The 72,089-nt window shown below is 42.5% G+C and overlaps 1 protein-coding gene across 1 annotated transcript; it reads left to right on the top strand.

The window, feature by feature from the left end:
• Positions 1–2,192: 2,192 nt before the first annotated feature.
• LOC109993468 (mitogen-activated protein kinase kinase kinase 11) lies at positions 2,193–57,761 on the top strand. Its single transcript, XM_020646435.3, has 10 exons — positions 2,193–4,307; positions 24,989–25,169; positions 30,166–30,314; positions 31,358–31,533; positions 31,940–32,186; positions 34,637–34,753; positions 41,488–41,644; positions 41,726–41,838; positions 42,026–42,646; positions 49,322–57,761. Exons 1-10 carry the CDS (start codon positions 3,551–3,553, stop codon positions 49,918–49,920), a joined length of 3,117 nt encoding a protein of 1,038 aa, XP_020502091.2. The 5' UTR covers positions 2,193–3,550; the 3' UTR covers positions 49,921–57,761.
• The last annotated feature ends 14,328 nt before the right edge of the window (positions 57,762–72,089 follow it).

The following is a 72,089-nucleotide window of genomic DNA, read 5'->3' on the forward strand; positions in this document are numbered from 1 at the left end:
ATTTTTATATTTGCGCATTATGTTTACAACCAAAAGAATTTCACTAGCCACAATGAATAACTCATTTATTATCACATTTACTCACTTACAAACCTTTGCTAACCAAGCCAATGCAACATTCGCTGATGACGTAGAGTTCGCTCACACATCGCTCGAGTGTAGCTCTACTTTCCCGTCCAAATGGTCCCTTGTGGCTCCAGAAAACCAAGATGGCTACTGCTGAAGTGCCAAACTAAACGGCCACAAACCAGTGGGGTTTAACATGACTGCCACGCCTAGTTCTGATGTTCTGGTGGAGCTAATCACAACACATTGAAATACTTTTCATTTAACTTGATTTTGCATCCATTGTTGTTAATTGTCTTGTAGATTTCGGCTCTTAAAGATGGCCGTGTCGACTATAACAGTGGAGGACCAATTGGCAGACTTCTTCAAAGTATTGCATCAGATATTTACAGCAAACCAGTCATTAGAATGGAGGTTCAGTTAAGAAGAGGCTGTGTTTTCTCGATGTTAAACCAAAAGTTTGAAGTGACAGTATTCCCTCTGCGTTAAACTTTTAAATGAGCTACATTCGACTCTATCTGATGAAAGATTGTGCGACAGTAAATCCCACTTCGACGGCTCCACCAGCTCAGAAGATTGAAGCTTTTTTTGCATCAAACAGAACAAAGACCAGTTAGCCAGACGAGCGCTAAATGCTTTCAAATGTGTTGCTTGAAGAAAATAAGCTTAAAACTCCCTTTTTTTGTTCAAAGTGAAGCCAGAGGAAAATAAAATATTCCACCAACGTCCTCTTTCAGAAACCTAACATTTAGTCCTCTTTCCTGTGACTATTGGGACAGTTTTGAGTAATCTCTCGTCCTTGAGTGTTTAGTCTGAATGTCACTAAGTCTCATCTGATTCAACAGTGTATGAAAGCGGTGTTATTGTAGGAGCAGATAGGAGGATTAAAAACCATTATCATGAAAGTAGCAACAGGCATGGATAAAGCTATATTTATAGAGAAAAGGAATCTTCTATAAAATGTTTATTTTTGTTGTTGCCGTGCTTCAGTTTGATATAACTAATTATTAGTAACTCAATCTCTTTATTAAGATACAACCAGCAAATAAAGGAAAGATGTACCCAAAATAAAGAAACAAAATGTTCAGAATAAAATGGCGTCTAAATGAGTAAGCTATTTATTATATTTAGTGTAACAACCCACAAAAATAAAAGGCCAAACAGGATACAAACTAAAGTAAAACAGGAAGAACAAGGTCATGTAAGACTAAAAGACTGAGTCCTCTTTAGTTTCAGTTTGAGTTTCAAAAAGACCCCCAGTCTCAGTTTCAGTTTGAGCTCTGCATGTAAAGTAATCCACCTCGATCGCCTAAACAGAAAAAGAACAGTTTTTCCAAGTGAAGACACCGTACAGCCTCCAGTTTCTAATCAGTTTTTGGAGGGCATTTTCTAAACAATCAAGAGGACACACTCTGGATGGTGCGTGACCAGTGGTGTAGTGGTGCCTGAAGAAGTAGGTATACGCTTAATTTGTCCCCAAAATGTTTCTTTTAAGTGGCCCGTCCACCAAAGGATAAATGGCCTCTGTTAAAAACAGTGACTTTTAAGACTGCTCTTGCATATTTAGTCAGTGTGTACTAGCCAATTAGAGAAGGGAGGGTCATCCCTTCACCATCCTTGCAGCACACTACAAAATATTGTCAATAAATCAATGGGGTGAATCAGTGGAGATTTAGAGGTGGGTCACCAGTCTAAGTGGAACCATGGGGGCACAGAGCACCTTAGCAGCCTGATGATTTAAACATTTATAAGAGGGTTAAGAGTAAATGTAATAAAATGATCAAAACTAACTTTTTTAAAAACACAACAGTGATGTGACCTAATCAGCCCCCTGTCTAAGATTGTAATTACCCATGGTTAGTCCCTGTCACACCTTTACAATTTATGATAAACATTTTACGTGTGGTTGTAACAGATGATTAGGCTACTATTGAATACGTTATATGCAAAATATTATAACAGTAATACATTTTTATTATATTTGGGATTGGGAGAAAACTAATGTTTGGGTGATTTTCATTTTCTCTAAAATACTTTCTAAAATATTTCTCAGCCAACTTTGAACCTCTCAAACAACCGTGCGCTTTCCTCTGAGTTTTTTTTTTTTTCCCCCCAATTATTTGATGTTAATTCATTTTACCCCAAACAAATCATTTAGAGACAAGAATAATAATAATAGTAATAATAATAATAATAATAATAATAATAATAATAATAAAAATAAAAATACTGAGCTAATGATGAAAGAAAGAAAACAAGTAAAATAAAAAATAAAAATAAACAAAAACAAAAACATTCACACACAAAAAAAAGACGTAACACTTTGATAACCATAAAGCGTGCGCTTTCCTCTGAGTTTTATTTTGACAGTACTAACCGGATATGTGATGGTTTATTACACAGGAGCTTGACCGTGAGCCGGTCATCTGACTCTTTTCCTGTTGGGAGAGAAAAAAGTTTTGAAACCACACCCTCTTCACTGAGTGTAAGCACAGACGTAGAAGTGGTTCGAGGTCCTGACGAGTGAAGAGAAGAGACCGAGGAAGAGGAATATGATCACAAGTTCTCATGGACTTATTGCGCTGTTTGGATACCGACGGTAACAAAATAAAGTGCGTGTTTCTCTGTGGAAACTGTATGGATAGCTCTTCCTGTTACAAACTCGTCTGTTCACTGCGTTGTTTTTTTAAAGTTGTAAATCCCAGCTCGTAAGTATGGAGTCTCACGCGGTAAGGGATGCGGGATTTCCTGCGGGAGCGCCGCAAAGTTGCGTGCAGACGCAGTTATTGGAGGTTTGGGCTCAATAATGCGAGCTGCTCAGCCCTGAAAGTTGTCGTAAAACACTGGTTGGCTGGACTGAATGCTCCTTTTCCTGCTATTCTTCTCCACTTCTCAGCGCTTCCTGCTTGTGCTGGCCACTGCTCTTAATGGCTAAAAATACATAAAAACTCCAAATGGACAGCTGAACGTTGTGGGAACTTTTGCTATATGTTGTGAAAATTATACAGCTAAAGTTGTGGACGACTTTTCTTTTTTTGTTCTCTCACCCTGACTGACTCAACAGGTGGCAGTTTTTGAATGAGGGAGAGGAAAAGCTAATTTTCCCTTAATGAGAGGATTCAGGAGCCTCTTAAATACAAGCTGGTGGAATGATGCTTTGGGAAACCACATCACTTGAACAGAGGGAAATTCAGTGAAAGCTGAGCTTTTAAACTTTTTATGAAATTTAAGAAATCTCTTGACTGATCAAGCTTTTGCATTTCATGTCAAGACGAATGAAAGACACTTGCCTTTCGCTCATCTTTCAATCCTCTCCTCAAGCCCACTTGTTGGTCAAGCTTTTGAACACATTTCACTGGTCCCTGATGAACCAACAAGAAAGACAGGAAAGGGAGCGAGGCGCAATAAAGTACTCCTTTGTACTTTATTTTCAAACCCTTTGGGTCCAGAATCAGATCCAGTCAAAACATCTGCTCGAGGCTCCATGGAGCCGCTGAAGAACATATTCGGTCGAGGCCCGCTGTCCAACTGGAAAAATTTGGATCAGTCACAAAAAGGGAACTTCACCAACCCTGTGTGGACGGCCTTGTTCGACTATGAGGCGTCCTGTAAAGATGAGCTCACCTTGCGTAAAGGTGACCTTGTTGAAGTCCTGTCTCTGGACTCGGAGATATCAGGGGACGAAGGCTGGTGGGCGGGCAAGGTCAACAACAAGGTGGGAATATTCCCCTCAAACTATGGCTCCTTCAAGCCCAATGGATATGGGAAGCTTCCGGGTACTGCCGTGGTTGGCGAGCTCAGTCCGGTCGTGGTTGGCGAGTTTGAACCTGACGCGGTGGATTTCCGGGAGCTGAGTTTGGAGGAGGTCATCGGGGTCGGGGGATTTGGAAAGGTGTATCGTGGTACATGGAGAGGCGGGTTGGTGGCTGTGAAGGCCGCCCGCCAAGACCCCGATGAGGACATCAGTGTGACGGCGGAAAACGTGAGACAGGAGGCGCGTTTGTTCGCCATGCTCACCCATCCCAACATCATCGCCCTGATGGGCGTCTGCCTGCAGGAACCCAACCTGTGCCTCATCATGGAGTACGCCTCAGGGGGGGCGCTGAGCCGGGCGCTGGCTGGACGCCGCATCCCGCCGCACATCCTGGTAAACTGGGCCGTGCAGATAGCCAAAGGGATGCTGTACCTGCACTGCGAGGCCATCGTCCCCGTCATCCATCGAGATCTCAAGTCCAACAACAGTAAGTCCTTAAAACCTGCAAATCATTAACTAACCAAACCAAGTCCATCCTCAGGCGTCCGACATGTTTTCAGTCCCGACTCGGCAAAAACCACAGCTTTTACTTCATGACACAATGCCCCAAAATATGCCAGACACCCTCTTGCATCAGTTTTGGACTCTAAAACAAAGCGGCCATATTGGCAAAAAAATATATAGGCATCATCTGCTTGGTGATCTCATAAAACGAGAATGATCCCCTTAGATATGTGATACCTGTTTCAATACCACGGCAACAAAAAGAGAAGTCCTGTGTCATTTCTTGATTCTTAATCCCCAAGAAATTTTAAACAAACTCCTGCTCAACGTCTAAATTGGACCACAAAACATTTCCAATGTGTTTGTGCAATTTAGACAGATCTATGTTATAGATCTATGTTCGATCTGTAGAGATAGATAGGTAGATACACATTTATTACAATAATATCTCAAACGCAGTTCTCAAACACTTAAGGTTGATGATGCTTGTTGTAGTCCATATAGCGCCCTCTGCTGGCGACAGAAAGAGAATGAAACTCAAATGAAATGCCATTTGACTGGTGAGTAAATCTCGTAATATCGGCGCATATCGGCAATAAAAATATCGGCCGGCTGATAAATCGGTCGGGCTTGAAACGGGTTTATTTTTTTACTAGTAACACATCAAAGTTTAAAATGCTGGTATCATGACAACCCTCTGACAGACGTCTTTATTACACTTTTAGTGTGACAACATGCCCCATGGCAGAGTTAGAACACAGTGTACTCCTGTATGTGAACGCTTCTCTGAGGGTTTAGAAGGCCATGTCGTCAATAAAAAAAAGTCAGCTTTCAAACTCTATCCAGTTGAGATATTGTCTCCAACCTGTCATCGGTCCAGGGTTTAATGAAGTGGTTTCATGTTAAAGAGTTAAAAATGATGACTAGTTGTACTACATTTCCTCTCTTTGGATCGTGTCCCAGTCATGCGGCCTTCCCTTATGTTGTTGTTGACAGCATAAAATGCCACGATTTGCTTACAAAGGTCAGGAATTCAAGGGGAAGCTTTCTGTCTCGGCGTCGTCACAACTCACACTTTTGGACTTTGGTGCCTTTCGGGTGGTGGGGGGGGAAGTTTCGCTTCAGTGTTTGGGGTCCTCGCTGCAGACACGTAGGCATTGGACCTTGTCATTAAAGCCACACTGCAGAGCGATGTGTCCCCTGATAGCAAGCTTTTTCCGTCTGCCTTTTTTTTTTGCTCAGCTCTAACGGTGCTTTTTAGCCACTGTTATTATCATTCTTGTGATGCAGCGTATAATCCCTGTCAGCTCTGCGCATGTATCTGCTGCGGTCCAGAAGATTTTTGCAAAACCTCCCTCAGCTCGTCCTGTGTGTCACGGCAGATCCTGATAACTAAAGTGCACCAGAAATAGAAAGAGATATCGGTCACCCCTCGTCTAAAAAGGAACCACAAAAACAATCAGTTCAGGAGGTTCAGGTTCACTGTTTACATCATTCTATATTTTGTATATTCAAATATTTATTTTTTAAATTTTACATTATATTTCTAGATTACTGTGTTTATGTGTATTAGTAATTTGAGGGTTTATTGCATGGCCTTGCGGAACAGTCTTTACATTTCACTGCACGTCTGTATGAGCATGTGACAAATAAATTGAATCTTGAATCAGAGAGTATAACGTTTGAAGGACAACGGCCTTTGATTATTGGTTTGTTTAAGGGATGGAATAAAGACCTTTCTGCTAGAATAGTTTTCCATCTTTTCCCCTTTTTTCTTTCAATCTCGCTCCTTTATCATCTGCTCACCCCCCATGTCAGCGTCTATCCTGACCTCCCTCCACTGGAAAAAAGAAATGTCTCCCGCAGTAGATTGTGTGTTAATATAGTGTTTGTATACGAGGCAGTCCAAAGCCAACACAATCCCTCTCTCTGTGCAGTCAGAGATCATATCGCTCTCTTGCCTCCTCCTGCCTTTTTCTTTCTTTCTTTTTTTTTTAATTCTTCCTTGAATCTTTGTCCCTGGCCTGCCCCTACATGTCTCCGTGTGGCTGTAACCCTGTTGTGCCACTGAGCAATATCCTGTTGTGGCGTTGGACGAGGGAGGGGAGGGAGAGGTTAGGGGGGGTCAGTTTGAGAATGTCCTCTGCAGCGATGACAGGTTTCACACACACAGGTGCATGAGCATCTCGGCATCAGTGCACCAAACATTCTGTTGGAAAAGTCTGAAAAAGTCAGGCGGTTAGGTCTGGCAGAACAAAATGTACTAAAAGTTTCAAATGTAAACCTCGGATTATGGAGTCAGTTCCTCAGAATAATGATGCAAGTTCTTCTTTCTGAAGCTGCCATTTTGCATCGTTGACTCTGCAATCAGACAAAGAGGAGGCGGAGACACCGGCCTGAAGCTCCAATTAAACCTGAATGCAAGCCGGGTGATTAGAAGGAATATGTAAAAGATGCAGGTTATGAGAAGAGGAATTCTCCTGAGAAACAATAACTAAACTGTAACTATATTGATAAGCACAATAACCAAACTGACATCCCTGAAATCAGTACAATCTAAAATCAAAGCCAGCTGAAGTCGATAAAACATAAAAAGCTATACGATGAATATTTTAAAATCCAATGTAGCTTCATAATCTCGCAAATCACAAATCAAAATGTAGACCAAAAGTCTCCTTTAAACACTTATTTAAAATCTGTACGTTTGTTAGTTTAGGTTATATTATAATCCTTTTTTTTTTTTTGGAGTATCTGAAATAGTTGTTAACTAATGCAAAAGACGATCTGTTGATTTCCCATGACAAGATTGCAGCAAACACTGCTGCCTGTACAGCTACCCATCTAAACAGGAACTGCTGTGGCTTAGTGGTAGAGGCGGTCGTCTCTCAAACCGGAAGGTCGGGGGGGGGGGGGGGTCACATACACATGGCAGGCAAAGAAAGAAATTAACATGTTTACAGCCTGGTACAGAAAACAAATAGGCTGATGTCACTCAGGCTTAGTCCTTTAATATTTACAGTCTATGGGCAAGATACTTAACCTGTGTATTTAATGGGAAACATGCTGCAGTATTTTTTTTTCAAATCAAATCTCTTCACTCTCTCCACATTGGGTAACACAAACACTTCCAACAAGTGTCAGTGGTTTAAACCTCAGACTTTGAACCTCGACCTACATTAGCTGTGAGCGTCTTATCTTCAGACAAGGACACATGTCTTACGATGCACCTTGGCATGCTGAACGAGCTGCCTGATAAATATCGAGGGGAAAACCACACACGGCTAACCTCAGCGTGTAGATTACGTCCATAATTACCCCGTTAACACATTTTAATTTAAATGTTGAGGTGTAGCACAAAATGGCATGGTCATTATTCATGTGTAGCACTGCTGACTGATGAAGAGGCTCCATCAGTCTGTGGTAAAAGCAGTCGCTTCTTTAATTCCTAATATGTACTGTAATGTGTTACATTAAAATACAGAGCGCAGCAGTGTGGTTCTCTCTTTCATTTTCTCCAGAGCGGATTTCATTATGAGCCACAATGTCATAAACATCTCAGGTATACCGACCATGAGTGTGAAACAACAGTGTATGCTCCAAGTTTGTATGATTTGAACCTCCTGTAAAAAACAAAAAACAAATGTGGTTTTATTCGGGATCTAGGGGAAAAAAAACTACACTACCCACAATCCTAGAGGTTCCAAGAATTAAAAATGTTGATGTAAAGATGACAGCTGGGATCAGCTTCAAGCCCACCGCTGCTCTTTGTGTCTTTTCTGGGTTCAAATATGACTGAAGATGTTGAGTTTTTAAAAAGCTTTGGTACTTTTTCGATACGATATATCACTTGATAATACAGATTATATTGTTCTAAAAGACGTGGTATCAAAGCGTCAGAAACTTCACAACTTCCATCCAAATAAAGTTGTTTTTTTCAGTCATCAAAAGAGCTTTATTACTCTGTAGTAATGTATCATTAGTTATGTGAAACTCCATCACCCAGGCTAAATGTCCCAAAGTGAATGTTGTAAAAATGGATTAGTTTTGATTTAAATTTCTTGTTCAGTTCAGTAAAGGCCCTCTGAAGCTCTGTCAGTCCAGCTGTGGTTCATTCTCTGTCAGTTATCTGCACAAAGCCCTCACAGAGCCAAAAGCAGCTATAGGCATCACCGCACTATAAAACTGTGCAGGGCTTTAGTTAGAACTGGTGGGGGGAAAGTGCCAAGCTAAGCACTCGCTGGGCTGCAGCTCACAGGAACCTTTTTTTTTTTTTTTTTTTCTTTCAGGAAGAAGCCACAGTTAGATTTTAGATCAACATGTCCTCTTTTTTTTTTTTCTCCACCGAGTGGACAAACATCTGATACATCCCTCTACCAGCATGTTTTCATTCAGGGCCCCCACACTGCAGAGCACTCATAACATCCCCTGTCTGCCTGTCTGTGTGTGTGTGTGTGTGTGTGTGTGTGTGGTGAACTGCACTCACACACACCACCATCCCTCTGTGCAGTCGGGGGGAAATCATGGGGGCAATTTGTAATTTTTTTTATTTTTAAAGATTTATTTTTGGGCTTTTATTGTAGAGATAGGACAGTGGATAGAGTCAGAAATCAGAGAGAGAGTGAGAGTGGGGAATGACATGCAGGAAAGAAGACACAGGCTGGGTTCGAACCTGAGCCACCCGCTTGGAGGACTGCAGCCTCCATACATGGGGCGCACGTTCTAACCACCACACCACCAGCGCCCCCAATTTGTACTTTTTATTCGAGGAAGTGAAGTCAAAGTTGGATTTTAAATTTGATGAATTCCCAGCATGTACCTGTATAGTCTTAAAAGTCGTGCATTACCATTTCATTTTCATAGTTTGATAAGTGAGGCAATAAAGCAATTAAGAGGAGACAAGACGAGATAAAAATGATATCAAGAGAGAGACGTGCAGCAGTGGCAGGGACGTGTCCAGCCCCTTTGTTGACTGGGGGGCGGGGGTTGGCATGAAGTCTGTGTGAAAAAAAAACACTATGAGTGAATTTAAATCTCTAATATCTAAGTTAAAGTAAAAACAGAGAATGGCAATATGCAAATCTTAGTTTAATTCCATAACAAAGTCCAAAGTCACCATTGAAAGCTCTTAAAGATACTTGATGGAGAGTGCCAGAGTCAGAGTTGTGGTCAGGGTTAGAGAGATGAAATACATGTGTTCTGCGTCTTGCATGCAAAAAAAACATTTAGTGGCAATGCCTCAGCTCTGAATCACTACTGGAAGTTAGACAGTCTGCAGGCGTTTGCATGGTTTTTTAGTACAGACTCATTCCTTTTGTACGCGACTGTCTTATGAAATAGTTTAAATTTAAAGCAGTGTGATGCAACATAGCCCCGCCTCTAACGCCTCTTGCATTTTTGGGATGACACTATTTCTGTAAAAATGAGGGTATCAGGCTTTTTGGAGGAAGGTTGAATTATTTTCACATATCACACGGACCTCTGTGCTGCATGATGGACTTCCATCATCTGTTGGAGATGCAGGGGTTAATCAGTGAGACTTTAAACGGCTAAGATGGAAACACAATTCAAAATGATTACGAGGAAGTTGTGCATTATTACAAAACGCTTTAGTGTTTGACTCTCCAATGAGAGGGTGCTTCCAAACTTTCCTAAACTCCCCCCCCCCCGTCCCGTCCCGTCCTTATAATGAGCACATTTATGCATTAGCTAAGTGATTTTATTCTGCAGAACTTTCAAATGTCAGAGCAGCAGGAAAGTGCCCTCGTCATGAGCCAACCCATCCATAAACATGGCTGCACGTTTGCTGACTCCCACATCCGAGGGGTGCCCGAGGGGTCCCGGGCAGGGGAGGAGGGGAGGAGGGGGGGGGGGGGGGTCACCTGGGGTAGAGCTCAGCTGGCTTAGACTCTGTGTGTTTGGGTGATAAGGCAGAGGGGGAGTTTGTTCCTCCTGCAGTCTTTGTTTGAGATCAAAGAGAGGCAGGCAGAGAGGAGCGGACCTCAACTCACCTTGGACTGAAGAGAAGCGTCTTCTGATATAAACTCTTTTTTAGTTCATGCTTTCAGAAGACATTTTTTAATCTCAAAAGAAGGTTTCAAATGTTTTTTTTTTTTAGGAGTTGCTTAAACACCAAGAAATGTTCTTTTTGGTTCCAAGTAAGATGTAAGAAAAACATTGTCATTAATCATGTGTGTGGGAGTAAGAAAGTGGTTGGTTCACTTGGGTGTTTCATGATATTATCCAAAGTTTCGACAGATGTTTGTCCAACATGAACCTGGTCCTGCTCAAGGTTTCTGCCTCTTAAAGGATGTTTTTTCTTGCAGCTGTATGTTTGCTAAATGTTGCTTAGTGTTGTTTTCATTGTGGATTCATGTTGTGCAGATAATATAACAAAGAGTAACATCTCATACCTGCTCTTTTTTAAAAAAAATCTATTTTTGGGCTTTTTATGCCTTGAACGTAGAGATATGACCGTGGAGGGAGTCAAATCAGGGAGAGAGAGAGAGAGAGAGAGAGAGAGAGAGAGGGGGGAACGACAAGCGGGAAAGGAGCCACAGGTCGGATTCAAACCCGGGCAGCCCGCTTGGAGGACTACAGCCACCGTATGGGCAAGCACACTATACTATTTAAACATATTGTTTTACTGAGAAATGAAATTGTTAATTCATGTGCACGAGGAGCAAAAAAAAAAAAGCTGAAGTTGAAAAGTGGACTGGAAGTAAAAATCTGTTGGCACAGTGACCTTATTTCAAAGTTATAATTTATGCATGGGACTTGTTGTTCTTCACACCTCGTGTTTTAAAAGTTTAGCAATTTGAGTGATTACCATGATGTACTCCTTGGAGAACATCTGGATCAATATTTCATCTAATCATTTCCATATCAGACTTCAGGCTGAGATCGATATGTAACACATTACCTGCTTCTCGACAAGCGTCAAAATGAGATGAGCCCACCCACGCTTAGTTATGAAACCAGCAGTGTGTGTGTGTGTGTGTGTGTGTGTGTGTGTGTGTGTGTGTGTGTGTGTGTGTGTGTGTGTGTGTGTGTGTGTGTGTGTGTGTGTGTGTGTGTGTGTGTGTGCGCGTGCGCGTGCGCAGAACAACAGCAGGGAATAGCAGATAAAAAAAAAAATAAAAAAAAACATTGAAGGGTCAGATGGACAGGAAGTAGAGATGTTTCCAGAACTCAGCCGGACTGAAATCTGTTGTTTTTCTTCCCTCTCCACTTTGAAACACTCTCACAGATCACAAGGCAGCTCCCATGCAGATGAGCAACAAAAAAAAACAACACTTTATCTGTTTTAGTGGGAGTGAAGTTAGTGATGAGGATCGGGATTCATTTGTTTTGGACGGTTCAACGAGATGAATAATGGTCTGTGAAGTAAACGGCTGACTTTGTTGAAGTTGGAGAGGAGTCGTTGACATTTTGAGTTCAGACTTTTTGGGGTTTCATGAAGGTTTAATACATAACACAATGCATTAAGATTTTTACAAACAACTAAATCTATTATTGATGATAAGTTGTGCTATTTAATTTCCTAAAACAGGAGAGTGAGCAGTTAAGAGTTGGGTTGTCACCTGCTAAAGCGGGTCTACCTGCTGAAAGTGTGTAAACTGATGTCTCGCTTGTTTTAAGTCAGCGATAATTAAAGGAAGCAGGCTGTGGCTGTGAATCCTGCTCAACAGAGAGGCTGTAAATAAATACTTAAACTCTTAATCACTGCTAATTGTAGCGCCGCTAAAGCTCAACTAATTAATGAGAAACACCATCTATTTCCGATAAATCCTTCACAATAAAACCCCCCGTTGTTCTGTTCCTGGAATGCTTTTATTTTGACGGGGTCATTTCAGGAATTGTGTTGGTTCAGCAGCAGCTTAGCCCAACTCAGCAGAAGTGAAAATGAAACTTAAAACCACAAGATTAAATGACAAGCTTCAACTTCATGAACACCGGGCACTTAGTGATTTTATTAAAAGATGCTTCTCTGGTTCTGTGCTCAGAAATGAGTCGAGTATCTTAGCCGTGTTAGAGGGGGGAAAAGGAGGGTCATTGAGTTTTAATATGCATTGAAATGCACTCATTTGAGTTAAACACATAGTTTGAACAGTTACTGCAAAAAGCCCAAAAAGAAGGATCCTTACTTTATGAAAAATGGAGAAAACTTGACATCAGTATACTTTTTTGCTTCAGAGCACCATCTCTCCCTCCCCTCTCTTCCTCGCTACCTTGACTTGGAGCCTCTGGGGTCGACCCCGTAATGATCTCTCCCCCCCCCCCCCCCCCCCCCCCCCCTCGTCCGAGCTTCTAAAGAGATGCTTCTAATGGTTAGAAGGTTAAATATCAACGCATGTGAACTGGAGCTTTAGTTAATAAGTCAGCGTTTTCAGGAGCTCTTTGGATTTCACCAGGTTCCACATACTTTGCACAGGGAATCATTTATAACCCACTCCTGACAAGCTGTGGATAACTTGTTTGTGTGAATGTGTTGGAGGCCATGCTTTGGACTTTCATGCTAATGTTAATTAGCTTTTAGCTTTTAATCCACTATCTGTTTTAAGTAATAGAAGTATGTGTTGTAAGCCAGGTTGGATCTCCTTCTTACAAAATGTAAAATATGGGTTTTCTGTCTGCGACTTTCAGGGTCGTCGCGGTCAGTGAGAGGAATCCCTTCTCTCTGATTGGCTGTCCGGAGGTTTCATCTCCAGCTTTAGTCATTTGAAAATGGTTCCACATTAAAGGTGCAGCCACATTAAAAGCAGTCTTTCCCCATTCCCTAACCCTTGGTATTTTTAGAGTGACCCAGTTTTGAGATCTGGCGGTGTGGATAGAGACGTCAGGTGTGGAGGGAGTTTCATGAATTACAATAATGTAAGCAGGGCGACACTTCCTTCTGTTTCAGACGCCTGTATTGGAATCTTTGCATGAAAAAAATACATTTAAAATCAGTGTATTGTCTTTAAGTTATCCATACAGTTTCATAAAACATAGTAGATACATACAGATAATTTGACATTTATTTTGCACACACACACACACACACACACACACACACACACACAGTAGCATACATTACCTGAATAAAATGCCACAGTTAAAGCAGTGGAGGTCAAACCGATCTAACCTGATCATTATCATCCTTTAAAAGTAGAGCACAGAGAGAGTTTATTCTGCTCATTGAAACGTTTATTTTAAACTGTAGCAGAGTAAAACAACACCCACACAAAACCTAAACATGAAGTTTTACAAATAACAGAAACGTGGTGTGAAGGATGTGACTTGAACTCGAATCGACTTTATCTCAGCTTGCATCAAATAAGGAAGAAAAGCGTCCTTAGGCTGATTGTAGGATCTATTCCGGGCTATCAGTGAGTGGAGGCCTGGTTTGCAAACTCACTGACGTTGCCTAATTCCTCTCTCAGTAAACAACTTCTGAGCTGAGACGAAACTACAGCGGAGTGAGTGCTGGTTTCATCCTCTGCACTATGATTATGTCCAATCACTCTCTCTCTCTCTCTCTCTCTCTCTCTCTCTCTCACTGGTTGCCTGGTCAGAGGTTGCCAGACTGTCTGTCAGCCTATGGCCTCGTCCCTCAGGGGGACAAAGCTCCCGTTCTTCCTGGGGAAAGCCCCCACCCTGCCGGAATTCTCCCTTCGCCTACGGGTGCAGAGCAGGGAGGGGAGGAGAGGCAGGAAGGTAGAGAGAGCAGAGAGGTTAATCCAGTGTGGGTATTTAAAAGCCATTACTGATATGCTCGTTTATTCCCAGACAGAGAAGACACATTTTGTGTTCACTCTTAAGTGTTCTTGTTGAGCTGGACACATACGGGGAGACATTACAGACACTGATAAAGCAGTGGATATAGTTACATTTTATGAACAAAATTATGAATTTTTGAGAACCAATTTTTCACCAACAACGTGAAACTATTTTGTAATGATATGTTGAACAAATTTGCAGCATTTGGAACAAAATTTGCCAGGGATATCGGGAACCAATTTTGCACAGACTTTGTAAACCGATTTTGCAAAGACATTATACATTTTGTCATGATATGTTGAACAAATTTGTACATTTACTGTATATAAACATTGTACTGAAAGCAAGGCCATGTGTAGAGTCGAAACACGTAGACACATCCCTGTTTAATAAAGGATTTTTATAGGACATCATAATGCCTCAGACTTTCTGTTGAGACTGCCTCTCCACACTTCAAACTTTGTCATCAGGACAGTTAAAACTTTTTTATTAGCTATTTGACTTTTGTCCCCTGATCTTAAAGAGCACCTGTTTCCTCAAATTTTTGACCCAGTGCAGCACTCACTTCTACCTTTATTCCTAAGGACATTTGTGTTTGGTAGATTATGTCTTTGTTGTAAGAATGCTTCTTGGCAATAAATCTTATACCGTTTGAATGGTGTCACATTTGTAAGGAACATGCATTGTTCCAGCTTATTCTGCTGTTGACTCTTGTTTTGAGCTTCTAAATCGGGTTATTAACCACATTATATGTTCGGTGCAAACATTTTTATATCAACACACATCAAGAAAAGCCACACACTGACGCTCGTGTATCCGTGAGGTCCACATCTATCTGCACATATTGGCTAAACCACCTCTCGGTCGGACTGTGCATTTTTTTCCTCTGAGTTATTTGGTCTCAGTCTTTTCTTCTATGAAACTTTTAGTTTTTTTGTTTTTTTTTGGGACAATCTGTCAATATCAACCTGATAAACTCAGTCCAACTCCACCAGAGACCGAAGAGGCTGAGAAATGGTAGGACTCCTGAGAACTGCGGTGAGAGATGGAGACGGAGCTCGGGCATCAGATTCTAGAGAAAACATAATTAAGTGAGGTGCAGAGTGAAGAGGCAGAGGGCGGCTTTGTGCAGCTGACTTTAGCATCTGGCATGTTATCATGGCAGGGCTGGACGGTAAGAGGAAAGACTGTACGCCAGCTGAAAGGTTACAGTCTCTATCCATGTGTGCCCCCCCCCCCCCCATTTGTCCTTGAGCAGGACGTTGACCCTTCACAAACTTCCGCTGTGAATGTAGTTTTTTAAGTCCCCTCGACTTACTGCAAAACGTTTGTTTCGTTATTTGCACGGCACAGACGCTGCTAACAATAGTAGCATCATTTCCAAATCACAGTTAATTCAACAGTGTCTTTTATTTTCTTTAGTTCACATAGATGAAAACTCAGACTATTAATTTCTAGCAAATCAAGACTCAACAAGCTGAAATGACAAAAGAAGCTAGCTTGCTAACTAAGCTAACATTAGCTTCAAGAGTTGGTTAAAAAATCTGCATAAATGCGACTTTTTCATGATTTTGGTTGCTTGTTGTAATTTAGAAGGAGTGTTTTAATGCGCTCCTAATGACGACTTACATAATATTGAGGGGGGAAAAAAAGAAAGTTACTACTTTTTCAGCTAATTAGCATGACACCTTCATGATTTAGCTTATCCATTTGTAGCTGGTAAACATTATTTATCGCAGTATTTACATGTTGGCTCTCGTAAAACATGAGCCGTTTCCACTCATCTGATTTTGTGTTTTGCAATACTGTCCTTTTGTCTGTTATGATTTCCTTGAAAAACCGGGTTATTACATTGGCAATGATGTCAGAGCCAGTTCCCTGGGAGCATTTTCATTCATCTGAAATCTCACCATTGATTTTAATGAGAGGTTGAACTGGTTTTTGCATACAAGGCTGCATTTCACTAAGCTGGTATGAAATCCAAATACACCTCGAGCTATAGTCCATGTTTTCCCAGGATGTACTTAGTTCTAGTCAGCTAAGATTGTGCTCAATCATTCCTGGAAAGTCTCAATCGATTAAACCCTGATGTTTTGGATTCTAGGTAAGCTAACTGTTGAGTCATTACCCGCACCGCCGCTGCTCCTGCTGCTGCAGCAGCTGCTGTGTAGGAGTCACGTCTGAAACTGACACTCTCTTGTCTCTGAACAACAAACAATAGCAAACAGAGTCCTGTTGCTGTGGAGATCGGTCACGGTGTTTTTGTGGCGACATTGTTGGTTTCGCTATCAGGAGGACTTTCTGTCTGGGCAAGACTGATCTAGTCTTGATACTTATCCTCTGAAGAAGAGGTGGGTTTCCTGCTCTCTTCACCCCTTTTTTTTTGAAGCACCTCCTCAAAATGATAGCAGGTGGGAGATAACAGAGGATGCACTGTGCACCCTGATCGTAAAATCCCATAAAATGTTATATAAATCAAATTTTATAAGGTCCAACCTTGTTTTTCTTGCCTTAAATCCTGACTCCCGTTTGTGCATGAAGGGTCATTAAGGTCGTCCGTGTTCATTCCCCATGACTCCCTCCAACTTACCCCCTCCAGACTTCTTACAATCTTCTAAACTTTTAGGTACACCTTTTGAAGTTTTGCAGCATTAGCCTCAGTGTTATGTGGGTCAGCGTGAAGTTCTGTGTTGTAACCGGCCGTCCAGTAAGAGCAGCTGACTAACAGTGCAGTCGTGGTCAGTGTGATGGAAGCCGTACGGAAGGAGGAGACGCTGCTGCTGAACTGTGGATGCACCCTGCGTGGTCGTATGTGTGCTGAGACTGCTAAAAGTGCTTTCTGTAGCCTGTGTGCATGTGCATGTTTGTTTCTGTGCTGGTGTAGGTGAGTGTGTGTAAAGGTGGCAGAGGCGTTGACAGCCTCTACCATTTGTGTGACATCATGTTTCCCCCTTTTTCCAGCATACCTCTGAGGATGCTTAAAAAAGAGAATTAGAAAAACCTGGTGCACAGACAACTTGAAGGTAGAGCCTGACTGATTTATCAGCCAGCCGATAGTAGTGGCAGATATCGGCTCATCCAGTGACTATCGGTATCGGCTAATTTTATCTCTGAAATGCACCGATATCTAGATTTATTCACCAGTCAAATAGCATTTTATTTGAGTATCATTGTACTACAATAGCAGTTCTCTTTCACCAGCAGAGGGCGCTATATGAAGAACAATCAGCATCATCACTCCAGAGTGTGAAGCGGTTATTTTCCAGTTGAGTGACCATCTTCTCTTTGTTAAATATCTGTTGTATATCTATCTCTACAGATCGATAGATAGATCTAAGAAAAATATCGGCCGACATATCGGAATCGGATGTATCGCTCCCTAATATTGATAACGGTATTGGCCCTCAAAATCTCATATCGGTCGGGCCCTATCAAAGGCTGCAGAGTATTTAAGATATATCGATATATTTTCAAAGGAGATACAGGGTCAGACTGTATCGTCTGTTCCTCCTCTCACTCTCTGACCCACTTCACCCGGCTCCGCCCCTCTTCCTCTCTGAGATGAACTAAAAAAAAAAAAAAAAGCCATGCATAACTAAATAAACAGCTGTTTGTATTTAGTTTTGCAGGAAACAAATTTGTTTATTTTATTTAATAAAAGGAGCTTTTTTTTTTTTAAACATACTTTTTATTTGGCATTTTTTTTTGCCTTTAAAGGATGAGACCGCTGAAGAGAGACAGGAAGTGTTTGGAGGAGATAGAGAGGGGACGACATGCAGCAAAGGGCCGAGGTCGGACTTGAACCCACGGCTCTGCGACGAGGACTATCACGACTAGCCCTAGTTTAAACATTAAACCCTGTCATTTCTTTTACATTTATTTCAATAACACAACAAATGATCATATTTTTGCATCCAGACGTTTGAAGAACTTGTGTATAATATAATATATATACAATTGTGTAATCACAAGCGCCAAATCAGTTTTTACTTCAGACACACAAAGTGACTATTTATATCTAGATTATATTTAAATTTAAAGTGACTGATAGAATCCAGCAGGATTGTGCAGAAACACTTTGATGATCTACCTTATCATATAAGTGACTAGATAGGACAGCTGTCAGAGCACACCCTGTGCGTGCGTGCGTGCGTGTGTGCGTGTGTGCGTGTGTGCGTGCGTGTGTGTGCTCCATCATCCATAATTCTGCTGTCCGAGCCCAAGCAGCCACTTTTAGCTGTGCCTGTTTCACTCCATCATATGATAACCATCAGCATTCAGCACCCCTCTCTCTCTCCATCTGTCTCTTCCTCTCTCTCTGTCTCTCTCTCTGTCTCTCTCTCTTCCTCTCTCTCTCTCTCTCTCACCTCTGCTCGCTCCACCACAACACCTACACCCCTCTCGTCTGTCTGTCAGTCTGCTGCCACGCTCTTTACCCCAGTTTCCGAGAGATAGCTCTCTGCGTACTGAGCACAACCAAACAGCAAGCAGGCATGACCAAAAAAACACCTCCTGCTTTTGGCATTTGTAAAAGAAGCCCCGCCACCGGAGGCTAATTGGGCTGATACCCACGTCACTTCCTGGAAGTGGGGGTCACGCAGCAGCGAGCTAGAGCACGGGCGGAAATAGGGGGTGACTGACCGCGGCTTGTTTTCAGCAGACGCTGACCAGCAGGCGGACAAAAGAAGTGGAGCAAGGGATCAGGGCCTGTTGCTGTAAATACCAGCGCGCACACACACACACACACACACACACACACACACACACACACACACACACACACACACACACACACACACACACACACACACACACACACACACACACACACACGCCCTCCCTCGTACAGCAGCACCACCTCCACCTCCCCGAGGGTCCGTGGAATTGACAGAAACAATGACTCAGCTGTAGAATGGACAGAAATTGATTTTCTGCAGAAAAGGTCAAATGAGTGGTCACTTTTCTTTTCTCCCCTTAGTGGTTGTTTTTGTTTTGGCCATTGGCTACTTCTGCTGTTTTATTGCTTATGCCTTCATCTGGAGGCAGAAGTCGATGTGAAACTTTGTGATGGACTTACCTCGCTGCACAAATTCTCAAATTAACAAGCTGGTAGAAAGCAATGGAGGTTGTTGAGAAGAAGGCGCCGGTAATTATTATTTTTGTTATCAGTCCCACGGTTTTGCTCAGCCAATACGGTGAATCCCTCCAATACTAGTGCAAATTTTAAAAAAGCCTGAACGTTTTGGGACTGAGCTGCATGTGTGGATACAAACAACAAATGTCTTCTCTCACTTTTTCCAGTCAGACACCTCGTGAAAAGCTGCATGAAGTAGAGGTGAGCTGGTTGATGAACACAGCAGGTAACGTTCAGGAACTATGAGCGAGCAGTCGGGGGGGGGGGATAAGGTGCTACCAGTGCATGACTGGTTCAGTCTTCATGCACGTAATGAAGTTGACCCATGCTCTTTTTTGCTTTTTTGCTGGTATCATATTTGAAGGCGAAACCTGTCAGAATAGCGTCTTGCTTTTTTCACCATCCTGGATATGTTGTATATATTACTGTCCACACTGACTTCAGGACATCTTTAATTACTCTGATTCAAAGGATGGGACATACATAGTCCATGGAAGGTGTATGTGTGGTTTCTGCAGAACTGGGTGCAAAAAATTTGTGGAAGTACATACACAAATGAACACATATGAAAGAACACACACACACACACACACACACACACACACACACACACACACACACACACACACACACACACACACACACACACACACACACACACACACACACACTCACACACACACACACACAGAGCAGACAACACAACCTCTTGTGATGCATTCCTTTGTGACGTCAAACTCGCTGCCTCTGGGCTGCGAGGCACAGCACAGGATGTCTGAGAGAGAGAAAGAGAGAGAGACAAAGAGACCCCGAAGAGAGAGAATCCTTCATGAAATACATTTCACATTTGTGTGGTTTAAGAAGAGAAACTTGAGAAGAAATTTCAGTGAAAAACAGTCACAAAAAAAAAAGGAAAAGAGTGCCAAGCCCAGAAAGTCTGAAAGTCACTGCAAATAGAAACTTCCCTATAATAAGTGGAATTCTTTGCTTGCTTCTCCTCCCTGCGTTTGACGGCCAGCCTTCCCTGTAACGATGCCCGGGCCTTGCCAACAGAAGGGGAAGAGAGAGGCGCACGGGCTGCCGATCATACCGAGGAAACATGTGATGTAGAGTCACACCGCAGCAACCCACATCCTCAGCATTATATTCTATTTCAAACAAAGCGCTCCGACACAGCATGGGCTTGCATAACGCTGGCTCCTCACCAGAGTGTGTTTTCTCAGAGCTTATTGCCTTTTTTACCGTCTGTTACTTACTCATCTTTTTTTATTTCAGTTTGTACATCTGTGTTTGGACAGAGACTTGGCTGCTTTCAGGTGTTATCAGTAAAGTCTGAGTTTTGTTTGAGGGGAAAACACACCTCCCATTCAAAGCAACACTAAATACTTCCCGGAAATTCCTGCGGGGTTTCATGGAGCATTGTGTGTTTTTTAAGGTTTATTTTCAGGATTTATGTGTCTTTTATTTTAGAGAGAGGACAGTGGATAGAGTCAGAAGAGAGAGAGAGAGAGTGGGGGATGACATGGAGGGAAAGGAGCCACAGGTCGGATTCAAACCCAGGCCGCCCGCTTGGAGGACAATGACCTCCACACTTGGGGCGTGCACACTAACCATATAGGCTACCAGCGCACCACATGGAGCATTGCTTTAGTGATTTTTATAGAACAGAAAGATTCACACATCTACAGTAAAGCTGGGCTAAATTACTCTCTTCTAAACGATGGGTGTGCTGCATTTTTGGTAAATAAATTCATGCATTCTTATAAACGTCTTCAAATGACTTTCTCTAACAATATGGAGCCTGGATATACCGGGACTGGGGCATCTCATCTATAAAATATTTAGTCTTTGAAAGTACAAAGAATCAATCTGTATAAACCAGGTTAAGAGACATAAAAAAAAAAAAAGTGCAGGAAATGTGTTGTCTTTGACACCTTCCTATGAGAAATGACTTCTGCTTAGTCATGAAACCTTAAATAACCTCTAGCAGCATGTCACGCTCTGCACCACGTCGTGTTGTAACCACCAAGTCCACTCAACGTATTTATTTAGCATGTTTTAAAAACCACAAAGACAGGCTACCCATGTCTGTGCTCCTCCAAACGGGCATCCCAGGTTTGAATCCGACCTGTGGCTCCTTTCTCTGCATGTCATTCCCCACTCTCTCTCTGTCTCTGGTTTCTGACTCTATCCACTGTCATATCTCTAAAATAAAGGCATATGAATCCCCAAAATAAACCTTTAAAAGAACCCAAAGAGGGTCTGCATTTTGGATCACCTGCAGGGGGTTGACGTTGCCTGAGTACAGGTTAATACGTTTAAAGAAACAAATAATCTGAGACAATGAAATGTGAATAGAAAGAAAGAAAGAAAGAAAGAAAACATTGAAGATCAGTCAGTAAGAGGATTCTGTAAATACCAAATGAGTGGACTGGACATCCCTGGGGCCAAAGTATAAACTCAGATTTCTAATGATTCATTTTTTTGGATCGCGATTAATTGCTGAGTTTGAATAATTAATCGCGATTAATCACGTTTTTAATCGAACGTTTAAAAGTCCATTTATTTGGATTTTGAATTTGGACCATTTCTTTTGTTAAGCTTTTATTTTGTATATCAGCTAAGTTTGCTTTACTTCCTGTCTGGATTTTTTCAAATCTAAGCTTTTAGATTTGGAATTAAATTAAGGAACCTCCAGTAGATCGGAAGTAACGAGTTGACTTCCCCACAGAAAAGGGAACTCCATATGGATCATAAAGTGAATAAAAACAGACGAAGAGAACGATCAAAAAAAAAAAGTCACAAGGTTTATATTTTTTCATACCTTTATTTTGTAGAGACAGGACAGTGGATAGAGTCAGAAATCAGAGAGAGAGAGAGTGGCAGATGACGGGAAGGAAAGGAGCCACAGGTCGGAGTTGAATCCTGGGCTGCTGCTTCAGGGACCGCAGAGTCCGTACATGGAACACGTGCACTAACCACTAGGCTAACGGCCCCCTCGTTGATATTTCTTTTGACTCATCAGCTGAGGTGTCTGTGACATATTTCAAAATCGTATAATATAATCATAAATAATGTGAGCTATTGTACATAAATCGTATGAACTAATTGTTCATCTCAGACTTTAAAGCAGCAGTCGATCTTTCTGCTCTTACGAGTGTTTTTTTTATTCTTCTGTTGCCATGCCAACACGTTCGAGGATTGTACTAACATAGTGAAATAGTTTCAGAAAGCACAACTTTCCCCGAGTTTCTCAATCATAAGAGTTGATGGTGATCAGCCGGTCCCTGCAGAGCACGAGAGAGAACTTTTACATATTTCTTTTTTCTGCTCAGAGAACCGACTCGATTAACCAAAGGCTTAAAATAACGGATGTTTCACTCCATCATTACGCCTCTTAACTACACACACTTAGAGGTTTGTGTCACCTCATTAGTGTGAGTGGTTAAGTTGACTTTCCGTTGTAATGAATTCTACTTTAAGTAGAAGTCGTTTTGGAGAACCAGGTTTGCCTCGGAGATGACACAAAGGTGGAGTATTCAGATTTGTCTTGTGTGTAATGAGCGGCTGCGTTTCTGCCTCCGGTGCAGACGAGGGCATATCAGGATGCACGGTTTATTGTCTTTGTTGTTGTTTGGTTTGTTTCTCCGAGCTCAGAATATGAAAGGATGATAAGTGCTGCTGTGTTCTCGGTTTGTGATATTTGTTGTTCCAGCTGTCAACAGAACTCGTCTCTGTTTGTGATTTTATACAAAGTTTACCCGCAAGAATACTGCAAACAAAACCTCAGACTGTAGCGTAGATAACACAAATAATAACCCAGCTTTACTAAGATAGGATTTATTTTTTATTATGAGGCAGTGACTTCTGATTCAGACCGAGTGCACATGGGCTCTGCCATGATGGTGTCTGCAGGTACGAGATAAGACGCAGCAGAGATGACTATCACCAAGCTCCAAGGGAATTCTCTTTTTAGGACATTGACATGGCAGAGTTGTCAGATTTATGTATGCTAGTTGGTCCCCCCCCCCCCCCTCCCCCCCCCCCCCCCCCCCCACACACACACACACACACAGACACACACACACCATCCCATCCAGTTTGAATATTGCAGACTGTGCAGACGCAGTGATCAGAGTGTATCAGATTTAGATGCAGTGGATTCTCACTCATCTTGATGAACGTGCCATTGTCTCCCTTTTTACTCACCGTACTGTGTCCACCGTCGCGTCTTCCTGCAGCCACATTGTTGTAAAATAAACGACACCACGGCACCTTTCCACTTTAAATAAAGCTCAGAGACAGCTCCGTGGACGAGTCGCTCGTAATATCCACCTCAAGACATCAAACATTCAACCTTTTTATCCTCCTCTTTGGATATTTTCATTCACTTTGCCACCTGTAGAGAGTTTTATTTTCTTAACTTTGTTAGGTTAACGGCGCAACTATCAATCTACTGGAACTTCCTTATGTTCCTTCAAAATAAAAGCATTTGTATTTTTCTTCCCAGACAGGAAGTTGACACTAACTTAGCTCAAGGCCGCACAAAACACAAAATAAAAGTATGAAGACTGTTTTAAAATGAGAAATAATGGCATTTCAAACATGTGATTAATTGTGATTAACTTTTTAAATCAGGGATTAAATGTGATCAGATAAATGAATAGTCCTAGTTTTAAATACTATAGGAAAGCTTAATAATGAGGTCAAACTAGAATTTTATTATAGGGTTGTCATGATAGCGGACTTTTAAACTTTGATACCAAACTAGTAGAATTGGTATAATGTCCATACTTGTTTCAATATTACAGCATAATAAATACAAGTCCTCCTCTTCCAAAATCGCTAACAGAAGCTAACCGGCTACATTTTATGGTTGTCATGTGAAGAGGAATGATGAGATCAACTTTGTCCTAAATTTAATTCAACATTATAAAATTAAACTAAACATGAAATCAAAGTTTGATTCAACATTTTGTCAACATTAATAATACTTTTAATAAATGTAATTTTAATTAACTTGTCTCTAATTGAAATAATTGGTTATTGTTGGTTCATGTAGACGACAGTTCAACCCAATTTAATCAAACGAGTGTTAATGTAATCGTCATAATGGATTTTTTTTTTAAATCATTATATAAACATCAAAACCTTTAAGGGTTTTAATATTTCTGTAACTGCTTCACAATAAAAGTATAAAATAGTAAAACAAAAACAGCTTTTCAGCTATTGTAGCAGAAGTTTTTTTTTTTGCACGTCACAACACAAAAAGGAATCAGAGCTTCAGGAGCGTCTGATATGTTAGCATTTCATTTAAAAATAGTGCATCCTGTCTCTCAGTTCATGTGAGGCCATGTTTCCGGTGACGACTCAGATTGATTCAGAGCCCTTTACTCCTCTGCATCCACATCACCCTCTCTCTCACATGCCGTGCAAATTCACCAAGTCAGAAATAAATAACACCTTGTCAAGCTACCTGTGATGGTAATGATTTGCATTTTTAAATTCAATGCTTGCAGACTCTGAAGTAGGATTAGTGGAGATGTGAGTGTCGCTGTCAGTTTGAAATGTATCGTTAAGAGAAACAGGAAGTGAGAAACAAATCTAGAATTTGTAAGTATGTGTATAGGAGCAGTCTCTTTTTTTAGTATTTACAAACACAGAAAGTACAAATGAAGTCCTTTGAGGAATGCATTTATTAGACTTTGAATCACAGATCATGTTTGACCGACTCTCTCTCTCTCCTCTCGTCCTCTCCCCTGTGTCTCCAGTCCTCCTGGCTCAGCCCATAGAGAATGAATGCATGGAGGGGTTGACGTTGAAGATCACCGACTTCGGCCTGGCCCGAGAGTGGCACAAGACCACCAAGATGAGCACCGCCGGCACCTACGCCTGGATGGCCCCCGAGGTCATCAAGTCCTCCACCTTCTCCAAGGGCAGCGACGTCTGGAGGTGAGAGCTTGTGTTTCATCTGCAGCATGTTTTTACTAAAGTGCTTCAAAGATCAGCTGAACCCAAATCCAGGACTCTTAAAGTACAAATATAACTTTTATGATAATATCTTATCTACGTACAAACTGTGAACACTTCTTTGGATGAAAGGGGGGGATGGATTAAGTCACAGCAGGGTGCGTCAACATTCTGGGAAATGGCAGATCTTTCAGAGTTTGGGTGCAAAGATTAAAGCTGCTCTTCTGTCCTGTATGCTAAATATGAAGCTAATTATAGGCTAAGCGAGCAAAGCTAATCCTGCAAAGTCCGACTTTTCCGTAAAAGGATAAAAATGGTTTTCTTTGTTGCCTGGAAAGCACCGTGTTGATCTGCTTATCAGTAGTAGAGCCTGACTGGAATCGGATTTTGGGAAGAATTCACAAATGAGAGAGTAAAAGAGTCTAATATTCACATATTTTATTTGTTTTATAATCATAACAATACAAGTGTTAAACACTTTTTCGAGTGTTTGTAAGGTATCCAAAGCACAGGGACTTATGTACGTAGTTAACATTTAATCCTGGTTTGTAATATAACAGTGAGCAGACGGTTTTAATCTAGGTGTGTTCTGCTCAAGTGACGGCTTCTGGTGTTGAAAAAAGAAGAATGTGTAAAATCCTGCTGTTCATCGAGTGTCCGTTTGAGGCTGACTCCAGGAACACAGGAAGTCACATACACACAACAGCAAAAAAGCAGTTTATACAGCATAAATTAAAAATGTATGTAGGTCTAAATTGATGTGGCGTGATGTAACGGTTTGTCAAGAGGCTTAAAACCCGCCTCAGCTCCAGCTCTCAGCCTGTTGCTATAGGTTGACTGAAAGTTAGAGTGAGGCAGGATTTCAGCATGCCTCCGGAGCCCCCGCCTTTAAATATTATCAACAAAGGAGTCAAAGTGCACAAATTTGGAAGAAGTCGATTTAACAATTTCTAAATGACCTCATTGAATCCACCCGGTCATATAAGAGACGTCTGTCCTGGACTATGGTGACGTCTTTCACGTCTCTGTGTATCGAGGTTTATTAAGGTTCATCTCTAACTCTAAAGCTCTAACTCGTCACTTTTTGCTGCGTGTATGTGTTGGATGATCGGCCCTGTCCACACACAGACTGAAACAGTGGAGTATTCCCATGTACAGGTTCATAAAAACTAGATCAGTGAATCTAATGCACATCACACTTAGACATCTAAATCAAAATGTTCTGATCCTGACCATGTCCCCCCAGGTAGAAGTTCAAAGTCAGGACAAGTTTTAAATCTAGAATATTTGTTGTGCAATGTTTAGTGTTGCACTTTTACACAAGTGCATGAAGAGGATTTCGACATCAGTGTGTCAGTGTTTATGAAGTACAGTAGTGTGGACTGTTGACTAGCTGTTCTGCAGCGCAACGGTCTCGCCCACGGGGCTCTGCACACAGACGGCAACATGACAGGAGTAGAGGTGAAAGGGTGAAAAGTGCAGAGAAGTGATGGTGGGAGACAGTGATGAAGAGAAGAAGGGGGTTGGGGGGGGGGGCAGAGTGATGGATTGCAACAAGGCCGCAGCAGCCATGTGATGGCGTCTCTTCAAAGAGCTGCTCTGTGCTTTGTTGTGGGACATGTGTAGTGCACACTGTCCCATTGTCTCCAGTATAGACAGAGAGAGAGAGAGAGAGAGAGAGAGAGAGAGAGAGAGAGAGAGGCCACACAGCAGAGCTAACCACAGCCCTTTATCTGTGTGTGTGTGTGTGTGTGTGTGTGTGTGTGTGTGTGTGTGTGTGTGTGTGTGTGTGTGTGTGTGTGTGTGTGTGTGTGTGTGTGTGTGTGTGTGTGTGTGTGTGTGTGCATAGCTGTGTGTGTCTGGCACAGAAAGAGGAGAGTCCCTAGATTTTTAATAATGTCTTAAAAAGCAGTGTGATTTGTAAAGAGGGGAACCAGCATTAGGAATAAATCAGACCAGGATGTCTTTACTCTTACTAAAAAAAAAAGATCAGCCATTTAATTTATTACAACAATAAAACATGCATGGTTTTACTGCATGGTAGCTATGGCTGTTAAGTCTTATATGCAATGGTTTAATTTTAATCCTGTGGATTTGGACCATTTCATCCATTCTGAAACGGCTTCTTTGCAGCCTATGTGAAACCGATTGAGCGTGCTGCTCCAATAACCTTTTCTGAATGCGTCTTTGAGAACATCAGAGAGGATTCTGCTGTGGTGCGAGCCTCTTAAGGAATTTTCTGGTCCTCAGAGGAGCGCTGTTTAGTCAGAGTGTACAGTTATTCCTCTTCCCTAATGAGCTCAGTGTCATCTCACTATCTCACACACACACACACACACACACACACACACACACACACACACACACACACACACACACACACACACACACACACACACTCTCAGTTTCCAACTCCTGCTTGTATCCACAACAAACCCACGCAAGCTCATTTTCACAGCAATCTCCTCACAATCTGGAAAACTGCAAAATGAGCGAGTAGCAGGCGGGCGGGCGGGCGCGCTCTGAAAATGAAGGGTAATCTTTGTTCTACTATTCTTTCTCATCTTTCCATCGGCCGCTCGTCTTCCAAAAGCCGCCGCACGGAGACGACAAACCGCCTGAGGGGCGAGTCGACGAGCGGCGTTTTCTGCACAGTCACAGTGTGTGGAAGTTGTAATTAAAGAACTAAATAAAAAAAGGGCTGCGGCCTGTGCTCTCCACTTAGCCGGCCTCCACTGTGCGTTCAGTCAGTTCGGGGCGAGGGTTAATTGACAGTGTGGGAGATCCAAGTCCTGCGCCACGCTTCATCTTCTAGGGACACAGGGCTGCTCCCATTGTGTGGGCTCCAAAGTCTGTGTGTGTGTGTGTGTGTGTGTCTGTGTGTTTTGTACAAGTTCTGCATGCATGAGTTCACATCGCTTTGCAAGCAAGTTTCATCAAGCAAAAATATTCCACTGCACCATTGTGTCTTGGTGCTGTGCTGTGTGTGCTTTGATCATGAATGTGTAAAGTATAATCTGCCGCACAAAGCCCGAAGCGGAAAATATAAAGCGTGGAGTTTTGTCACAGCCGACCCGAGTCGAGATGTTGTCTTTAAGGTCAAGGTCAGGACTAAATGTAGTGGGCTATACAGTCGCTCAAGAAGATGAATGCTTATGTTGTTGTGTCTGCTGGATGTGTAGATCCACACGTCTTAGTCCACACTGTACTTTAGGAAACAGGACAATACGACTATAATGTTGTCCTTTGGATTCCCTTTTTTTAAAAAAAATTTTAAGAACATATTTTGTTCCTAAAAAAAATAGTTTTGGAACACATAATAGAATGAAAACCTACACATTTATTATTAATCAACTTCCCTTGGATTCTCATTAGGGCCCGACCCGACCCAGGGTTTTTCAGGGCCGATACTGACATATCGGCAGATATCTTTCTTAGATCTATGTTTGATCTGTAGAGATAGATATAGATAAACACATTTATTGTGTTGATCCCTCAATTGCAGTTCTGAAACACTTGTGGAAAAGATTCATAATGAAGACAAGATGGTCACTCAACTGGAAAGTAACTGTGCATGTACGTGCATCACCGCTCGACACTCTTAAGAGTGATGATGCTTGTTGTAATACATATAGCGCCCTCTGCTGGGGAAAGAGAACTGATAGTGTAATACAATGAAAATCTAATAAAATGCTTTTTGACTGGTGAATAAATCTGAAATATCGGCACATATCTGCATCAAAATTAGCCGATAATCAATGGATAAGCTAATATTGGCCGATATTATCGGCTGGCCGATTAATCAGTCGGGCTCTAATTCTCCTCCTTGGTGTTAAAATACTGTAATATTTGAGAAGTCTGGAAATGATAGCCTTCAAAGGGAAGTCATGTAGTTTCAAACCTTGGCTCTGTTTTTAAATATTTGATTGTAATTGATTGATAGGTACAAAAGTTTCCGTCAGAAGCGGCAAGGTGAGATTTAATTGCTGCGACAGAAGGCGCCCGATTAAAGTAAGCCTGTTATTCTAAGTGCTTTCCTGAAAGGATCCCTACAGAAATAACTGTTTCTCCTAAGGAAGGGTGTTTTTTTAGTTTTTTTTTAATTTAAAACAGGAAACAGCCTCTTCAGTGCTCTCACCAGACTTCACTTACAGAATCAAGGCTCTGACCTCGTAGAATGTGAGAGTTTTTTGTAAATAGCTTCTTCAGTCTGTCAGCCTTTTTTTTTGTATTGTTGTGTTTCTTTGATATTTGAAAGGGTTTGCTTCGACACAACATAATATAATAACACAGTGGGACAAAAGACAGGTGCAATGGAAGACCAAGCGGTAAGGTCTGGTGTTGGAATATGAAGCCAATGCAGATGTGCAAAGAAGTGCAGTACCTTGAGTGTCCACTTGAGGATGGCTGCAAAAAACCAAAGAATCTACTGTTAGGTGTCATATTTAAACGTCCATCTTTACAGCAGAAGTAAGGATGTTTCCAGCCTGGATCAGAAAACAGTTCTGGTATACGTATATAGCTCATTCCACCCAGAGTCCACCCAGTCGTAGACTGAGACAAGACCGGGTAAAAACAGGGACGTAAATATGGCGGCTTTAAACGACAATCTGAACAGGGTTTAAGATTTCAGTTGTGCAATTGCTGCCCTTTCCTGAGTGGCTGGCTGGAGACATCTGGACTTTGGTTAACGGCCTCTGCCACGTGTTAGGCTTCAGTAGGTGTCGCCATTTAAATCCAAAAACATGTCCCAGGACTACCAGGACTTCCCTTTAAGATGGTCCTGGCTGCTCGCTTCACAGGGGGAAAAAAAACATCATTAGATGTTCTACCTCGACTGTTATTCATGGAAGAGTTTTTCCATGCAGCAGCTGCAGGAAGAACACACAACAGGCGTGTTATAAAGAATACATCCTGTGTTTAATATTAGTCTGGATGGACTGTCTCATGCTTTTTCTGTTTCATTTCTTCCTTCCAGCTACGGTGTTCTGCTGTGGGAGCTGCTCACAGGAGAAGCCCCCTACAAAGGGATTGATGGACTGGCCGTCGCCTACGGAGTCGCCGTCAACAAGCTCACCCTGCCCATCCCCTCCACCTGCCCCCAACCCTTCGCTCAGCTCATGGCAGGTGGGACAAAAAATGCAACTGGTAGCCCTGTTTGTGTGTTTGAGGGTTGTTCCTCAGTTCACTGGTGTGAGAGTTCTCTCTCGCGTGACATCAAATCGGTGTCAACAACACGCTCTCTCTCCATTTCCCCAAAGCTGGGTAGAAATTGAGAAAACAAATTCCTGTGTGTTGTTAAGAAACGTGGCTGTGGAGAGGAAGTGTTTCCTTTTGCAACATGTTTGTGTTCATTTTTATTTGTGTCGCTAAAAAAGTGTCACCTGAGTTCTGTCTCCTCACAGACATAAAAGAGTGTACCATCTTAACCCCGCTCTCTGTGGTGTCAGCTTTTCCTCTTACAGTCCTGTTTTTTTTAAAAAAAGATCAGTGCGCAAAACCACTGATAGCCACCTCAGAGGATTAATTAATTATCGCATTGTTTTTTGATCTCCTTGTAGGGCCCAAAGCGTCGCAGCGAATTATGCAAAAACCCCCACAGCAAGTTAATTAAGCATAACACTTTGAATAAGTGATCAGCTTGACTCCGGATCGAGCTCACACAAGAGGCTGAAGGATGTGTAAATAAAGATTAGAGTAGAGTGGAGAACCGTTGATTCAAACTGTGATGTAAAGAGCGCAGAAACGTCCATCTTTTTGTCCTGGGTTTAACTATTAAAAGAAGCTTAAAAAACCCTGATTTATATGAAAATTAGTATTACTGATGTCGAATTAGACGGTCACTTCTCTTTTTAGAGTCTCCTCATTCAAAAGAAGTGAAACTACTGGATTAACTCGCTCATATTTTCCACTCACTTTGAGGAAACAACAGAAAAACGAAACCAGACAATTTTTCATCTGTTTCATCAACTTGTCTTTTTCTTTATATCTTTGTTGCTCTGAGTTATTCAACAACTTCCTTATTTCTTAAAGTTTCTGCCGTAATCCTTGTCCACATTTGCATAAAACTCCTGAAGTTTTCTCTGCATCCTTGAACCATTCTCCTGAGTCTGATTGTGTTGTCCGTGTGTGTGTGTGTGTGTGTGTGTGTGTGTGTGTGTGTGTGACAGAGTGCTGGGACCAGGACCCCCACCGCAGGCCCAACTTTAGCTCCATCCTGTCCCAGCTGATGGCTCTGGAGCAGCAGGTGAAGGAAGAGATGCCGCAGGACTCCTTCCACTCGCTGCAGGAGGACTGGAAGCTGGAGATTCAGGACATGTTCGATGAGCTGAGGGCTAAAGAGAAGGTGAGACGCGTTCAGGGACGCCGAGTGTGTTCTTCAGATTCATGGAATTTCTGTGTGTTTGAGAAAAAATCTTGACATTCTTTAAGACGCTGAACCCTGGGCTGTGTTTTGGTTTAGGCAATATAATAAAATTAACCTCGTCAGCATATCAAGTGTTCTAAACTCAGCGCAAAAATCTGTATTTTTAGCAATAAAAATGAGGAACTACAGTATATTTATTTGGAGTCCAAACACTTATTTTTGGAACAGGAAGTTAAATACTGAAAATCAGGTGGGAGTCAGCTTGTCAAAAAATGACCATCAAAGGTTCCGATGCAGTACCTACAGTACACTACCAGTCTGTAAACTTTGATCCCACCTTCCTCACATCATTCCGCTGCGTCTCCTTTCCTCCTCCACCAACCAGGAGCTGAGGTGTCGCGAGGAGGAGCTGAAGCGAGCGGCCCTCGAGCAGAAGTCACACGAAGAGTTCCTGCGTCAGCGCGAGCAGCAGCTGGCCCAGTGGGAGCAGGACGTGTTCGAGCGCGAGCTCAGCCTCCTCATCCAGCACCTGAACCAGAATCAGGAGAAGCCCAACGTCAAGAAGAGGAAGGGGACGTTCAAGAAGCACAAGCTCAAGAGCAAGAACGGGGAGAAGATCAGCATGCCTCAAGGTACGCTCGTGTTTGTTTTAAGAAATGAGTTTCAGATTTTTACAGTCCTGCAGTGCAAGACGATGTTGAGTTCAAATACCTGACAGTATAAAGTTAAGACCCAGTGTGCATTGTCAAACATTACTCGAGTACAGTGTGCATCATTGTAACGTCTGATTTAGAGACACCTCGAAGTGTCAGATGGTAAAGTGTGTCTTGCATCACATGTGACCTTTTTATTATCATCTCTTGGAGTGCAGCGATCAAATTTCCCTCCCTCAGTGGAGCATCAGAGGAATCCATCCATTTTCTTTACTGCTTTTCACGTTCGGGAGTTGCGGGGGGCTGGAGCTGATCCCAGCTGTCATTGAGCAAGAGGCGGGGTTACACCCTAAATATGTCCGCACCAAAATCATCAGCACAGAAAAAACCGTCGAGTCGAGAAGAGGAAGTTAGTGACAGAGCTCTGTGTGGTGACTGTTGTCATTTTGCAGCTCGGCTGTATTTAAGGTTCCTGTCGGGGCTGGCTGATCTGCTGTCGTCCAATAGATTGTTTAAGAAATGTCGAAAATACTATGAACATTTAACATATTTATCTTGAGGCGACCTCCTGCAGCGACGTTTAGACCGTGTTCGTGGTGAATGATGCGTTCATTCTTTACAGGTGGATCACACGTCTGACTTTTACTCCACTTTTTGCTCTTTCCCATGAATGCTGTGTCCTCTTACTGTCACAAAGTCACACAGCCTGCCGTCGCTCAGATCCAGTGTGTGTGTGTTTGTGTGTGGTTAGGCCTTTCCCAGCAGCAGCAGGGCGGTGATGTGGTGGTGGTGGAGGGGGGTTGATGAGAGGGTGAGAGTGAGCCAACCACGCCTTTACACTTCCTGTCCATGGACACACTGCTGTCTCGCCCTCTCTCACTTTCTTGCTCTTACACTTACTCTTTCCCTCCTTCACCACTGCTCTCCCTGTAGTGTTTTTATTTTCACAACACATTACCTGCCACTCATATATTACCTTTAATCCTGTATATTGTAAAAGCAGATATAAATAGAACAAGCTTAAGGCGTTCTTATGTAGGATTTAAAGGTTTTATTTGTCATATACACGAGCAATATGTGTGGTGAAATGCAGTTCAGCATAGAGGTGGTTTTGGAGGGTTTTGCACTTAAATCTCAAAATGTTGCTCTTTAAAAGTTATATGGAGGCAGCATGAGGGGGCGGTAGTAGCCCAGTCTGTAGGGACTTGGGTTTGGAGGGTCGCTAGTTCCAGTCTGGAAGTTGGTCTGGTAGCTGGGGAGGTGCAAGGTCACTTCATCAGCACTGCCGAGGGGCCCTTGAGCAAGGCACTGAACCCCTCTAACTGCTCGGGTGCTCTTTCATGTGCAGCCCTCTCACTCTGACATCTCTTAAATAGTGCATGTCCATAGGATCCTGTTTGTGTATGTGTGTGTATTTCAGCCTGTGTGTGTGTAGCATGTCTCAATAATGTAATTTCCCTCTAGTGGGATTAATAACAGATATCTTCTCCTTCTTTTTCATAAACAGAGAAACATAGAGGTAGAGAGCTAGTTGAGCATGATAGTAGTGGTATTGATGTAATTTTTTATGTGGAATGTGTCACCATGAATACTACTAATTTATTTTTGGCTCTAGCTTCTTAAAGCATTTAGCACTAACCAGCTCAGTAAACCTGTGATGTAAGCCTGTTAGCTTTACAGCAAGTTTAGCATAGCACCACTTGACAGAACATGAACAAGCTAATGCTAGTAGCTGCTGGTTGTGGAGCTTTTTAATCTTTTATGCAAATTGTGAAAAATATATTTTTTAAAATAACGATTCCTAAAAATGCTATGAACGATAGTGTAAGAGTGGTAGAGGAAATCATTTGTCTTTTCAGAGTATAAAGGGAAAATGTTCCCTTTGAAGCTACTGAGCTCTCTGCCTGTAAGCAGCAGTGTTAGCTTGCAGCTAGATGGAACAGAAACATGCTGATGTCAACTGCTTTAGTTTCTAAATTGAATGTGAAATTGACTGCTAACAGTGAAACAGAAGTTATCCTAGTGAATCACTTTGTAAGTGTTGTTAAAAATGCTAGCTAGTAGCAGGTTGTTGCAGTCGCTAGCTGTACTTGTTTACTTCCTAGGAGGCTAAACGGCCAATATTCTCCCAAACAAATTTCAGGTAATTGGTTACTACTTAAATGATTTATAGGAAGTACACGATCCTGTTAGCTCATAAGTTGTGTCGGCTAGTTGGGGTGGCAGAGGCTCAGTATGTGGGGACTTGCTGGTTGCTGGTTCAAGGTCTCAGTTCCACATCTGAGCACTGCCTAGGGTGACAGCCCTCAAATGTTTGAGTGTAAATCTATCAAGCGTTGAAACTTGTGTGTGTGCACCCTGGCAGGTGTCTGACATCCAGGTGGTCTAACATCTGTTGTAAATGTCTGTGTGTGTTTTTTGTCTTGCAGATTTCATCCATAAGATTACCGTGCAGGCGTCACCGGGCCTGGAGAAGAGGCGGAACTCTCCTGATTTGGGCTCGGGCTCCTCACCCTCCTTCGGCCCACGTTTCCGTGCAATCCAACGTGAGTGAAGTGATTTTCTTTCTCTTGAATAAAACACACAACTATACGCAGGTAGAAGGAGGCACAGGTGCATTTGACGTTTGATATCCAGAAAACATTTGGAAAACCAAACAATGTGAGATGTGTTTTGCATGCATATACTGACAATGTTGCAACAGCACTTCTCTCGGTTTTCAAAAATCTCCCCTTTCATGTGCTCCCAACCACCCACTTGTCTTTTTTGTCTTCCACAGTTTCCCCCGCGGGCCCCCCTCTCTCGCTCTCTCTGTCAACCCCTCCCTGCCTTACCGCTTTCTCTCTCACACACACCCTTTTCCCTTTAACACAGTCTGTTCCAGTCCAAATATTATCTGACTTCCTCTCAGCGGCTCAGCACTCCTCAGCAGCGTTTGTTTTTTTTCCACTGCAGCCCTTTCTGCTCTTGCTCCGTCTCTCTCTCTCTGCATTTTCCTAATTTCTGCAGCAGGGGGCACCATTGATCTGCATTTTTTTCCGCCTGAAATGTGTCCCCCAGTTTTATATGCATGTAGTGGCTACAGTGCGGTTTACTGAATTAAAAATAAGCAGGGAGGAATTCATTGCTCCAGGAGAAAAGGTTGAGAAGGGTTGCAGCAGCAGCAGAGATTTACAATACTCTTCTGCTTGTCAGGCTTTTAGACAAACGGCCCGAGATTGTTTCCCTTTGGAGGGAAACTGTAGCATGTAGGACACAGGGCGTCTTTAAAAAAAAAACAAGAGGAAATTAGTGGTGTAGCAACAGGCCATGAAAGAGATTGTTAAAAACAATTACCACTTGGGTGTTGACATGAAAGCCCAAATTGCGGTGAAACATTTATCTGTTAAAGTGGTTAGTAAATCCAAAACATCTGCCAGCTTCATTGACTCGTCAAATAGAGGGCTGCTTTTCTTTCACTTGGTAATGACTTTCCTTAATGGCAATCACTAAGCCACCAGTGTGTCTGCCATTAAATTCTGTTTAGTGGATATTTATGCCTGCCTTCTGAGTATCAAGCCGAGATTTATTGCTCGGGCCTCCTGAACTTATTTGTCAAGTTGACTGCCAAATTGATGTTGATAACTACACAGAGCTATGTTTGAGGCCGCTGTGCTACAGAAACAGTCTCTCCAAGTGCCATATTCCACTGAATTAGACAACAGCACAATGACATGACCCCCTGTTTTAAAGGATGTTTTGACTGTGTGCAGTGGCAGTTCTAGACTCTGTTGGGTCCTGAAGCAAAAGCTCACAGGGGGCCCCTCTAACCAGCGCTCATCACCGCCATGTTATAAATAAACTCACACCAATGGTGACTCTAAAGCCGTTTTCACATATGCACTCAGGATAATATCTAGATAATTCCAGCAGGACTGATCCGGCAGCAGTCACTTTATACAAACGTCACTCCCTCTCCTATTGGCTCGAGGTGAATTCTCCGGAGAATATCCTGCTGAAGCGTTCTCACATCAGCTTCACTTGGACTTGCTGCGGAAAAAATACTAAAGAGGTCTGGCAGGAGAAAATTCCAGGTAAAGTCCAAAGTCCGAGCGAAATATTCAGCTGTTTGCGTTCACACATACAGCTCCTCCTGGTAATATCAGGAGCTTTTCAGGATATGCAAGTGTGAAAGTCTTGATAGGGAAGTTTCCCAAATTTGCACATTTTAAGCCCCTGCTATGGTTTAAAGTCTGTAAGCCATTGGAGGCATGTTTTAGCATGTCAGTTGTCTTGTTACATCACGTTTGTACCTATAATTTAACCCTTATTAAGACAGCTTATACAGACAACACTTAAATGTGTGTATCTGTGGGGGCAGGATATGATTTGCTTCCCATGTTCCTCACCTTGGTCGTTACATTTGCAGTACCTGAGGAGAAAAATATTTCAATCTGTATGTTAATATGATGATACAATGCTCATTGTGTCAGCCGCGCCCGCAGCATAGCTCCAGGGAGGGAAGTGCCACTTTGGTCTAAACTGAAATTACAACAACTTTTTAATTATTTTGTTTATGTATTTTTATTTAACCAGGAGAGAAAAAACTCTTTAAATTAAAAATCTGTTTTTTTTAAAGAGTGTCCTGGCCAAGACAGGCAACCAGCAGCCATACGCACAAACATATAATAAGAGACGTGAGCACGTTAAAAAACATAAAATAACAGCAAACGTTTGTCAAAATCGACTACAGTCATGAATATATCAGGCAGAACATCTACAGCCAGAAGTGATTCAGCATCTGCTCTAAATCATCCAATGGCCATTTTCAAACCCGCGAAAGTATCGTAACTAAGCTCAGCCGTCATCACGTCTTTGTACGTTCACAATATTGGTGTACCATCACTTTGTGTTTCGACGTTGCAGAAGCACGGCACAGCAGGAGCTCCACATACACACACAGTCACACAAAGCGCTCCAACGCTGACTCCGCTGAAACCGTCTCGCGTTTATAACGTCTCTGTTACTACCACTGAAGACGCTGCACAGGTGGGATAGTTTTGTTCCCTAATTTGTGACATTCAGACTGAAGTCAAAACATCACAGGGGTGTAAATAAAGCAGCTTGAAACAGCAGTCTGATCAGGGCTAGTGAGAGCAGCTCGTTTTTTAAACATCCCAGGCAAGTTTTTATTTCAGTGTGTTTCAGAAACAGAATCCCGGACACTGTATTTTTTGTGCCTTTAATTGAGAGATAGGACAGTGGATAGATTCAGAAATCAGGGAGAGAGAGTAGGGAATGACATGCAGGAAATGAGCCACAGGTGGGATTTGAACCTGGGCCACCCGCTTAGAGGACTACAGCTTCCATACATGGGGCGCACGCACTAACCACTGTGCCACCAGCACCCCAACCCTAACACTGTAATGTCTTTAATAGATCCTTTTCAATCAGTGATATGGTCAGATTGATGCTTCAGGCTCTTATCACTATGTTTGCTTCTTTAGACACTGACAGTGATATTTATCTCTAAGCCTCACTTTGTATAAACACAGCCACAAAGAGCCGTCACCTCTACTTAGCACTGTTATCCTTTAGTTTAAAGTTTAATGTCACCGTGTTATTCATCTGGATTATATCTCTATATTTGCCTCCTCAATAACATGGAGAATATAAAGTCTGCCAAACAAAAGATCTACTGCAGCAGTATGAAGCAAATGAAGAGCAGAGGAGTACAGTGTGAAATATATCAAATATCATCAGCATGAAGATAGATTGGTGAATCATGCTGGTGTTTAAAGGCATAATATAAATATGTGTTTGCAGAGGAATGTGCTGGGGAACTTTACTGATCATGATACTGACTCAATCATCTGACATGTCCACTAAGGGCGCAATCATACTCGGCAAAGTTGTACGATTGCCCCCTCCCCCCTCCTCATCCCCCCCGCAGGCCTGCACTCACACTGCTCCAGGACTAAAAAAGGGGACACACTGTCAGGTCGGCGTCTGTACATCAGAGAACAAGACTTTACTGACTTTGTGACTTATATTTTGAGTAATCTTAGTCAGAAACAGACAGAACACTGTGGGGTTTCTTGATAATAAAGTCTGTCCATGTTGTGTACCCGTGCTTGAACTGTACCGTGCCAAAGTGTGCCAGGGCCAAGGAAGTGTACAGAGCTCGAGCACGGATCGGAGCACTCACACTGGTCAAACAAACTGGACTTCAGGAGTGAAGCGTGCTTAGACACAGTACTGATTGCCTAACTTATATGCTTAGCCTGTTTTTGAAGCTGAAATCAAATGACACAAGCGTAGAAATCACTGCGAACACGCTGCACCAGAACACAGTGACTGAAGTAGTGCGGTAGGTTAAAAGTCGCCTCGTCGTTACACTTGCAGAGTGTTTGCAACGCCGTCTCTTCATTTGGCTAACATTTCAGGTGTTAAGCCGAGAAGGCCCCACAAGTCTTTTTTTAACAGTGTGATGGAGTCTGCATGATTGGAGGTGTTGTGGCAGCGCCCACTGAATGTGCATACAGTGTGTGAATGAATCCTAACACTGTGTTTGGAGATGGGAGTAGCCAGATGGTGTGTGTGTGTGAGTGCGTGCGTGCGTGCGTGCGTGCGTGGCAGCCAGTGTGAAGCGTGTGAATGACAGGTGAATTTTCAACTTTTAACAGCACTGTGAACTTCCTCTCATCTCTCTCTCACCCCGAGTGACTCCGGCTGATCTTCTCACACTCTCTTGCTCTTGTGAACCGTCTTGGGTTGTCTGTTACTCGACTACATCAACATGACGAGGCGGTGTCAAAGCTTCTGTGAGGGAACTTTGATTTATCGTCAAACTCGGTAAACCCCTGTGGACGAAGCTGCGCCTCTTTTCAAACGATGATCCTGTCCTGAGCGTGCATCAGGAGTAAACCCCCCTCCCCCCCCCCCCCCACCACCCTGCTCAAAAGCATGCATCTCTGTGAATCTTTGCTGTGAAAAATGTTAACTAAGACTTCTTCTGCTGCGGACGACCTCGTCTGACACAGATCTGGTGTTAGGTTAAAAAGAACAGCAAAGAAATACTCGCTGATGGTGTTTGCTTTTGTAGCTTTTAGAGAGGCATCAGAGTCATTTCAGTCTTGTTTAATCAAGACACAAGTCTCTCCCAGACATGCACTACACTCTTGAAAGTGCCCTGATAACATTTGGGTAGGGGTGCACGGGTGAATGCAATCAGCTGTACTTTTTTTTCATCCATCCTCCTGGTTAAAAAAAAAAAAAATCTGCACAACAACAGTCGATGTGTAAACGCTAGAGGTAATAGTCTGAAACATTCTCTTCAAGCATGCGAGTTAGCCGGATGTAGGGCTGAGCGAGATTGGGGAAAAACTGACACTGCCATATCTTTTTCCTGCTGCGATGTCATAATAGATGTGGTGGGTTTATGTAAGCTTGAATATGGGCATTTAACTTTTGAATCATACAATCATCATTTGAATTCTTTTGGACCCTGAAGTCTTTTGTTCTCTTGAACCTGCATTACATGAAAGACAATGTGATGTGCTGAAAAATTGTTAAATGTTAAGTTAACCGTGTCAAGTAGCATAAATAAACTAATCCATATTAGGTAGAGCTTTTGAAACTTGATTCTTTTGGATCCGCTCGATTGGCACAGATTGATCAGAGGGTCGCTAACAGCTAGCTGCGTTACAGCTGACTGCATCAACATGGACTCCACTGGACAGTTAACATGTACACCTGCTTGGGTAGAAAGCATTTCTTGCTTATAGATATAAAAATCTTCATATGTACTGCAACAAATTCAGACTTTTGCGTTTTTGTTTATTGCGAATGTTTGTATCGCGATAACGATAAAATCAGCAATTTATTGTGCAGCCCTCGTGTTGTGAGCTCACGTCAGCTGTCAGTTCATTGTTTCCACTGCTGTGTTTGACGTGCAGAAACGTCATTATACTTTTTTATTGTGATTTGAATCCACCTTACACAGGACCCCTCCCCCTCCTCCCTCTCCTCCTCTAAACGCTACCTAACGACCCCCCCATCTACCAGACAAAATAATATGAGTTGTGAGAGCACTACTGGAAATGCTCCTGAAAATATCAGGGCCTGAAATAATCTGTAAATATCTGCAGTTCATGTGTGAAAATGGCTTCATAATAAAACTCTCTTAAACTGTGTTTTAAGGGCGATACCTTTGAAACAGAGATTGTGGATGCAGGATAGAGTCAGGTGTAATCAGTTACAATTGCACCCTGATTTCCACTCCAGCGAGGTGGAGAATTTTTATTATATGCAGTGTTTGACTCCTTGCACCCTGCAGGTTTACCCCCACATTACCCTGCCATCTTCATCCACCCTAGAGTCAGAGTTGTGTTTGGATCTTCTGTAATTCAAATAGGTACTGAGTCCCAACAAGTCGCCCCTGGCTGGAAAACCTCCTCCTCTTCCTCCTCCTCTTCCTCCTCCTCCTCCTCCTCCCTCTCCCTCTTCCTCCTCCTCCTCCTCCTCCTCCTCTTCCTCTTCCTCTTCCTCCTCTTCCTCTTCCTCCTCCTCCTCCTGGCGGGTCTTGTGGTGTAAACACAAACATTTCCTCCGGTGCTTGCAGCTTGGCGTCTGGGCACTCACTGAGCTAACTGGCTAGCAGCAACATGTAAACAATCTGTCCATCAGGAAGCTTTAGAAGCAGAGAGAGAGTTCAGGCAGAGCAGCCGGTGGAACATCAGAGAGGGGGAAAACCAGAGAAAACATTCAAGATGAAATATATTCCAGTTTCACAACAGCAGCAAATAAAGTTGTGTTTTTTGTGCAGAATGAGCGAGGTCAGGCTCCCAGAAAAACTCTGAACTAGACCAAATGACCATGCTACAGAGGTTTTATCACATTATTCCACTCATGCAGCAGCTTCGATCTTTTCACTTTGTGCACAAAATTAGGTTAAGTTTGTCAGAAGGTATTCAGCCGACAGTTTGGTTGGTTTATGAGCCCGATCAGGGAATGATGCAGATGTATATGAAGCGTCATTAAAATGCAGATGTGCGCTGCAGCGGGACTTTCCAACATGCCCAAGTAAAAGATAGGAACAAGTGCATTGAAGTTATATGAATTCTAGCTGCGGCAGGAGTCAGTTAAAGGTCGTTTTGTTGGAGATGATTGCAGAGCCGCGTCGATTTATTGGTGAATCCTGCCTTTTAAAACTGCTCACCTCATTAGAGTGAAGCTAAGCGGCGTGCATACTGATGACTCATATTAAATTCAACCTGCTTCTCTTTCTTTCTCTCTGCAGTCAGTCCCAGTGACAACAGCAGGACGTTTGGTCTGAGCTCAGCTTCTTCCCTTAAACAAGCCAATGGAGACCTGAGGTTGGGCCCCCACTGGAGGCCCCAGAGCCCAAAAAGTCCCAAAAGCCCGAAAGTCCTGCGTCTAAGTCCGCAGGAAAGCAGGTACAGAAGGACCGTTCTTTCTTTGACGTCTTAACTTGAAGAAGGATGTGATTGCACTTAAACTTCTTTGTTTTCTTTCAGTTTGTCGATGAGGGCGAAGCTCCTGGAGTCGGACAGCAACGAGAACGGGGAATCTAAAGACGACTTTGAGGAGTACAGGCCCTCCACGCCGACCCCTCCCTCCACTCTGAACGGTATCCACTGTCCTCCGTCAGCAGCCTTAACTGCCAGCTGCACATCTTCCATTAGCCGCTGTTAGGATTCACGCTGACACGAGTGTGAATTATAAATAAAAGCCGAATGAATAATAAATGCCTCGCCTCGTTCTCCCTTTTCCGTCTTTTAAAAAAAAAAAAAAAAAACATTTTCCTCTCTCTGCAGGCTCTTCAGTGAAGGACAGCCTGCGGCTTCCTCTACCTCAGCGAGACTCTGGCAGCGAGGAGGGGGGGTCCTCCCCAGCCGGCTCCCCCAGGCCTGACAGGGGCTCAATGGGTGGCCTTTTTAAGAGCACCCACCAGGCCCTACTGGGTGGCGGCTCCCTCCTGGCCTCTGTAGGACTCGGTCGCTGCCTGGATATTCCCCCACGGGTACCCCCAAGAACTAACCCCTCCTCCCTAGGGGACCGCACCCCTTCTGAACCGGAGATCTCCTCCCCAAAGCCCCTCATTTCTGACCCCCCAGTAGTGGATGATCTCATCACTTTCTCCACCTCCGAGCAGCTCCCGAGGCCGCTCTTGGATTTAGCTTTGCAGTATCAAGAACTGAAGCCCCTCCCCCTGACCCCGCCTCCACCAAACCCTCGAGAAAGGAGTCGCCCCCGCACGCCGCAGATGCCGCACAGTCCCCAGGCCCCCAGGACGCCCCTGCAGCAGGGCGGAGCCAGCCCGGGGGAGTGGACCCCGAGTTTCCATTCGACAAACGGGGAGCTGGGCTGTGAGGCCTGGGAGCACAGAGCCGACCGGAGGAGGAGACCAAGCCAAGGCCTGCACGCCTCGCAGCTCGGTCAGTCTCACATTATTTTTCAAAATGTTAAAGGGTCAGTACACCAATTTTAAAGGTCAGAGTCAGTTAATGGGAGACTGTGAGAATATACACACTTTATAAAGCAAACCGGGGTCACTCACTTTTGGTGTTCTGCCAGGCAGCGTGGGTCAAACAAAAGTTCATCACAGGAAGTTAGAAATCTGAGAGAAAGCTTGAGGCAAAGTGAGGACACAAAAAGTGAGTCTATCCCCTGAGTCTCATATCAAGATGTCCAACTTTACAGCAGAATAAGTCAGTAAACAACCTGCTAGATTAAAGGTTATTGGCTGTTTTGCTCATCTCCCCCATTAATGACAACTGTAAGGGCGTCAATTACAATAGAATTAAACAAATTCATAATTATTAATTATAATTAATTCATAAATATTTATGCATAATTCGGGGTGTGGTACATTTAGGTAAAAGAGAGCTAATATCATGCAAATATCAGACAAAAAAAAGGTTTTCAGCGCTGTTAATTTACTGACAGAATGTCAAAGCAGTCCGTGCTCCAGCTATTTTGTTGAGTGCAATTCCTTTCATCCTGTCTTATATGTTAGCACAAACTAGCAGGTTTGTGTGTGCTAACCATTTCTGGCTTCTGATAAGCATCTCAGTAGTTGTTATGAATTGATTTATTCACAGAAGTCAGACTTGTTGGCTTCTCCCTGCAGAGATTACAGCTGGCTGTAGCACTGAGGAAATCACTTATTTTAAAGGTCCCATATTCTGCTTTTTCTGGTTTTATATGCCCTTTAGTGTGTTTTCTTTTTTTTAAGTGTCCTGTGCATGTTTAGACACATCTATTTGCAAAAATTCAAAGTCTGCAGAAACGCAGATTCTCCTACGTCATCCTGTTAGCTGTAGCATTAGCCGCATGTAACGCTCGGTTCTAGTCCCCCTCGATAAAAATGTATCAGTGTGACGTCATTGTCAGTGTGAGATCACTGATCTCAGCCCATTGGCTCGTTGTGGCAAGCCCTGCAGCTCATGTTGCACGCCCGTTAACTTCTGTAGCACACCCACGATATGCCGTAGCCTGCGGTAGCACAGTAGTGCTAAGGTCCTAATGTTTATGCTCCCCTCGGACGGATTCCCAATATGGTAAAAGAGACGGGACATTTCCGAGAAGCGTGCTGAGCAACTGACCGATAACGACAGAGCGGATCGGCCAACCAATCAGAGCAGACTTGGCCCACATGGGGTCTAACAGTGTGGGCTCAACAGAGTGTAGAGGGGGCAAGGAGGAGCAGTACATGAAAACAGACACTTTTTTAGAACTTTATCTATTGTGAACGTACAAAAGTAGGTACATAGATTAAATATACAAACCCCAAAAAGGGTATAATATGGGCTCTTTAAATTCCAATGTGTGGAGGCCCAGGTTCAAATCTGACCTCTTTTCATGCAGGTGATTCCCCACTCTCTTTTCCTGATTTCTGACTCTATCCACTGTCCTATATCTGCAATGAAGACACAAAAAGTACAAAAATAAATCTAAAAGAAAAAAAAGAGTTAGCTTTGCTCTGTTAGCATTTTTCTTTCGTTGAACAGTTGTGGTCGGCTATGGGAAACGCAGTCAGTTGTAGACATCAACATTGACTGTTTTTCTTTGACTTGGCACTTTCCAACCTCTCACTCTTATCCAGATCCACCCCTGAGCCAGATATAGTCAAATCTACATCCAAAACACTGAGATGGTGAGGACTTTAATGCCAAACTTGAAGTTTCAAAGCTCTTGTTTCATAAACCGGAGACTGACTCACGGCGGCTTCCATCACTTCCAGTGTAAAGTTTTTGAGCTGGGCGTCAAATCCAGAATATTTAGGCATCTGCTGATTTTCTTGTGACCGTTTTTGCCCATATTTTAAATAATTGATATTTGCCAACCTCCAAACATTATGAAAGAGCGTGACTAAATCCCAGCGGTGCCCTTTCAAATGACAGTCTCCTCGCCAGTTTGGATCCACGATTCTGTTTTTGTTTTATCTGCATGATTCATCCGCATTTCCTCAAGAGCACCCAGAATGTTTTAGAAAGGCCCCACGCTGAATTTGGATCCAACTTTTCCCTTGAATAATGCAGCACCTCAGCATGGCAACACCCCCCCCCCCCCCCCTCACAGTTCCTGCTCATTTTTTATTATGCCTCTTTTCAGGCAAGATCTCTCTGACACAAGGGAAGCTTCAATGCAGCACAGGGCTTTTTCATTTACTTCAAAGCTTGTCTGCAGCTATTTGCATATCTCAGGTAACAGCTGGTCCTCTGTATTTCTCCACTAATTCTTGCTAAGCAAAGCTAGCATCCAATCTTCTGTTGTCTTCCCTCTTTCAAGTCGGTTGTGCAGCGTTTCTTGTAAAGCAAAGTTCAATGAGAAACATCCAGCAGCACAGCTGAGGCCACACAGACAGGAAATGCTTTATTTGAATTTAAAATGATCCGGTCTTGACTTAAACAGAACCACAAAGTCTTCCTGACCGCTTTAACCGACACTTTGGGACTCTGGATGGAGATCACTCAATGTATGTGAGGGCTCTAGTTCTTAAACTACTGTCCCAAACACTTTTTTACTGTCAACTTGAGTTATAATCGGCATAATAAAACACTTTAATTGTTGTGAAATCAGATAAACACAAAGATTTACCCAAACTTGGTAAAACCTAGAGCAACATATAACTGACAAAATTCAAAACATTACAAAGCTGTCTCCCCCCGCCCCCTCCTCTCTAGAGTCGATGCTCACACAGGTCACCATGTGGTGGACTCTGAAGCTTCAGTGTTTATCCAGCTCTGCATCAGTCTGTAAACCTTTCTGTGTTCTAACCTCTCTCCATTTTTCAAAAGCATCTCCAACATTGATCCTAGTTTGAGCACGTTTCTGCTCGTGGAGCTTATTAGAAACATGCAGAGGCTATTTAGGTCGGGTACAATCACTTCTATCTGAACCACTTCTCTTGCCCGCTTCCATCACTGCAACACCTGTTGGTTTGACCTGATAACTGCTCTCAAAACCGAGGGGGCACCTAGCGTTTAAAATTGTTTTTTCGTTTGCTTGGCAAACCGAGGGGCGTCCAAAACGGCTGAGTTGGGGTGACTTAACATTCAACATCGTTATTGTTCTCATAGTGGAGGAATCAGTAAGATATCTACTGAATTTAATCATAAAGATACCTTACTATCTGATCAGACATTAAGGAAACATGCTATGTTGAAGTGCTGGCTTCTCTGACAACAATGCAGCAGCCAGTATGTCCTTCCACACGGCCGTTTTAGACGCCCCTCGGTTTGCCAAGCAAACGAAAAAACAATTTTAAACGCTAGGTGTCAGACTTACATATTGCTCCTTTGTAAGATATCAACAAGTTCTAGTCGCTGTTAATGATTTGTAGATCTGCAGGAAAACACTGAGTGAGATCTCTGTTACGTTCAATGCTGAGTTTGTCATTTACACAGATGTATAAAAAAGGTTCCTTTGAGACGCTCCATGGGGAAGATGTTTGTTTCACCGTGAACACATTTTATTGCTAGCGCCCTCATTTGCATTCCCGGCTGAGCAAAATCTCACACAGAGGCAAATCAAATGTAAACGCCTCCATACCCTGTATGACGGCTACACACACGAGACGTGACAAAAAGAGGGATTAGCATTCATTCTCCGCTCGTAATCACGTGTTGAAATTGGCAGTTTTTTCGTCCTCTGGGGGCATATTTATACTTTTGTTTCCATTCTTGTAAGTGTCATGCTAGCAGACATGATCCTCATTCCAGCAGCGCTTTGATTTAAAGTGCTTTCACATGTTTCTCCCAAACGTGTCTTTCTTGGCGGCGCTGGCTCAGTTCGTAGCTGTAATGAAGGCGGCGATGCTGTTGGTTGTTTGAAGAGCGAGGCGGCTTTGGCGGAGGGCTTTAAGAGTCCCCCATGGTAACATTTCACACTCTATATCTGGTCCGTTTGACTCACAAAGCCAGGGATTCTCCACAGAGAGGTTCTCACGGCTCTGCCTGCAGGTACGGAGCGAGCACGCCTCGCCTCCCTCTGCTGCTTACAAACCAAGAATCACAAACTGTGTGTGTTCATTACACCGCTGCACAAAGATGCAGAAGGAGAAAAAAACACTTTGCATAATTAAGCCGTGTGTGCTTTTTGCTAAACATCTTCACATGTTTATTGACTGTGATGACTGTGACGTAGAGAGAGAGAGATAGTGAGGGTGAGAGAGGAGAGAGAGGGGGGAGAGAGAGAGAAAGAGAGAGAGAGAGAGGGGGGGGGGAGCGAAAGAGGGAGTGGGAGGGAGAGAGAGAGACAGAGAGAGAGGGAGAGAGATATATAGTGAGGGTGAGGAAGAGAGAGAGAGAGACAGAGAGAGGAGGGGGAGGGAGGGAGAGAGGGAGCGAGAGAGAGAGGGAGAGGGAGAGAGAGAGGGAGAGAGCGAGAGAGAGGGAGAGAGAGAGAGGGAGAGAGAGGGAGAGGGAGAGAGAGAGGGAGAGAGGGGGGGGGGGGTGAGAGAGGAGGGGAGAGAGGAGGATTCCATCTCCAGCTCTCATGTGACTCCTGATTGCTCTTTCCTTGTCAGCTAAAAAGCTCTGCAGCCGGGGAGAGATGCTGTTGATGTAAATAATGCCATTTGGCAGACACATCACATTTGGAAGTAGCAAATGTTCATTTGGGCTTATTTATTTGCAGTTTAATGTTCTTGTCAGCGCTAATTCAGACTCGCTGTTTGCTGCTGTTGCAGCTTTGTCTACTAGTTGCACTGCGCGCTGTTGTTCTTAATTTACACTAATTACATCAGCATTCTGTGCTTTTGTTTGCAAAGGAGGCATGCACCACTCTCTCTTGTTCCTGTTTGGACCCTTTCTGTTCCCCGTACAGGTTTTATGTGTTTTGCAGGATATTAGACAGTTTATGCTTTTGAGATTTGAGAGGAGCTCGTAAAAGAGCAGCAGGGCAACATGACAGCAGTTTGAGAGTAATTTGGAGATTGGCAATTAAAGTGAAGCAAGAAAGTGAGAGAAGGAAGATGAAGAGGTTTAATATGTTGAATATTCAGCTTATCTGCTAATTTTTTTTTATTCAATAAGGGGATGATCATTACCTTCCTTAGACTTATAAAGTCAGCTTCCTTTTTCTGACTAATTCTACTCTGCATGTGAAACAGGTGTTTACTTACTTTAGCCTACTAAATCTAAATCTGAGTGATGTTTGCAGGGCTGGGGTCTAGACCAGGGTCTTCCCAATATCAACATTTTAAACTAAAAAAAAACAATCAATGTCAATACCACTGGAATCTAAATCAGAAATTGTCTTGTCGTTTTTAAAGTTTCAGTACTTTTGATTCTGTCGACCATTAAAAACAAAGGAGATTGTATTGTAGCATCAAACTATAATCTCGACTGAAATTATTTTATAGAGAACCTGTGTGGCTGAATTTGAGGGAATTAAACAGACGGGTACAACCCATAGACTCTATGAAACATGGACGTCACCCGTTGGTTTGTGCAGAGGCATAATGAAGCCCAACAATGGCGGTCGCCATATTGGAAAATGGTATCACCACCTACTGTACCTTTTTAATCAATCTAGTGACAGGCAAAGATACGTTATAGAAAAAGAGGTTGTTGTATGCACATCATGTAGGTGTGCCCCTAAGAATCACCACCACCACCACCCTGTTTAAAAAATGATCACCTGAAGAAGAGCTCTGGTCAAAACGTTGTGATTGGATAATAACCTTTCATGGCATTTGAGCTAGTGGGCTGGTATATATTCGTCTTGAGTCAAAGATCAGATATAGTTTCAACCCTTCTACATTTTTTTATGTTTTAATAAATGATTATAAAAATCAAAACCGTTAATTGTTCCAGGCTGCAAACATGTTTATGTGTGCTGTAGAAATTTGCATTTTTTGCAGCCAGCCTCAAGTGGACACTGGAGGAACTGCCGTTATTTTTCAAGACAGGAGCTTGTAAGGATGCAGTTGAGTTGCATTATGGGAAATGAAGGACCCCATGTTTTTAAAACTTGACTTATGCTAGTCAGGGATTCCATGGTGAGAACATTTACCCAACGGTTGTGACAACATGGTTTCACAAATAACACAGAATGCTTTTACCACATTCACATGAATCCAGGCAGACAGCAGACAGTAAAGCAGATATTACATCAGTGGACAAGAGCTTGGAAGTACATTTGGATGAGACGAGCTGAAAAAGCATCCAACAAATTCTCAACTTTCCAAACTGCCTGAACCAATGTGAATGGAGCATGAGAAATTAGAATTTTTATAGTTAAATCTGCTGTCATCTTGGTGTTCAGCTGCCTTTATATTTGGCTATGGTCAAGTGATTAGAGGAATTAGACTGCTACTACTGAGTGCTGCCATTCTGCTGTACAAAGCAGACACTTTCTTTTCATTATTGGTTTGTTCTTTGTCAGACTGAGTATTGAGAAAATGCTTTTAAAAGTATAAAAGTTGGCGAAGGATTTGGCAAGGAATGTTACTTTTGTATCACCAAAGTCTGTAACACTTATTACTGTGGCAAGCCTTATACCAGGGAGAACACGTCAGGATATGTTGATCCAATTTGAGTTTGTCCCCCTTTGACACCTTGGAAGTAAAAAAGTATTAACGTTCATGTTTTTCTTCTCTTCAGTTTTGGACCTTCCTTTGTGCCAAGACACACAGGACCCTGATGACAAGCCTTCAGTGCCATTCTGCCTCCACCCTAACCCAGCCCTCTGGAGCCCAAAAACCCGCCGCCTGGAGGTCAGTGTCATCCCACGTCCCCGCCCATCCCCCATCCGCCCCCGCATCGATCCCTGGAGCTTCATCTCAGCCGGTGGCGGGAACTCTGGCGGCCGCAGCCCGAACCGCTCGGACAGCAGCCTCTTAGGTTTCCAGCCGTCCCCTACCAATCCCTTCCACAACTGTGACCCCTTCCCCTCACCAGACTGCGACCCCTTCGCCCTCAAGGCTGACCCGACAGTCGGCTCGGAAACGACTTCCCCCTTTGACCCTTTCTCGACTCCCTTTCCCACCTCTCGTTCTGCGCCGTGCTCCACTAACGGCTCGCCCACGCTGCCCACGTTCCGCATAGCGCCCCTAAATTCGGCTGACTCGCCGCTCATCGACCTGGGTTGGGCGGCCTGCAGCAAACCCCTGGACGGCACCAAAGAGAGGGTTCACCCCCGCAGGACACTGGGGCTCAAACCCTTCAAGTCCCCGACGCAACTCAGAGACGACCGGTTCTAAGTGTGTGGTTTTTATCACAGGAACACAGTCCAGGACCTCTTCCACTACTTTGCCCTTCATCTAAATAAGGATCTTAACCATCACTCAACCCAATGAGAGGGAGGAGGGGGAGGGGGGTGGGGGGGGGGTTCTCTTAATCATTGAAGGTCCTGTTTGTTCCCACCCTGCTGCTTTGGAAAGCCGGTTAAAGGTGGTACATTGGATGGTGGGATATCTGCCTTTGAACCAATAGCTGGTGCCCGTTTCTTTCCCCCTCTCTCTATCTGTGTTTCTCTTTCCCTTTGAAGGAGCAGAACACACATCACTCGTCCCATCTTCAGATTCTATCAGAGCGCTCGCATCCCCCCTGCTTTCATCCCCCCCCCCTACCTTTGAAGCTTTGTGACAATGCAGAGGTGGATAAGGCGACTTGCACAGCTTCATCTCCCTCTACCTCTCTGCAGACTAAAAGTCTTCAGGACAATAGAAAGTGGGAGTGCCTTATTTCATGAAGTGTTTTTTTTTTTAACATATATCTTTTCAAGGTTCCTTGAATGGTTAATCTGGTGCATAGGGAAGATGCTCCAAATTTGGCATACATTTGAAGAATCAGCTTAACATTTCCTTGGAAGAGAAGGATGCCTATAGCGTGCATTTGTGCACCTACGCCTTTTACCAACAGCATTATGGGAGAAAGCATTCAAGAGGGGAGATATTCCAGGCGGGTTCATGAATTCCAAGTCAAAAACCATGACCCAGGCATTCCACTTGCAAGCAGATAACATTCCGGTCACATTCCCCGGGAAATGCCAGGGATTGGGCAGATCATGGAGCTGGCAGGCGACACAGCGCAGGAAACACGGACGGGGGAGCCCTCTGCATTCCCTTCTCATGCCAAAGAATGTGACAGCGTAAGGGCCGGGACAAAGAGTGTTTGCAAATCATTTGTTTTTTTTACCTCCATGGAGAGCCAGACCGGGGTGTGTTAGCCAGCACAGAGAGAGAGAGCCGAGATAATCACAGAGACTATTTAAAAACAACTTGATTATACCTTTCTGCCGTTATCTTCCTTTGTATCATCCAGAGCCTCTTACCACCACCTCTCTGATGTGGTGGGAAAAGTATTTGCAAATGTTAAAATATGCCGATATGGAAGCTTAACATGTAGAGGAGTTGTGAAGTTGTCGCCTTGCAAAGCCAGCTTTTCCATTTTGCAACGTCTTGGACAAAAGGATGGACAAATACACACCACTCAATCCCTTATTCCAATTCTTAAAAACATGAAAGACGTTGAGGTTTGATCTTGATTTCTCTTACAATGATACACCAATGAAATGTCTAAAAAGTGTCCAAAATCATGTTTAATGTTATCCTGCGGGGCACATCATAAAGGAGTGTTTTTTTATGTTTTATTGATTGGAGTTGGTTAAAAAGGTTATACCAGTCTTACGTTAGTTAAAACACCAATGTCATTAGACAGCTGCAGGTAATCTACATACACACAGTTTAGTCTCTCAGTTTCCATATTTTTGTGCTATAAATGATCCATCTGAGGAGTTGATGATATGAACATATCGTCACATATCGAGACTCAATCTGAGCTTGTGAAGTGAAGGCTGTCTTTGCAAGACGAGGAACTGCATCGCTCCTGAACTCATGTCCTTCCTCTTTTTTTTAATCTTTTGGTTTGTCTGTTTGCAAAAAGAATCCATCCTGAACCATTTTAAAGTTGCTAAAAACATCTGTGGAGTCACGCAGGGAAAAGTAACCCATTAGAAACTCTGAAATATCATACTTCCTCCTATCAGCAGTCTCACATCAGAATGCACAAGAACAAGTGAAAATATTTTTTGTTAGCGCTTCCTAAATGTTGGATTGTTTTGCTCTTTACTCGTTGGTTTTTCAAAAATGAATCCTGGGAAATGTATGACTTTAAGGCACGTCAAAGACTGGCTGTTCAGCATGTAGTTAACACAAATATTTGTTGCATGTTAGCACCTGAAAGAGACCCACTAATGCATGTCTCAAATGTACCCGTTTACCCTCGTCTCTGCTGAAGCGTCACTGATTGGGTTAATCTCTGACGCCGTGTCATTGGAAGACAATAACGGCTTTGTTTCCGACGTGGAGTGAAAGTTTCGTCTCTGAAGGGGAGAGCTTTGTGATTAGCCTAATAATCCTAAAGACGCACAGAGCAGGCTGATAGCGATAATTAGCCTCTTGATAAGAGCAGGGAGCATTAACAAAGCGTTCAGATATTTGGTTAATTAATTTGCCCGGGCGTTCAGGATTTTTTGGTTTTTTGTTTTAAAAGCCCTGCGTCCTCCTCCAAAGGTATATCAAGACTCTTTTTTCATCAGCTTACGTCTTAATTAAAGCCTCTTTTTTATACACACAGTTTAAGACAATCTGAGATGTCTTCCCGCTCTCTCTTCTACCTTTTTTATTTTTCTTTGTTGCCACGAGCTGCTGAGCTTCTGACCGGATGAAATCTCACCTTCCTCTATGTCCTTCCCCCTCAGGTGACGTGGGAGATTTTCGATCTTTCTGTCCTTTTTTCTTTTTTTCTTCTTCCTCCTACACCTTTGCTTCCTGCCTCTCTGGAAAGTTTTCTTCAGGGCAGTTCTGTCCTAACACCGCAGAGCATTCAGTTCAACATCAAGGTTTCTATCGAGTTAAAAAGAAATGGAAACAGCTATGCAGGAGCCGATTTATAGAGGCAATTTAGCTTTTGAATTGCAACAGGAGCTTTATTGTATGTTTCCGCTGCACCCTAATGTGTCTATTTATCATTTATTGGACCGCCAAGAAATACAACAAAGAAATTCGGTGGTTGAAAATGTCTCAAAGTGTACAGTGTGTCGTCCAACCACGTCTAACATGTTCATAGCTGGTCTGAGTAGAAGATAGAGTGACAAACAAAGGAACCAGGAAGTGCTCTGACCTTACACAACTTCATGGTCTGTTCATTTCTGCAAATGGCCCAAAAACAAACATATACAGTAGTTCCAAAACTTTAAAATCTCTCCATATTTAAATCTTCAGGTCCTTCATTTTTTTAATCCACTAATAGCAAAATTAATAGTTGTTTTATTTGTCATATTGCATCGGTGCTAAAGGGGTTTGGGTCGCGGGGCATGAGGAAAAAGTAGTGTCGGACTCTGCGGCAAAAATACTTCCGACTCCGGATGAAGTAAGGGTAAAGAATTCGGCTGTTTCACACATAGAGCTTCTGAAAACTTCAGGAGTTTTGTGAAAGCACTTAAAGAGTCAGACCTGATGCTAGTTTCACCATCTTATTTGGGCTTTTTTTTGTCATGGGTTGCCAAGTGAGACCCCCCCCCCCCCCATTCAACAGCGGAACTTTGTGCTGTGAGTGACATGTATGAACAAGTATCTCTGGCAGATTGATATTTTATAGACATTTTCAGGCGTGCATGTGTGAAAGCAGCTTTAGAGCCAACAGTTTAGCACAAAGATAGGAGCAAGTATACAGGCGAGTAAATATTGTCCCATGATCCCCTCTGGCCCAATCCAACCTCTCGGCTTGGCTTGTCTTGGCTCCGAGCGCTCTGGATCTTCCTTCATGGTGTGCAGAAGTCAGAGGTTTAATATAGAATTTGTCTCTCTCAGCAGTGTTCCCTACCTCCTCCCCTCGCTCTCCTGTCCGCTCCAACAACATTTTCCCCGACATGACAAGTGATGAGTTATTGCCCCGTCTCCTCGTGTCAACACACAACGCCACGAGAGCTCTCCTCTGATAGTCATTAGGGCTCAGATAGCTGTTATTGTCATCTGGAGCTGCGCATGGAGAAAAGGAAACACGGAGGAGATTGAGATGATTGAAACGTCTGGCAGATTATTTCTGTCACCATATTCTGAGAGCGTGTCAAGCATCCACTTCAGCCTGCCAGTCATGTCTCGTCTGTTTGTTGCGCTCGCTTCTGCACTTAAATTTTGATCATGAAAAGTGTTACCTGTTGGTTTAGAGCAGGCAGAAGTAACAAGAAGTCACCGTCCCCTGTACATATGATTAACTCATTTGCTATTGTCGCCGTCTGAGTTCATTTCCTTTTGGAAGTGGTTCATTTGAAGTGGTGAGAAACTTTCCTGCTGCAAAGAAACAACAAATATATGCATGTTCTTTAAGATTTTGAATTTCCCAAGGGATCAATAAAGTATCTATCTATCAATCTATCAATCTATCTAAGATAAATACAAACAAGTCATAAAAAGTGTCCTACCTCTGCTTTTAAGACGGATCTGAATCTGAAGGAGTTCTGGTTTTCTTAGCTGAGGGAATACTCTGGACACATTTTAGGAAGTCTTTTGCGGACAGGGACGTCGATTCTTTTGGTTTTGGCCTGTCAGATTTAGGAACCATAACTGCCACTCCTCTGCTGCAGCTGACAGCAATAAGAAAGTCCTGATGAGTTGTTTGTGACGCTCAGCTCTTCCAGGCGTCGCCTCCATCCGTCACTGCGAATCAGTGTCCCCCGGGTAGAAAAAACTGACAGCAGGAATGGGAGTGAATCCTCAGCAGGAGAAACCCAATATCTGGCCACCTGCGATCCACTCTCCGTCCAGGCCAGCAGGCTCCATTTGACAATCTAAATTCAGAGATGGAGCTCACAAACGTTGGCCCCTAATCAGTGAATGGCAAACGGTCAATACATTACATGAATAACAGCTAATGAGTCGGCACAGTGGACGACCCAAAGGCCTTGACCCTCATCACACTGAGAGGCTCCTTGTGAGCGCTCGTTGTGTTTCAGAAAAAGGGTCGAAAAATCAGAAGCTATTATCAACGAGAAGAAAACAAAAGAACAAGCTGGTTATTTTCTGCCTTTGTGACGGGTGAGCAGCAGGTCATCGGGGTTATACGCCTTCTGAAAGCTTAATTTGTCTTTCTTAACAGTGGATATGTTTACATGCAGACAAATGATACAACTGTAGCTGTAGTTGTATAAATGTCAAAGAAGAGTAGGAGTACAAGAAGAATAAGGGGGGGTTAAGGGATGGCTTTAGCTTTCGCTGTACAATGTCAGCTTTATGGCGTGGCTAATTACTGCTCCAACATAATCATGTTTGATCGCCTCCAGAAGACGATTGGACGAGGGTGAAGAGAAAAACTCAGACTAAGCACGTTGTTGTTGGTATTTTTTTATTAATTAAATCGTACCTTGACCGGTCAGCGATGGAGTCAATCCTGAAATGACAGAATCGATGGCCTGACATTTCAGCAGCTTTCGACCCATTTATCCCTCGCTGCCATCACTTGTGTTCAATTAAGTGCAGATTACAAATAGACCTGCTTATCAGGCTCGTTTCAGCTGCATCAGAGCCAGACGTCGGCACCACGGACGCATGATTGCACTCTCTCTCTCTCGCTCGTATTAAACACCCAAACACCTGCCCATGCTTTTGTTTGGCATCAACAGGCCGAGACTAAATGATCAAATGCGACCTTTCATTGACTGTACAGGAATCGCACAACCCAAAAGGGAACGTGGACAAAAGCCACGTCTGCACGAGGCGCCGCCAGGTGCCCGAATTAACGCTCGGCCTCCCAAAGTGTGAATATTATTCCTCATTCTTTTCAGTCTGTGCGTCCCAGGTCACCATCTGCCGTCCTCCTTCTCCGTATCGATGAAAAACTGAATGCTTGGAAGCCTTGAAAAGAAAACCAATCCGTTTCCAAGACCACAGTGACGGCTCTAAGAGGAGGCTGGCGCTCTGTTTAGAAAACCAACGTGGATTTAATCTGTGAGGTCTTTAGTCCAAGGTCCACACACTTGTCCCCCCCCCCCCCCCAATCCTCCACTTGACAGCTCAACAGTTGTGATTATCGCTCTTGTGTTGCCCGGCTATTGACATTCAATTACCTTGTGATCGTCCTGCAATGGAAGCCGCTCAATCTGGAAGTTTGTGTTGCTCGAGTGTTGGATGAATGTGCTGCAGTGTGAATGGTTGAGCTAACAGCGTTCATGCATCAAACAGAGACAAAAGGGGAATCATGTCATCTCGTCACTATTATTTACAGATAAAGGAAATTAATGATATTTTCAGGCATTTTTCTCATTCTTAGGGTTCATCAGCTTGTTCTTACAAAGCATCAGTCTGACTAGAAAGTAAACCTTGAAGCCTGTTGATGAAGTCACTAGTGTGTGTGTGTGTGTGTGTGTGTGTGTGTGTGTGTGTGTGTGTGTGTGTGTGTGTGTGTGTGTGTGTGTGTGTGTGTGTGTGTGTGTGTGTGTGTGTGTGTGTGTGTGTGTGTGTGTGTGTGTGTGTGTGTGTGTGTGTGTGTGTGTGTGTATTCCCAAACACAACAGATTATGAATGATCTCAGCAGAAGATTAATTATTTTGGACAAAACTGTCCAGTTTCCTGTAAGATACCCCCCTAAGCTAACCCCGTCTGCGCTAGCTTAGCCAAATAAAAACTAGCCATGCTCTTCTGTTTAGACCACTCAATGCTTCAACAGAGAATTCAATCAATTTGCTTTAAAACAGCCATTTTAAAATGTGAAGAACAGAACATGAAAGGTGTTTCAATTAAGTCAGCAGCTTTACTCTTAAGGCTTTCAATGTTCACTAATGTTGTCCAATTGTTCATTAAAGTGATGAATGAATGAACTAAGCATCTAAAATGTCAACGTTCCCATTGTGTAGACATCTAGAACATGTAGTGTGCCACTCCCGGATCAGGGCTAAGTCGCTCCTGACACTTAACCTGATAAAAGTCTTCTAAGGCTCGGATATAATTCAGGCTTTTGACTTCAGCTCGAGGGGTATTTAACAGCAGGTGGTCTCTTTCAGGTGCTAATGCTCCAGCTTAAATAACCAAACTCTAAATGATCCACGGAGGCAATTTAAAATGGTTTGGGATGGTACAAATCCCCATGACTCGCTGGTCAAATCTCTCTCTGTGCTGTAACAGGCTTTTCCCTCCGACGGCTTCCAAGCAGCCAACTGAGGACGTTTTCCAAAAGTCATACAAAAGGTTGGGGGGGGGGGGGGGGATATTTATGAATGGCCATCGTCTTACACACTGGATCAAACTATTTTTAGATGGCCATGGACGCAGTCTACCTTAGGATGATGGATCGTTTGCTTGGAACATTTTTATAGGTTTTCACTGGAGTATTTAAGATGTAAATATGGGTGCTTCATGTGCGGCAGAGATTTCACATTCCACCTCCTCAATTTGAACGAATCTGAACCGTACACATTCCTCTATCAGCTCGAGTATTAGTGTGTCACACTTTTCTCAGAAAACTTCTCAAAAAAACACTTGAAAACCAAGTTAGTGGTATACATTCCAGGAAACACCAATCTCAAAGTTCAGTCTAATGTCCTCTTGAGGCACCCATACTGATTTTATTATGTGCATAAAACTGCTAGATAGAATCAAGGTGTTTTTTTTATGTCTCTACCTTAAAGTAGTGGACGAATTCGACCTCCTCTCTGTCTTTGTATCTTTTTTTGCTTTGTTGTCATCGTTCCGATTTCATTTCCATGTCTTATTTTGTGTTTTATTACAACCCAGGCGATGTGATAACGCAATCATTGCATTGCCCTGGCAGCCATTTTTACATCTCTCTCAGTCGTCGGGCTTTGAAAAAAAAACAACAAAAAAAAACAACATTATTGCATTTTTTGTGAAAAATCTCGCACTGGGCTGGGCCTAAACAACTGTTTTTATTGTGCTGTGTGTCGAGAGGACTGTTTCTGTATACAGTATGTGAAAATGTTTTTATTTCTCTTGACTATTATAATGGGTTTTAACCTGTGGACAAAAAAACAAAAACAAAGGAAAAAGCTGAAAAAGAGATGAGACCAAATAAAATGTAACACTCCTGACTTCTTCGTGTCCTTATTTATATCAGAGCAGACATGTTTTTTTATCAACTCGTTCTTTTTGAGAACTCGTCAAACATATTAGTCTGAATATGTTAATTCGTCACAGGTGAAGTTGATTGGTTGTATCGGTGTAATTATGTTTGGTGTGAGTCGTTTTCACTGTTTGAACTCACTGCCTCGTTAGATGCCAATTAGGAGTAAACAAAACCTTTAAGTGTCCTATTTGCTGTCCACCATGGAAGCCCGGAGAGGACACACACATATCATTAATTCCCTTGTTGTGTCTGATTTTGATGCCCAGTGATTATTTAAACAACATCAGAACAATAATAATTATGTGGTTTGAGGGAAAGCGCTGCAAAGCATCTATATGAATCTTTACCGCCTTAAGACATTTGTTACAAAGTCTATGTAATAGAACAGTAACTTTCAACAGGGAGAATGGTGTCTATTATATTTCCAAGTCAGCACTAATTAGACATGGCGGCGACAGTCTTGCAAGAAGTAAATGGACTTGAGCTTGTATATTTCTTTTCTAGTCTTCTGACTACTCAAAGTGCTTTTACACCGCATGTCACATCTACACATTCACACACTGATGGTAGAGGCTGCTATGTAGTATCATCCATCAGAAGTAACTAAACCCATTCGGACATGTTGCCCAGCTGGGGATTGAACCCTCGACCTTCTGGTTGAGAGGCTCAGAGTGTATGGTTTCACTCACAGCTACAAAGAAGCCAGTTAGCCCGTCTCTACAGTTTGGTCCAACGGGCTGAGGATAAGAGAAAGAGGACGATGACCAAGCAGGAAGCAGAGTGTACATCCCTGCATATATTATTCACAACAGTTTAGGAAGTAATGTTAGACTGCATCATTAATGATGTCATTGTTGTCTCATGTTCAGCAGCTTTAACCGTCTGCAGAAAGTTATGTCTCAGGTCTCTGAAAACAAAAAAACCCCTAGTCAATATTCAAGTTAGCTTTATAAGTTTGGAACCTTATCTCAACTAGCATGTAATAAATCACCCTCTCCAGTGTTGCCATTGAGCCACAGCTTATAGTTTATATATTTGTGAGTGGATAATAAAGTAACTGTTTCATGGATTCTCTGTCTGGTCAGACAGTGTCTTTTTTTAAAATCAATAAAAAACATATTTTACTGTCGGTCTAGAGGAAAGAGGGGGAGGACTCAGGTATTGTTCCTCTGGTCTTTGCTGAGTTGTAGGTAAACGGTTACAATTGAGAAGAGAAAAATCATTCTAGGGGTCAGATGCACAAGAACAAATCTATCATTGTTTTGATTTCTGAGGTCCGGCTCAAAGCACACTAAACCTTCTCCTTGTCTGGCTCACAAGGCTGAGGGAGAAAGGTTGTTTTTTTGGGTTGATTTAAAACGACTGGTGAATATTCTTCCTTCCAGGTAAGTTGTGTCACACAGCTCAGTTTATTTCATTTGTTTTTACAGAGACTGTCTGGAAGAATTTAATTTGCACAAATATGCAAAAACAAAAAGTTGATTTAGCAAACTGCAGTCAACAAGTCTATCAAGTAGCTCTTATGGAGCTTTTGCTCATATTGCATAGTCTTTATTCAGCCATCAAATGGAGTCTGCCCGGTAACAATTTCACAACATAATCCATCAATCAATCAAAGATTTATATTCTTAAATACATTGTCTCGTTGTATGTCTTCTTGATAAGACTCTGTTGCCTCAAGTCTTCATCTGGGGCATCCTCTCGGGAAGATGAATATCCGGATTAAGTTGCTTAATAACTGCAGAGAAGATTTACTTTCAATCCTGAAGATGGGGCAACAAAGAATCCTTCACAGGATCACCAAAGTCATCTGTGGTCGGTAAATCTCTGTATGAACTTAAATTTCAAAGACATCTATGCTTGTAAAAGTGGACCAAACAACCTTAATTCATTAATTTTCTCTGTATCTGGAAATGTCCCTTTCGGCTTTCCATAGTCACCTCTATAAAACTGTAAAAACTGCCTCAGGAGCAAAGAGAAATATTGTTGTATCAAGACGTTTATTCATAACTGCAGTCCAAAAAGTTAAAGCAAACTAGTAAAGTTCAGTGGAAATGCCAGCTATGTTCTGTTGTGTGTGTGTGTGTGTGTGTGTGTGTGTGTGTGCCAAGCGTGCGTGTGTGTGCAGGTAAAGATGCTCTGTCAGCTGTGAGACCGGGTGTTTTGCAGCTACATGACAGGTGTTGACATCGCCTGGCTTGTTTTCCTAAACAACACAAATCTCTGGGTCAGTGGTGCAGACCTCTGAATGCACTCACACACACACTTTTTGTTTTTCCTCCGCTGTGTTCGTGCCGTGTCAGACAGCTGCTCGGTCTCTCTCCAAGGGTGTGACATCACGTGTCGTCCTGATCGCAGCAGAATAGATTATGTGATCCTTTCAGATTTTTTAACCCATGTTACATTTTTTAACACGACAGGATCTAGTCAGATTTTTCGCCAGATTAGAGATAGATTTTAAATTTTATAATAGTAGAGCTACTTTGTGTAGAATTCATGAACAAAATAATTTAGCTAGCACACATTTTGTTGAGCACATGTTTAGAGCTTCTGAGTAAGAAACATGTACTGTTGTGTTTTACAACTTTTTATTTTTACATTTTGCGAAATGTTTTTGCTTTTTTTAAATTGTTTTTGGTGTTTCATTAAACATTTTTAATGGTTCATTAATGGTACCCAGGTGGTGGAACGAACTACTACACTTGCCTCCATCTGCAGAGTCCCTTTGCATCTTTAAGAAAAAGCTAAAGACCCAGCTCTGCCTCTGGTCACTTCCTGTCAGCACCTGTGTGTCCGATCACACTTGAAGCTGTTTGTTTGCTCTTACTGATGTTGTTTCCTCCTCTTTAGATCCTTGTTTGTGTTGTTCTGACTCTCTGATGTTCATCATCGCTAGAATTGTCTGTGTGTTTCCTTAAAAGGGGCGGCTGTGGCTCAGTTGGTAGAGTCGTCATCGTCTCTCTCAACCGGAAGGTCGGGGGTTCAATCCCCAGCTCCTGCTGCATGTCCGTTGTGTCCTTGGGGAAGACTCCTAACCCTGAATTGCTCAGTCGACCTTCAAGGCCACTTTAAACTGCATCACATGCCAATAGATTCAGTTTATCTATAGAATCTGTAGATAAAGGTTAAATACATCTGGACTGCAGATTTGTCAGTACTGACATTTCTGTTCTGTTTGAACACTTTGCACCGCCTTAACCTAAAAATGGCTCAGAGGAAATTGCAGCCCATGCAGCCCAGCAGCGCTCTTACATCCCGAGAGAGGTCATCATCTAAAACATGAATCTGTTTGAAGCATGAGAGGAACGCCGTGTGGAGGCTGCGTGGTTGTGAAGATGGCGTGAGAGAAAAGGCTCCGCTTTACTACAACCCTCTCCCTTCTCGTCAGGCCCGTCAGTCATGCGGATAACACAAGAGGTTGGGGAATCAGCAGCGTCAGCGAGGACGTGATGGGGAAAACTCTGCAAACAGCTGACCCTCCTCCATCCCGGTATGAGTCTCTCAGGCTCTTGTTGCCATGGACACAGTGAGTTAAAGTCTGTGAAGTGCAGCTGTGAGGCTCTGCAGTGCCTTCACACTGAGCACACACTGTTTTTTTTTCTTTATGTAGTCGATTCAAAACGATCATTATTAGGTGTGTTGCCTATTCATTTTAAATAAACTGAACATCATATTTGGGATGTCTCACATCCAGTAAGTGATATGATCTCTCCTTATGCACATGTTCTCTCTTCCCTACAGAGCAGGCATGAGCCCTGCGTCATTATCGGGCGTGCATCATTTGAGTGAAATAAAATAAAATAATCCAAAACAGGGACTCGTCTAATAACCTTCACAGCCTTCACAGTGCAACTGTCTAGATGACTCAAAGAGTATTAGAAAGTGTCCTCAGTAGAAGACTTTGGACGGACATAAAAGTGGGACGCATTATTCAGACGACTGAGGCGAGCAGTACAGAGTATAAAGCAGAGAAAGTCTCAAAGTGAATGAAGACCATGCAACATGATCAATGGCTCGATGTGAATGACGTCATCCCCTCGCTCGCTCTGAAAACGTTTATTAGAAAGGACAGTGGATAGCGTAGAAAATCAGTAGGAGAGAGAGAGAGAGAGAGAGAGAGAGAGAGGGAGAGAGAGTCAGGAATGACATACAGGAAAGGAGCCACAGGTCAGACTTGAACCTAAGCCCCCCATTTGGAGGACTAAAGAGTCCCCACATGGGGTACGACCTCACCACTAGATCATCAGCGCCCCACAAATATGCATTAGTGTCCAATTGAGAAGAAGCCAAATGTAAGTTTGTCCCTCAAATTGTTCAACTTGAAACTTTGAGCACAGCAGGATGATGTCACCCTCTTCATAACGGCTTTTGAGCATTCATCTGAAAATGGCGGTCCATGTGAATGTTGAAGATGATACTGACCTTCATAATAATGTTGCTTTGTCAGCTATATGAATGAATAACCAAATGTAGTCTGAACTTCTGTTCCCGAGAAGAAAAAGCCTTATTAATGGTAATGAAGTGTGAGAATGACGTTTGCTCCGCCCCCTCCCCTCTTCTCTCTGCTCAGCTGCCTGTGAAATGAAACTAGTTTGTTTATGGAGGAATAAAAAAATCTAAAAATCACAAAACAAAAACCGTGATGTTTCCTTACAGATGTGATCAAACACAAACTCCAGACATGATGCATGCAGAAGAACCATTCAGATGGTAATCAGCTATAGAGAATCCATTTTGGCCACTCGTAGTTAATATTCAGGAAACAGGAAATGTTTTAGCTATTTGAATTGTCTGTATGAAACTGAGGCCTAATAGTCCACATGTAGGCGGGTATTCCTCCTAATCCCGTCCACACACGCTCACTTCTTGAAAACATCTTCTTCCACATGTAAACACAAAATCCCCCATTCCTCTGCAATGACCATTTCATTTTTTTTAAAGTTGTCCCAATGACCCGAAGTCCGACCGGATCTCGTCCAAATCGCCGATGTTGGTGGCAGGGTTTGTGTCGTCGGGGGGGGTTGTTTATGTCTGACATCGCACTAATCTCATGTAAACTAAAATTGACAGTGTCTCACGATTGCGTCAAACAATGTGACATTACAAGATCATAACTCTTTGGGCTTTTTCCCATTTGACCAACCAACTCAGAGAAATCTATAAAAGCATCATGTACACTAAAATATATATTTTTTCTTAGTCTGGTTCTTTTGCTGTTCATATAGAGGCATCAGTAACTCTGCTCATATTCAGTTTATCACCCCTCACTTCAATCATTAGGATAGTGACTTCTATGACTGCAGGAAAGCAGAGTCGAGTACCCCCATCATTAAAGATATTCAGATATGAGTCACAGCTTCCCTGTTTGCCTTTAGACAAAGTCAAAATGATTAGGAGGGATTACACAAAAGGGAAGATGAGTTTCAAGAGTTTGCTTTAGAGCTGGCAGGACAAGTTTCTGTAAAGGAAAAGGATGAAATCCAGCAGCGGTGCTGTGCACTTGATGACAGGTTGTTCTGCAAAGCTCCCTGCAAGAGCACAATACAGATCTCAGTGTGACAAATCTGCAGCCTTACACTATTTCTGAGAGTCCACCGAAAGAAAGTCATCGAACAGAAGTTGTCCAGGGTTTTTCACTGTGAACAATGTTCTGTGGACAGATTAACTTTTGGCAAGAAAAAGGTATCCTAACCTTATCTAACACCTGAGCTGGAGAGGATGTAGAGGTTTGGAGTTTCTCTGCTGCCCTGAAACAATCTGAAATATTTAAGCAATACACACTTCTGTTGCAGGGAATGCTGCAGAATACTATTTGGGAAATTGTGAGCTGGATTGTAAAACATATATATACTCTACAATTTAAATTTAAAATATCAACAATAGAGAGACTGATGGACATTTGCATTTTGTGAAAGGCTGAATCTAATGAAACCTCCGAACATCCAATCAGAGCGATTCCTCTCACCAACCGTCGACGCCGAATTCAAAATGTCGATCCCCCCCAAAAAAGGCAAACGGGGGCTGACGGAGCTGGACACACCGCATAAACTCGGTCGACAACACCAACGGTCCAACTAGGACCAACGGCCGACGATCTCCATGGTGTGTCAGGGCCTTTAGAGCAGACTTTCTAAAATGATAAAGCACACAGATGTGCCGGAAACCTCATTGTTTATTGTATCTCAGCAAACATAGAAAACACTGATACATAATAGGAAATAGGATAAACTAAAATGTCTTGTTTGCTCACTACTCTTTTTGGTTAAGACTTCTGTTTTATTTGAGATTTATAACTGTATGCTGCCTCCCACCACTTCACTTACTTTATGTATTTAGTCAATAGTTCTCTCCCACACCTGTAAACACGTTTTGTAAATCGGCCTTGTATTTCTTTATGTTATGATGCCCCTGAAATAGGCTATTAAAAATAAAGTAGGCTACCAAAACTTTCTCCCCATACTCTGACTATGTTTTGGTGGCAGCATTATTTGATGAGGGATAAGCTGTATCATTTAGTCCTATGGTAGCATTTTTTCTACAAGGCAGCACCTCTCGACAGAACACCCGGTTCAATAAGCTTCAAAGACTTGCTGGATGTTTTGCTAACTGGTGAGCCAATACCAGGTGGTGTGTGAAGAATTTCCGAGTGATTTTCTGAAGGTGAGCATGTGTAATGCAGGTCTGACAGAGTAGCAGACTGAAAGATTTTGGAGGAAAAATGTGTTAGGTAAGGTTGGAGGAGAGTTGCTGGTGTGTGTAAAGCAGATGGACGTGTCTCCTCTGATATTCCCTTGCAGCTGATTTTAATTTTTAAAGATTAAAACCTGGACTAAAGTAAGGTCTTGTTAATGAAGTGCATGTTTTTGCCAATTTTCTGACACGTTTCCATCTTTCCGCTTCATAACCACCGCTTTGAGAAGTCATTGAACCTATTCTGTGACACCTCCCATGAACTGTCAGTCTTTTTAAACTTTCCAATATTTAAACCGTCTCACAAAATGCCTTCAGTAAAACATCTTTTCTGTAGGAATGAAGCGTATTCTGCAGAGGTCACGGACTTGTTCTCACATGGTTTTAATCAAATCGACAACATGGTTTTATGTTCTTCATATTATCTATCAATTTGCTTGGATTTTGACAAAACTTCAAGGATGAAACAAAGGCTAATGGATAGTTAATACAGACTTTTCTTGTTGAGCAGCTTCTTCTTCTACACTGCAAATTGTTGTCTTTTGTGCATTGGATCTCACCTTAACAGAAATTTCTTTGTAGGGCTCGTGTCTGTAAAGTTTTCAGACATTAAGGATTACTCTCTGAGCTCATCATTGGTTGCATTTGTCGAAAAAGTTTAATTTGTTAACATTACAGGTCCTCATGAGGCTGCTGGTTGAAGGGGATTTATTGGAGGTTTCTCCAAACTTTTGAAACTTTGAGTCAATGAGACCCCTTCAAATTAAAATAAACAAATTAATAAATAAATTCAAGGAATATGTAACTCTGAAACCTAGTGTTTAAAATGGGTACTGCAGTCCAAATTTAAAACATTGTAGAGCTGTCTCCCCCCGCCCCCTCCTCTCTAGAGTCGATGCTCTCACAGGTCACCATGTGGTGGACCCTGAAGCTTCAGTGTTTATCCAGCTCTGTATCGGTCTGTAAACCTTTCTGTGTTCTAACCTCTCTCCATTTTTCAAAAGCATCTCCAATATTGATCCTAGTTTGAGCACGTTTCTGCTCGTGGAGCTTATTAGAAACATGCAGAGGCTTTTTAGGTCGGGTACAATCACTTCTATCTGAACCACTTCTCTTGCCCGCTTCCATCTCTGCAACACCTGTTGACCTGATAACTGCTCTCATATCTGACAAACTGAGGGGCGTCCAAAACGGCCGTGTGGGGGTGTCTTAAAACCGCCTACCTTCTCTGGTCCAAACAAATCCAGAGCATTCAGGAGCAGAATCTAAAGTTAGAAGGAGGACATATTGGCTGCTGCTTTGTTGTCAGAGAAGCCAGCACTTCAACATAACATGTTTCCTTAATGTCTGATCAGATAGTAAGATCACTTTATCATTTCATTCAGGAGATATCTAACAGATTGGTCCTTTCATAAAAAAATGAGATTCAAATCTTAAAATCACAAAATTCCTGTGAATATATTTAAATTTGTGACTGATAAGACACATACAATGTGTTTTTCTGATGTCTATCCCACTAAAAACTGTTGTAAACAGCCTGAGTGCATGCTGATATTTGACTAGTCAGTTGTCATTAAAGTGGTTGCCATGTGTGTGGATGTAACGTTGAAATAATGCAGCAGCACTCCTTAAGACAACCCAATTATTTTCATATGAAAGTCTCAAAATCGTCTCCATTTCCAGCCCCTCTATTAGAAACTATCAGAACCTCAGGCCTAAATTTGTCACTTGCCAATCTGATGGTTGATATGTGCTCACAGAGCCAAATTAAAATGACACAAAGTCCTTTGGAGGGGAACGAGTGAGCCAGTGCTCTGATAAGACTGGCTTATAGCAAATTGACACTGGAACAATGATGTCCCCAGTGATGGTATAATGGAAAACCAAGACATCACAAGCCAAGGATAACAGCTCATTTTCCAGTTACACTGAAGCCAAAATTGAGAAATCTTTGGCAGAAAGATGAACCTGCTCAGATATCCTGGCTGATCAAATGTACATATAACTTATCTAAGATGTCCTACATCTGAGATTACCGTAATTTGACTCTAATCAAATGAATAAAACCTTTTGGATCAGCTGTCTATAAGACTTTATGTTTTACAGTGTTTGTTCTGCCCTCTGAGTCTGCCTTCTCACCGTAAACAAAAGGGCATGGAGCGAAAAAACCCAAGACACCCAAGCCCTTCCAGAAAGGGAATGTGGTCAGACAGCTCATTTACATATTTAAAGGTACAGAAACAGCCTGTTCTGTTCAGGCCTGAAATAGAGGGGTTTATAGTCATGATCAAATACAGGATCAGAGGATTTAGAACAAGAACCTTCACACACATGTTTTGGGGAGCTCTGAGACTTTTTGAAACTTATCGAAAATGAAAACAATATGTGACCTTTAAAATCTTTGGTAGCCTACTTTTCGACACAATCAATTATTAAAAGAGAAGTTTTATCGTGATATCAAAAAATGTATCAAAAAAATCTAACATTTTGACAGCCTTAAGTGTAATGATTGAATAATCTAAATTAATAACGCGCATATTTTTTCTTGAAAGGTCTTGTTAAGCTATATCACCTCTAATCTTTAATAGAATAAAATACATGCATTATTTTGTATTTCCAAACAGCAGCTAGAGACCCAACACTATGGTTTATTGTAGTGTTTTGTGGGCTTCTGTTTTGTTGTCGTAACAGTGAGTAATTGTGCATTTTCTTTATTAATGCTACTGCCAAACATCGAGGGAAAATAATACATAAAACAGACTCTATAAAGATAAATCTCTAGAAGTGCATTCATCAGGCTGAGGCTTTTAATCAGTCAGTAAGTTTGTGATGATGTAACCACCAGAGGGCAGTGTGTAAGTGCACAGTCACCTCCTGTGGACAGCACGTTCATATGAGACTACATGCATTAATCAGTTTTATTAATTATCAATGTAGCCTTCTATTTCACTGCTGCGGTTTCCCATCTCACATTATCTTTGGATTGCGTGTCAACAAAGCATCAGGCCAGAGGTTGATCCAGTGTTTCCTCCCTTCCTCACACTCATCTGCAGCTCGTTGTGATGAGCTTCTGTCAGGAGTCGTTTTGCACGGCGGGGCTGACTAATGATGTTTTTAGGGAGAGCTGGTCCTCCCACCGCAGAGAGCCACACACGTTACCGAGCAGCGCTGATTGACAGATTGAGCTCATGGAAATTACAGACAAAAGGTCTTTATGGAAATGTATGCAAAATTAAAACATTACAGTCTCCAGTCCTCACTCCTTATCATAACCGCTTGAGTATCAAGGAGAGAAGAAAGGGAAGCATGCAGAAGCCGTTTTGAATCCCGGTAATTCCCACTGCGGTTCTGCTCTTTGGAAAAACACACACTTATTAGAACGGCCGCACTTCAGACATTCTGAGGCGGTGATATTTCCTGCAGCACTGATCAAAGATTCATTTTGCAATTCGTCTCAACATGCGTCACCTGTCTCCGTGCCAAATTGCCCTTTGTTCCTTGGTCGCCTTTGACAGACCGGTATGGTTTCATTAAAAAAAAAAGAAATCATCCGTCCCCCCTGTGCTTGATTTCACATCTAACGTGCTTCAACAGGAGCATGGCCGAGATAGGGCTGTGAAGTGCACGCCAGCGCTGCACAAACAATTACACAGCAGGAAAAAAAAACGGCCTGTTTTGTGGCACTTGATAAGAGAGGCCTGAATAAATGTGCCTGCATGCATGAGAGACTCGAGAGCTGAGAAGTGTTTGCAGGGTAAATATTGCGGCTGGCCTTCGTGCATGTGTACAGAACAATTACATGCTTCATTGTCGTGACAAAAATGGGCCGAGACAGCAGCTATTTGCTGCTTATTTAGCTTGAGAAGTCCCCAACTGTGGGGGATAAATCTCATTGGATACTGTATAGCAGGAGCTGCACTTTGCTGCAGGCTGTTTAAAGCAGAAGTTGTTCCAGAGTTACTCTTTAGGTTGACTAATAGAATATCTGGGATTAGTTTATTACTGTGCTCTGTGGATTCAATGTGATTAATGAATTATTTTTCATTTACCAATGGATTGATTCCTACTTAGGATAATCAACAACCAATCAGGTAGAACTTTGCCATGAGGTTAGAAACAATAAATGATATAAAGAAAATAAAGGAGCCACGATTCAGGTCCGACTTGTGGCTCCTCTTTCTCTCCTCTGTCACTCTTTCTCTATCCACTGAGACAACAATGAAAGCACAAAAAATCTTTGAAAAAATAAGAATTTATGGTACATATGTGTTTTAGAAACTTGAAATTGCTTGAATTAAAAGTTTGTGTTTTCAAGGTCTGAGTGTTTGAGTGTGAGATTTCCACTTTGATCACAGTTATGGTTTGTCTGAAGCCATGATGCATTAAGGGTCTTAAAAAGGGAATACGACCGTCACTCTCTTATTGCACAGTTATAAAATGAAATGCAAGTTTGTGTGCGTCTGTGATTGTATAATATGATATGAAGAAGAGATGATTCAGAAATATCTAAGGAATGGATCTTTTACTGAGAATGACTCTGTGAAGAAGATTTTTGTGGGCGCCAATAACCTAGTTGTTATACGGAGGCTGTAGTCCTCCATGTGGACGGCCTGGGTTTGAATCCGACCTGTGGCTCTTTTCCCGCTTGTCACTCCCCACTTTCTCACTCCCCAAATTCTGACTTTATCCTCTGTCCTTCAAAATAAAAACATAAAAAGCGCAAAAATAAACCTTCAGCATAAAAACAGGACTTTTGCCTCTTACATTTATTTGGCATTTCTCTACTGCAGCACTTACTAAGAAATACTGAAGAGTCATAACATTAAGGAGCTTAAAAATAGACAGCGGTCAAAGGAAAACAGGAAGAAACGAAGTTCAATTCTTCGTTGCCCCATATCCTAAAAATAGGGACTAAGATGATATCATCACCACCAGCAGGCTGCACTGCTGCAGAGGGCCGATGGTGCAGCTCATTTTTCTCCCTGAGACTCTCTCCCTGGGGATCTGAGAGTCTGTGTGGTGATTCATGACCGGCAGTGGTGCGATTGAACACTTTAAGAGGAACCAGGGGTATACAGTGCAGCGTAGCGCCTTAATAAATGGTGTTCTTAAGAGCCATTCAAAGCCTGTCCCCAACAATGGGGAAATGATGACTGATCGGTTTTCTTTGCCGTGCCTCATTTCTTATCCAAATGAAATCCGGGAAGTCCATTCATCCCGTTTAGGTGATAATAAATTGGTGGAGTTGTTGGCTGTATATAGACCTCAAAGGTTGACCGACCATACCGTGATTACTGCACACTGGTGTCCTTCCTCCTCGGTGAAACCCCCTCCTTCACATTATTGTCCTCATTATGAATGCTTTCCACAAGTGCCAAATTACAGAGGAATAGCTGAGTTATTCACATTAATAAATGCATTCAAACAAATAGAATAAATGACCACCTACAGCTCATATACTCTTCTATCTCTCTAAGAATACTTTATAGGTTGGTTTTATTACTCTAATCATGATTTATCCGTTTCCTTGCTCACTGTTTCAGGGAGCTGGACCCAATCCCAGTTGGTATTTGGCAAGCCTGCTAGCATCAATACAAACACTTGTAGTACTTAAAAAGCTGCATCAGGTCCAGTTTTTCTATGACTTAAAAACTTCTGTTATAAATTCCAACAGACACATATTCACTGTTTGGGACCTGAGGCAGGAATAAAATTTAAACCCCACACAGGCCAATAACTTTCACTTAAGGGGCTTTGAGTGCACATTAGCTTAGCTGCTTTTAAATGAATGCTCACTTAGGTGCAACACTGGCACCAATGACTAAAGACAAAAAAACATTTTGTAGGAACAGCTACCTCTCTAGTGATACGTCTCTGAGGGATGACATATTTCTATGGCATACAAGGATATAATAATTATCCTCAGAATCCGATAACGATGGATTCCCTTCGGCTAAGAATGATGGCAGACAACTTGTCAAATTTTATTAATAAATCTATAGAAACTTTGAAAACCACCGTTGCATTATATCCCTTTCACTCAATCGGCTGATAAACCGCTCAATAAGCTTTCTGGCATACCGTAAAATCCGGTGTAGAAGACCACCTTTTAATACTTATTTTTTCTTACGTCTTATACACTGGTGTGACCAATATACTAGTATAAAATGCAGACTGAATGTGTGTAAAGTGTCCACTCTCATACAGTGTGTGCTACCTTCACTCCCCGTTTTTTCACGTTAAAGGTGCACTATGTAGTTTTGGTAGAGAAATGTGAACGTTTTTCCCGACTGTTAGTAAACTGTGAAACTCCACAGGTTCTTCCCAAAGTCCTTTACGTTGAAAGAGATACACTTATTTTAAAAGTAGAAAAATCTTCACTTTTTAGGACAGCTCTTATTCAAACCCGCGGCTGTAGAAGGGAGAGGCCACCGCAGTAATGGCTGCTTGACAACTTCCGTTTTTTTCTCCGGAACGGTCCATAGGGTATCGGAAACAGATTGGAACAGAAAAAAAGTGGATCAGTGCATCTCTAAGAAAGATTAATCTGGGTACAGCAAGATACAGTAAGCCCCACATTTAGCTGTGACAGAGCTACCAACAATTAAACATGAGTACAAGGCTGCTGCTGAACTAACCAGGATTTGGTAGCTCTCTTAAAGGTGGTGAAGGTCACAGTAAGTTTCATCGGGTAGCAAGTTCCAGGATTTTGCTCCTTACAGAGGAGAAGCTGTTTGAGCAAAAGATGAAACTGTAGTCTCTGTGTGTGTTTGCAGAAAGTTTGAGGTTCAAAGTCTGTCTAAACATTTAAACACATCGACGGCACCCTGCTCATTCTAAAAGAGAGTACGATTCCTGAACTGTCATCTGTATGATATCAGTTTAAAAGGTGTGTTTACTCATCACTGAGTTTGTACATTCATCCTTTAAAATCCCTGTTTTATTCTGTAGCTCTTTATCGGGTGACATAGTCTGACGGCAGGCCGCTGATGTTGCTCTGATTAGTTCATTAATCACCAATAAAGCTAGAACATGTCACCATGTGAGAGGTATTATTAGTTTGCTTTTCGGGTGAAACAGTGATTTCAAACTAATCCAGGTTTCAGTGAGTTTAATGAGCTCGTCTGCTCTTATTAGCTGTAGTACTCAGGTTGAGAAGTCTGACAATAATTTCTTGATAAAGTTATAATTTAAAAGACGTACATTAAAAATCCGGCAGATTATAATTAGCAGCTCTCACACCTTCATACTTGGTAGCATGTGAATGCTGCTGTCTGAATGTTGGAGTAAATGAGATCCCAGAGGAGCCTACAGACATGCTTCATGCCTATTATTCATAAAACAAGAAAGACTACATCTACCAGTCCTGATTCTGATTAGTGTTTTAGAGTTTCTTTCACAGAAAACTTAAACTGAACGTTAGCTGACGTCATTAGAGGGTCCTCTGAGGATTCATCCTTGGAGATTTAAAGCTCTCAGTATGTTTGATGACTTTGTATGATCTATATCTTGTGAGGAGCGGTTTCTTATATTGATAGGAAGAGAGATGCTAAAGCTGGCTGATGGTTAGAGGCAGTTTGAGACTTTTATTGGACGATTTGAT

Source organism: Labrus bergylta, chromosome 22 (assembly GCF_963930695.1).
Source record: "Labrus bergylta chromosome 22, fLabBer1.1, whole genome shotgun sequence".
NCBI lineage: Eukaryota > Metazoa > Chordata > Actinopteri > Labriformes > Labridae > Labrus > Labrus bergylta.

Excerpts from the sequence above, each read along its gene's own strand:
- LOC109993468 (XM_020646435.3), top strand. The coding sequence starts at position 3,551 with ATGGAGCCGCTGAAGAACATATTCGGTCGAGGCCCGCTGTCCAACTGG. Across the intron at positions 31,534-31,939 it reads AGCTGAGGGCTAAAGAGAAG|GAGCTGAGGTGTCGCGAGGA; the intron begins GTGAGACGCGTT and ends TCCACCAACCAG. Across the intron at positions 34,754-41,487 it reads ACGTTTCCGTGCAATCCAAC|TCAGTCCCAGTGACAACAGC; the intron begins GTGAGTGAAGTG and ends TTCTCTCTGCAG.